Below are 71,553 nucleotides of genomic sequence, written 5' to 3'. Positions count from 1 at the left end.
CTACATGTTCATATGTGTCTACCAAGTTTGCACAAGAGTATAACCTACCCATAACTCCATGAAGAGTGCCCATAGACACTAGTTCACCTTTGGGCAACATCAGATGCACCAAGAGATGTCAGGGAGTGAACATCACTATTGAGGGTCACCCTTTTCTAGCTAATCTTACCTTACTTCCCTCTGATGGAATGGATGTCATACTGGGGATGGATTGGCTAACTCAACACAAGGGAGTAATATCTTGCTCACCACGGTATGTGGAGATAACACACCCGAATGGTCATGTAATCTGATGCGAGCCCAACCTTGAGAAGACAGTTTCCATGTTGTGTGCCCTAGAAGCCAAGTTAGTTGAGGAGGTACCCATAGTATGTGAGTACCCTAATGTGTTCCCTAAAGAGCTGCTAGGTATGCCACCTAACTAGGATGTGTAGTTTGTGATTGACCTTCTGCCTGGTACGAGACCTATTGCTAAGAGGCCCTACCACATGTGTGTTGACAAACTAGAGGAACTCAAGAAATAGCTCAGGGAGTTGTCTGACAAGGGGTACATTAGGCCTAGTGCTTCACCCTAGGGTTCCCCTATCTTGTTTGTGAAGAAAAAGGATGGTTCCATGAGGATGTGTATTGACTACCAAAACTTGAATGTCGTGACTGTCAAGAATAAGTACCCACTACCGAGGATAGATGACTTGCTAGACTAGCTAAGGAATGTCAAGTTCTTTTCCAAGATTGATCTCTGATCTAGGTACCATCAGTTGAAGATCAGGACTAAGGACATTCCCAAGACAACCTTTGTCACTAGGTATGGGCAGTACGAGTTCACCATTGTGTCCTTTGGACTCACTAATGCTCTGGCCTACTTCATGAATATGATGAACAAGGTGTTCATGGAGGAGCTGAATAAGTTTGTGGTGGTATTCATCGATGACATTCTTGTCTATTCGACCACTGTAGAAGAACATGAGCAGCATCTAAGAATAGTGCTGGAGAAGCTAAGACAGAATCAGTTGTACACCAAGTTCAGCAAGTGCGAATTTTGGCTTGAAGAAGTCACATTCTCACTGCTAAGGGAGTAGCTGTTGATCCTGCCAAGATTGAAGTTGTAAGAGAATGGGAACAACCCTGCAATACGACTAATATCTGGAGTTTCCTTGGGTTGGTAGGATATTACTACCACTTCATTAAGAACTTTTCCAAGATAGCTAAGCTGATGACCAACCTTCTGAAGAAGACTAATGAGTTTGAGTGGATGCCCAAGTGCAAGCAAAGCTTCTAGACCTTGAAATAGAAGCTTACCACCACTCCTGTGTTAGCATTGCCTGACATTCAGCAAGACTTTGTCATCTATTGTGATACGTCTAGATAGGGACTCAGTTGTGTTCTGATGCAAAATGGGAGAGTTATATCTTATGCTTCTTGCCAGCTGAAGGACCATGAGCAACACTACCCTACCCATGATCTTGAGCATACAGCTATTGTGCATGCTCTAAAGATCTAGAGACACTATCTGATCGGGAACAAATATGACATCTACACCGATCACAAGAGCCTAAAGTACTTTTTCACTCAAGAGGATATAAACATGAGACAGTGCCGATGGCTAGAGCTGATTAAGGACTATAACCTAGAGATACACTATCACCTAGGGAAAGCCAATGTAGTCATAGATGCCCTACGCCATAAGAGCTATTGCCATAGTCTGATGACAGAAGCCATACTGATGTAGACTAGGCCTGATCTTCTGTAAGGTATGATAGCATTGATTGGTGGAGACTTGATGTTCATGATCTAGGCTTCGAACCAAGACTGATTTGGACCCTCGCAACCATTACACCACTGCTCCGTTGATTATCAACCACGCGAACACGATTGACCTCGTCGAGAAGGCTTTCCTACAAGCGAATCGAGAACACAAGCAAGAATGGGATGAACGCAATCTAAAATTGCAAATAAATATGAGGCTTATGATAATAATAAGGAGTTCAAGTCTTTATTCGAAAGGACTAATCGCCACAGGTGAACAAGATCAAGAACTGGGGCCCTGGTTCACAGCAAGCAGCCTTAGCGGCACAGTTGCAGCAAAACGATGTCTGTTTCATGAGGAAATCAAGAACTAAAAAAACTCAAACCCTAAGGAGAGTGATGGCTGCTATTTATAGAGTCTTGGGTGTCACCTCCTGGACGTGCCCCCTAATGGACCCAAACATGATACACGGTCCAACGGACCAGAAGACGGTGTCGTAGCACCCTGGTAGATTCTGGATGCTGACTTGTTTTGATGATTCCCATTGATTCCAAAGGTCTTTTGATATAAGAACACTTGGATTGGCTTGCTTATCAAATTAGCTTTCCAACCATATATGGATCATTGAAAACAGAGTCTAGATGCGTCCTGGGTGACCAGTTTAAGGTAGACTAGTCCTAGAACCCAAAATGGGCTCCAACTTCAGTTGGACTGGGCCTGCACCATGAGAAAGATGAATTGGATGCCCATGCTGGTCCTCCTCTCCTTGGCTTGTATGTGATGAAGAAGTGATGTCCTCATCACATACCACCAGAGCTGAGTCAAGAGATGGAGGACCTTTGACTCGAATTCCTATCGAAGGGAATGCTGAATGAGCTTCGAGTGCAGTACAATCTTGAAGATTGAATCCGCAAAGCCTAGCAAGAATGCCCTAAAATCAAGGAAATTTGAGAGCTCATGGAGCTAGGTAAGTGTTTTGAGTTCAGAGAAGATGAACAGGGAGTGTACTGGTACAAGGATAGAATCTGTGTACCCTCTGATGCAGCCTTGCAAGAGGAGATCCTAGCCGAGGGTCATGACTTTAAATATTGTATCCACCCAGGGAGTACCAAGATGTATGCCAACTTGAAGAAGCTTTTCTAGTGGAAGAATATAAAAGTTGGTATTGCAGGGCATGTCGCACGTTGCGACATCTGCAATAGGATCAAGGCCGAACACCAAAGACCGACAGGACTATTGAAGCCCTTAGATGTTCCGATATGGAAGTAGGAAAGCATATCCATGGACTTTATAGTGGGTTTACCTTGAACCCCAAAAGGCCATGACTCGATCTGGATAACTGTTGATAGATTGACCAAGGTAGCTCACTTCATAGCTGTGAGGAATGGCTATAGAACTAAGAAGCTCACAGATCTCTATGTGGATAACATTCTCAAGCTTCACGGAGCCCCTATGAGCATAGTGTCTGATTAAGGGACACAATATGTGTCCAAGTTCTAGAAGAGTCTCCATAAGGCAATCAGGACATAACTGGATTACAGCACCGCTTACCACCCTTAGACGGATGGCCAAACAGAGAGAGTGAACCAAATCTTGGAGGATATGCTCCGAGCTTGTGTTCTAAAATATGGGTCTGATTATGAGAAGAGTTTGCCACACGTAGAGTTTTCTTACAACAATAGCTACCAGGCTAGTCTTAACATGTCACCATTTGAGGCCTTGTATGGGATGAAGTGTAGGACCCCTCTGATGTGGTTAGAAGTTGGGGAGAGATCATTCTTTGGCCCCACAAAGATCAAGGATGCCGAGGAAGGAGTCGCCCAAGTGCGAGAGAATCTGAGAATTGCTCAAAGCCGACAGAAGAGTTACGCAGATAAAAGGTGAAGAGATCTTGAGTTCAAAGTTGGAGACTATGTTTATCTCAAAGTCTCACTACTACAAGGCACTATTAGGTTCCATGTAAAAGGGAAGTTGGCACCAAAGTATCTAGGACCTTACCGAATTTGTTAGAGAGTTGGCAAGCTAGCCTACGAGTTAGAACTGCCTGAGCAATTGACCGGAGTGCACCTAGTGTTCCATGTATCTCAACTACGCAAGTGCTTGAAGCTACCAGATGAGCAACTATGTATAGAGGCACTTGATATACAGGACACTCTAGAGTACAAGGAGCACCTGATATAGATACTTGACAGAGCCGAGAAGGAAACTAGAAGCATGATCATACCTATGTGCAAGGTTCGGTGGAGCAACCACACTGAACGAGAAGCCACTTGGGAGAAATAGTTAGAACTTCAGATGCTTTACCCCTACCTCTTTGAAAGGTACATCTCACCTTAAATCTCGGGACAAGATTCCTATGAGGGGGGAGGACTGTAACAACCCAAGTTTTCCAATAACCCAAAAATTCGAACTTAAAAATTTTTCTAACAAAACCCATGCATGGTGAGTGTGCAAACTAGGAAATCACCCTTATAGTGGCACAAGTAGAACCCTAGTTAGCAAGGTTTAGCATTTTGTATTTAATTCAACTTGTGAGTTGCTTCTTCATGATTTTATGTGATGAAATAAAATCAAATCAACCTTTATAAAATAACTTGTTGTGTGAGTTGCCAACCCTTGGCTTGGACCCTAGGACCCTAGATGACCCCTAGAGGACCCCACTAGGATGTATATATGTTGGCAACACATATATACATGCATAAGTGCCCAAGGTGTAAATAGAAATGGGAAATAGAAATAGAAAAGGATTTAGAAAAGGAGGGAAATTGGAAAGGCCAAAGCAGCCCAGCAGCCGCTGTCGGCCTAGCTGATGTGGCCTAGTTCTGCACCTGTGCCCAAGCCCATGCACGCACCACCAGCTAGCCCAGCAAGGCCGCAGCCTAGCTTTGATCCCGCACGCGCACCGTCGCTGGCCCAGCGAGATGGCCTAGGTCCCTCCCGTGCGCACGTCCGCGCCCGTGCCCGCGCTCCGCCGAGCTGGCACAACTAGCGGCCCATGCCCGCGCCCATGTCATGATGTGCCACCATCATCTTCTTCCATGGCCGCTGACGGGTGGGACCCACATGGCATCCCTATCCCTCGACATCCTCCTCTACTTTTGCGAATAGAGCAGAGCACCGGCGCTAGAGCATCTCGCCTGGTCCCCCGCTGCTCACAACTGTTCACCCTCAGGCCATCAGCCACAGACACGTAGATGTGTGCCATGTCCATGATCCGTGATGCCTGCGCCCGCCTCCAGCTCGCACCCACGCCACATGACATTGCCACCGTGGCCCCGCACCACTGATGCCACCCCGTCGTTCCCATGACCGCCGCAATTTCAAATTGGGAGCACCAGCGGGCACACAACCACCCTATGCCCCCCAAAACCATAGCCCTAGGGGCTTGATCACCCTACACATGGCCTACCCCTCTCCTCGCCATTCACTGATCGCCATGGTCGTGGCCTCCCCCTAAGAGGGCACCCTCGGTGCCCTAACGCCCTTCGTACACCCCACTGCCACTCTGTGGCAACCCATGAACCACCACAATGCTCTAGAGGAGGATGGAGGAGGGAAGGAAGGAGCTGAGCTCGCCAGAGAAGAAGATAGTGCCTAGATCGTCTTCGTCACCATCGTGGTTCTGTTGGCACTGCTTCACCTTGTCACGGCCTTAACTCACCACCGCACCACCATCCAACCTACCCCGCCACCATGGTGAGCCCCGACGCTGCTCTCCCATGCTCGCCGCCGTGGACATGCCATGGTCGTGCCACCGTGTTCTCCCCCTTAGGAGGGCCAAGGGCTACCCTTTTTGCTGTTGTGGTGCACCACACACACACATGCCTGCCGTGCTCACCATGGCCAGACCCTGCCATGGCGTAGCTATGTTCTAGCCACCTCGGGCTGGTAGAGGTAGAATGAGCACCTCAGCAAGCTTCGCCTCACCGAGGGATGTGTCATGCGCTAGATGGAAGGAGAAGAGGAGCCCCAGAGGCCACTGGTTGTGTTCGCCTCACTGGACTACCGCGCGCCCAAATCACCATTGTGCCGAGGATGATCCGGCCACTCTGGCCACCTCGCATGGTGAGATCTGGCCATCAAGCTTCACCATAACCCGCACACCCCATCATGTAGCTAGCTGGATGGAAAGGACCCATCTTGCCCTTGCTCGTCGTAGCCGCATGCTCCCTAGAGATCCGCCACGCACCCCGTCGTGGTGCAGACTCCGTCGCGCTTTTAGGTCACCCCCGATGAGCCGTCTAGCCTCCCTGTGGTCCCAATCAAAGGAAAAGGGTCACCTTTAGCTCCAATCATGGTTGTAGCTATCGTGCCGCAACCCGTTGCCACCGCCAAGCCACTACCATCGTGGCCAACCTCACCAGAGCCCTTGGATCTTCGCTTGGTACCCTAGCCATGCTCGCTGCAGCACTCGGAAGTCGTAGAAGCCCCGCTTGGGCTGTGCCAACATCTCTAGCACCCATGCCATCAATCTGCGCCGCCACCGCCCGCCAGGACGCCTATGCCGAGCGCCCGAGCCTCCAAGTTGCCATCTTTGGCCTACCATGGAGTTCCCCGTGACCTCACGATGCCGTAGACCCCCTTAACTGCCCCTCCAAGCCACCACTATGTGAGAACACATGAACTCACCGCCGGTGAGAGCACCACTGCGAGGGAGAGAGGGAGCCGCCGCGCCCCTACCTGAACCCAGTGCACCCGATGCACCATAGACCAAAGAGAGAGGGAGTGGACGTGGTCCACTGTGGACCGTGCTTGCGGTCCATGGACCCACATGGTGCTGTCCACTATGCGTCGAGCCCCATAGACCTAAGCCTAGTAGTGGCCTACTTGCGCCACATGGCCGGCTGCCTACACGACATGTGTCCGGGCCTAGCCTGACCCAGACCAGCCCAACCTGACCTAATATTTGGCCCACCGAGCCCAGCTCGAGCCCGATCATGTTGACCATTGACCATTGACCTGGTCCCACTTATCAACGACTAGAACTGCGTCACCCAATCGTGTGCTGCCACGTGTCAAGCCCTAGTTTTTCCTATTCTTTTTCTTTTTTAGAAAATGATTTAAACTTAGAAAATTCATACAGCCTCAGAAAAATATAAAACCAATGCCCAATTTTTTCTAAAAATGAGCTCTACGTTATAGGCTTGTGTTTGAGTGCATTTGGATCTTTTAAATTTATGTTGCTTCTTTGTGATCATCTATAGGAGTCGCCTATCGTGGTTATATGTCTTGTTTGACAGACACGGAGGAGCCACAGACTGAGGAGCACGATCCCAACTACACTAAGGAGCTTGGAGATGACCTGTCAGGTGCCACATCACACCCAACATCGTAGAATCCTATTAGACATGCTACAATGTAGATGCTAGTGCTTTACTTTTATGCAAATGATCTGTGATAGCTTACATGGTAGAATTGCTTGTGAGCCATTACCTTGTCGCAACCTATACCCCTGCACACCCGCTGTTAGGTTAGATGCTCGCTTACTTACTCGCTACTACTTCTACTACACATTATATTTGTGATGTGATGCTTGGTGGAGGATTGTATGTGAGTGGTTAAGGCACTGGGTGTCAGTAATGTGCTAAAAATCGGGGAGATCTTGGCGTGTATTTTGGGTGTGTGGTGAGGGTTGAGTCGATAAGGCAGGATCTTATGATGAGTCGTTGGATGAGTCCTACCAGGAGGGAGCGACCTAGGTATCCCCTACGAGTGGTACCTATGGTGGGTGCATGTGAGATGAGGAGATCCCAGGGTGGAATGTCTTTGTGGGATGAAGCCCTAGGATGGAGGTGACATCAAGGCACGGGGTGTTGGTTATCCCCTTTGAGAAGATATCCTGTCCGCCCCCCTAAGGAATGGTATGTCGAGAGAACCAGATCATAGGACCCTACATGCACGCCACTCGTCCCTGAATGGATGGGGGAACGGATGCTGACCAGCTAGGACGGTGCCACTACTACTAGGTTGGAAGTGGATAGTGTGGGGAGGTACAGGTGTATGGCCCACACCCTCCTAAGACAATGTAGTGACATCTGGGGCTCGGTACTACGTCTCACATTCTTAGTGTTTTGATGGACTCCGGGGTGGCCTAGGGCTGAGTGTTAGGGTGGCATCGCACCGATTGGAAGGTAGCCTGGTATTAGCCTAGGCGAGGCACCGCCGATGATGGTGATCTTGTGGTTCCAGGTGTACACACTCTATAGAGTTGATTGATCTATATGTATAGCCGTGTCCTTGGATATGGACATTCCTATGACCTACGCTTCCCTTGATTAGTGAGTGGAGTCCTTTCTTCTCTCCCCCTAGGTTCTTGTGTTTGTTTTCGACTTTGGCCGATGAGGCAAGGTATGAGCGGGAGTCATTCTTATTGCCTAGAGAATGTGAGAGTGGTGAGATGTGTGTGATGGGATGGGAGAACGTGTGGATGAGACGGGTTAAAACTTATGAATTATTATTAAAACTTGACAAACTCGCATAGGAAACTACAGCCATAAATAGGTCTTTTGCTTTACCCTTGCATTTCACTACCACAAAGCAAACGCAAAGCATAGGGTGGGAGCTAGTGGCCAGTACAAATCGTACTGATAATTGTTTGATAGGTTCTAAGCCCGAGCACGACTACCTAGGAGATGGTTGGGAGGATTAGAGGTCTTGTTCCTACGCTCAAGTTTTGTTGAGAAGATAGAGTCGGCGTCTGCTGCCTTTCTACTTGATGTTGTTCTAGATGTTGTATGTTCTGAGTGATTCCGCCAAGTGGTGATGTAATAATGAGTAAATCTTATTATTTGTACTCTCTTTAACACAGGTATTCGATGTATGACTTTGATATCGGCTGTTATTTGATAATGTGATGGGATGGTCACCTGGTACAATCACATTATACTTTGAATCTGTGGATTTCCCTTCGAGGAAATCGGGATCATTTCACTATGCTTCATGTGGTCCTACAGATTTTTCAATGCTATCTGAGCTAAGGTATTCTTTCTCTATTCCTGGGAGCAAGGAGACAATGTAGTCATTGATCACATCAGTTAGTTCATTTGTTGGTGTTAGTATGGTTCTTTCACTAAGATATGTTGTATTACAATATGCTGACTCCAAATTTGGGTAAATAGCATTTACTATACAAGAGAGCTTGTCACCGTCTGTTACTAAAAGCAAGTCTTCAGGTATCTTAATCCACGAAGGTTCGGTTTCACCTTCTTTTGCAACTGAAGGTATTTTGCCTTCTCCAACATCTAGCGCCCATTTGATAAATTCAACGACCTCTTTCTAGTATTCTGGATCTGATGATGAGCAGGACAAGAGCATATTTTGGCATAAACTGAGCAACTATACATGTGACCACAACCGTGAATTAATTATGGCAGAGTTAACAATTTTAGATCTACTGCCTCCTTCAACAACAGGGAGTATTTGCTTGAGATCACCACCAAGTACCACTACTTTACCACCAAAGGGGATGTCAGCAGCCTCTCGGTGGTGTGCAGACTGTATGTTACAAAAAGTTCTATCAAGAGCCTCAAAAGCTCTTCTATCGGTCATGAGAGCTTCATCCCAAATAACCAAAGCTATCTCTTCAATAAGTTCAGAAAGCATCATCCCCCTTCTTATGTCACACACTGACCCATCATCTAAGTCACATGGAATCTTAAATCTAGAGTGAGCAGTGCGGCCACCTGGTAAGAGAAGTGAAGCGGCCCCCGAAGAAGCAACAGTAAGAATTATTCTTTCATGTGCTCTAAGGTAGCTAACGATGTGGTTCCATAAATAGGTCTTGCCAGTTCCACCATAACCAAAAATAAAAAAGAATTCTGACTGATTGTTGACAACCTTGTTCACTATGGCATGAAATGCATGTATCTGATCACTATTTAGAGTAGCTGTGGGGTTCGTTGTGTCCAAGAGAGGGTCCGAAGGATATGAAATCTCTTCATCAATTAGGCGGTTGTATGATACAGAGTACAGATTCTCTGTTCTTTGAGGTAGGTTGAAGTCATGTATGTTACTCCCGTTCTGTGCAAATATGGAGGCTAATTCTTCAAGAAGATAGTTCCTTGCATTGGTGTCAGGCATTTGATAATTAGGATCACCAATGATATCTCTAAATTGATATTGTATATCATCAACCAACAGTCGCCATACTTTTTCAAAGAAGGCATTCTCATCTCCAACTTCACAAAAAAGTATCATGACAACGAATAGTTTGCGTAATTGGGCTGATGTAGCCCAAGCGGCAGCCTCATCAAAAGCATTGTACCACTCTTGATCATCACCAAGAAGACCATGGGATCTGCATGCCTCTTTAAAAGTTGGATGACATGTGTGGTTGTGAAATCTGAGGTCTTCGTAGCTGGTTGCACCTTTCACAATTAGTAATAGCATTCTAAGATAGTATCGCTCTCCCGCTGATGGATGTACATGGTGGAGGCGACCAATCTTTCCCTGCTGATGATGACGTTTCTCCTAGATCCTATCCTTCTGTTCCCATTTCCATCTAGAAGGAAACTATGAATAGGTGAGAGTTCTAGCATCAGGGTTTAGCTTATTGCATGTAAACCAATCAATTAACATACTTTTTCTTAGAAATTCTTCTAAAACAACTATGTTCATTCTGGCCCTAGCACTAAAAGTAATGAAGTTTTCATTAAGTGCACATGCATTCTTTCAACAACAGGATGATGTATATGAATATCATAGCTGAATATTCGCCAGCATGCATCTTGTTCAAAAATGTAGCGACAGTCAAGGTATTCCTTCACCTCATTGATTGTGTCTGTATCTCTATCATATGGAGCAGATTTAGCTCTTCTTATCCTTTCAAGATAAACTTTACTGCAGTCTGCACCCTTTGTAACATATTTGAAGAGATACTTTATGAAAGTACTTTTGTTGCACCATTCGACATTTATATGAGCTTGATACTTCTTCAATAGGCTCATATTGTATGGAACAACCCATCTGTTGTCCATCTGAAGACCACCCTTTTCAATATAAAGATTGTTCTAACGTCGTCTGTAGAGTGCAAAGCTATCAGAATTTATGGAAATATTTTGAGCACTTTCCATCTTTCATGCAAGGGCAAGTCGGATTCTGTGGACCACAAGGTCCATGGATCATATGCTCAGCAATAAGGGCATAACCTAGTGGGTCATCCTTTAGATTAGGTATTTCAGCGCTAACATATGAGTCAATCATTGTAGGAGTTGGATCTGATGTGTCTATTGCAGTCCATAAAATTATGTGTGCATGTGGAAGTCTCCGTTTTTGGAATTCCACAGTATGCAGCACTGTAATTTGGACAACAAAACTGACATGGGTAAGATGAGCAGAAATAAATCAGAATAATAGGATAAGGTTTATGTACATGAGAAAAATGATAGCATAAGAGGAAGTGAAGGGAGGAGATTTTGTAACAGGGACCAACTAATTCAGCATGGCTAAAGCTATATGAATGAAGAGGTCTAGGGGAACATAACAATGCATATGAGCAGTACCTGTGTTGCATGGTCCAAAAGCATAACCATCTTTGATATCATGTAAGAGCTCCTCCCTCTTCATATTGAACACCCTAACAATAATATCAGTCCTATCATTTGGTTTCTGGCCAGGCTCGAATATGCCTTCAGCAATCTCTAGCCATTTAGGATTGCACGTGAAAGTGACAAAGTAGTCGGGATGGCCATACTCTCTACAAATTGCAATCCCATCATGATAATTCTGTATCAAGTATTGTCTACCTCCTGTGTGTGACGCTGGTAAGACTGTTATTTTGCCCATTTCACTCCCTTCTGTACAACCCCTACTAATAGAATCACAGATACCTTGAATACTTTCCATCCGAATATCTTTCTGATGCTTCATTATATACCATAACCTATTTTCGTCAACACATGCACGGGCGTCGACTTTGGCTTGGCTAGATAGGCACTATAAGAGAGATAAGGATTCAGCTGATTTCTTCTGTAATGGAACATGTAACAGAAGTAATCTTGCATGGTGACTTTAGTGTAAGAATTTTGTTGTGTTGGTCTTGTGTCTGCATATAAAACTCCAGCATGGAACCCACGCTCACCAAATGGAAACAACAAGGGCTATTGAAGAGCCATAAAAGCAGGATGCAATGCTAATATCTGCTTAAGCTCTCCTGAACGTGTCTCAATGATGATATCACGCTCAAAAGCATCAGGGGAAAAAATCTCCGACAATAAGCATAGCTAGTTGATCGGTTGTTGGCAAGTTATACTGGGGCGGATCCCCATCTCTAGGGCCAACAATCCGAACAACAAAGTCTTCATCACCATGGTCAGCTAATCTTTCTCTGGCCATTCTAAACTGTTTCGCCAAAGGATTATAATCATCTAGCATAGCTATTAGGGATTGGACTATAGAAGGATCTAGATCTTAGCCCCGTCTCTCGTCACGATGCAGAGATTGAATTCTATTCTGGACCTCATTAGATGTGTCGTAAACATATAGCTGAATAAATTTTGGAGGGTTTCCATCTGGAGGAAGCAATGATCCAATACGGTGATGGACGTGGCCACATATCTTGAAAAACAGAGGACCACGTCCATCGTTCATTGTCCGGTCAATGTTAGCCCCCATTGATGTGAAAGAAAAAGACAATTGTATTGCCTTATGTTTTTCATGAACTTGTTTGAGATTGTGCCACCATTGAATCTTGCCAATGACGCTAATGGTTCTGGACGAGGCAGAAACGGTGATATAACAACTTTACCACCTCTACAACAACTGTTGTAAACAATTCTTCCTGAACGTTGGCTTGAATCACGACCAACCTTTTCAGCATACCAAAACACTGCATGACAATGTGGGTATTCATGATCCGGTGCTCCATAGTAGGATCTTCCTGGATATGAAACTGCATTGGTCGAATGAAGAATGGATCGGGAAAAGATAAGGCACTATTTCATACATGAAGATGTGGAAACTATGAGAAGGAAATAATATTGAAGGCTCAACGGAAGCTACAAGGCTGGAAAATTTGAGGGATTAAATAGTTTGTACCTTTCATAGCTTCTACAAAGGCCTCATCAAACTGGCCACATGTGAGGTGATCGCTTGCGTGCCAGGGACCTCCTATTGCATTTGGGAACCATATTTTTGTAAATTTTGGTGAGACTATGCTACAGCAAAAATGTGAACCAAGCCACAAACAAAGGAAAATATGCGAAGGATCCTGAAAAGATTGAATCGTTCGCGATATTACCTTTCCAAACTAAACGGTGCTGATCCAAGAGTCTCTTCCGCTTTTGTCTAGATGTGGAAGGGTCAGTGTTTGGTGTACCGCATGAGCCACCTGATCTTGCTGCAGGAGCGCGTATGGTCACATAGCAGCGGGACAGTCTAGGAACTAAGGGAAATAGAGGGAAGCAATCGCTGCAGGATGCGCACAGTTTCCTGCGTGGGAAATTGCTGCAGTACATGGCGCAGAGGTGCTTATAGGCACCGATGTAGAAGCTGCCAGGTTTTAATAAAACAGTCGATATATATATATATATATATATATATATATATATATATATATATATATATATATATATATATATATACACGTCATGTTCGCTTGGCTTATAAGTCGTACTTTTTCAACCAATGAACACTATTTTTCTCTCACAACAAATCAACCAACAATATTTTCAGTCATGGCTTATCAGCTAAGCGAACAAGGCAATATATAAAGCGCAATAAGGAAAATGACAAATAACACACGTTAACTGCAGGAGGATACATACGGCCTCCTGCGCCGTATAAAGTCGTGCGGCCTGCCGCAAAGGTGCCACCGGGCACCAATGTAGGGGCTGCCAGGTTTAAGGGGGTGTTTAGATCCATTCCAGTTTGGAAAATGGACACTGTAGCACTTTGTTTTTATTTGGCAAAAATTGTCCAATTATGGACTATTTAGGCTTAAAAGATTCGTCTCGCCAATTACGGGCAAACTGTGCAATTAGTTATTCTTTTTACCTATATTTAATGCTCCATGCATGTGCCGCAAAATTTGATGTGACGGGGAATCTTGGGAAATTTTGGATTTTGGGTGGGATCTAAACAGGGCCTAAGTTACAACGGTCAATCCACATATATAGTCAGGAAAACAACAGTAAAACCAAAAGGAATAGAATGAAGGGGGCCTAAGTGGCACGTACGGGACTGCTGAGCATACATTTGAACTTGAATATTCATGAAGAAACGGCACCATAAAGCTGCATAGTCTAGTAGCACAAACCAAGACAAAAGGAAAAGGCACGGAGTTTTTAAGAAACAAAGGCAACGATTAAAGACATCGACCCTTTTCGTTTTAAACTTTGTCAATTCTATGTGTACACTTCATACAATCTCAGGTTCCGTATTAGGTGCTATGTTTGAAAATAGAGTTCGATGTTGCAACGGTCCATAGACCGCAAAGGATGTATGTGCTAGCCCACAACTTGCGAGTAACACGAAAGGTAATTACAGATCTAATAGGCTATGAAAAAAGGCAATATTTATACACATACATACACAACACAGGGTACAAAAACAATTTGTTGTTCAAAACAGGTAGGTTACAAAGAATAAGAAGTGTTGGGCATAGCATTGACCTCATGCAGCAGCCACTCTGCAGAAGCCAATAAGTCTGAATCATATTGGAGTCCTTGCAGGGAGCTACTGATTAAAAACCTGGCTAGTTGAACACCGCTGTTAGCTACAGGAAGGAGGCGCTGTGCTAAACTTCTATAAACTATTAAACTATGGATGCTGTAGTCTAAGACAACAAAGCCGTATATGTCTTGTAACGCCAGAAGCGCCTGCAGAGCAACAGCCTCGTAAGCTGTGGAACGTTCCACGCCAAAACTTGTCCAAAATTTGACACCGGAATATGGAACTGGCAATTCGACCTCAATGCCATATAAGCAAGTACCATCTTTGAGTCGACACCGGAATGTAGGGAAAGCAGCACTGCTGTGCGACTTGCTGTAGGATAGTGAGGTACGACACGTACCGTGAACTTTTTCAGTGGACAATAGAAGCGCCGTGCGAGGCTAGAAGCAATAAGCAAACATGTCCCCCAACCCCCCTTTAACCAACAGAGGTAAAAAAAATAGTGGACACGGACTGGGTAAAGAACGACACTAAAATGTCACAGTTTTTTTTCAAAATTTCTTTGTAGACAGTAAAAACAGAATCAATATTTATAGTCTCCCTTATTTTTTCCCTTTGGTTTGTGGAAAACCCAAGACAAAACTTTTTTAAAATGTTCTTTTCCCTTTTTTTCCCTGGAGGCGGGGGGAATGGCCCAAAAAAATAAAAGAAAAGCAGAACACAATATTAGTCACATAAGTCATAGCAACAATGCAGAACACAACAAGAGGTACACGTATAAATGCAAAACAGAGGATAAGACGTAGGCATGTACCTATGCAAGACACTACGGCGTCACAGAGCACAAGGAAGGCCAATTGGAGTCCTCTCACAAAACAGCTGAGGTAAATATAAAACCTATATTCACCGGCACAAAATTCAGTCATAAAATGTGTCGTGGTCAGGCGGTCGGCAATAGGTATACCCTAATTGAGACGTACCTTTGGGACAACCAAAGGACAACGTCAGCCTAGAACCAGAGGTGAGGCCGGGGAGGAGTGGAAAAATTCACAATGTAAGTCATATGGGTTATGACAATAATACACAGCACAACACTAGATACACAGATACATCCAAAATATAGGCTGAGACGCAGATATGTACCTGTGTGAGGCAATGCAGTGTCACAGAGGCAGGAGCTGCAGAAGAATAAAGGACAATACAAATCCTCTCAGACAACAGCTCAGGTAAATGTAGAACCTGTATTAACCGATGCACAATGAAGCCTGAAACTGTGGGATAGCCAAGTGAGAAATCCTGTCAGAAGACAGGCCAGGTAAATATGGAACCTCCATTAAACTTTGCAAAATGAAGCCTTAAACTGTGGGATAGCAAAGCGATGAACAATATGTATGTAAGAAAAATGGACCCTATACCCATTTACTTTGGATTTTAGTGTTTGATGACCAACACAACCAAATTGGACTAATGAATTTACTAGTAATTGTTTTGTAGTTCAATAGGGTACAAGACGTGACTTGGACGAAGGCGACATGATGATCCGACCATCAACACCATAAGCAAGACCCTAGAAGCATAAGAGAAGACCCAAGATATCAAGCAAAGTCCAAGCATGAAGATGGGAACCAAGCCGGGCGCATGGATCACGAAGAAACGTATAAAGAAGGGGCTGGGCAGAGACGACCAGACGCTGCCATGAAGGCACCAGACACATCCGATCATTGCCCGTGCAACAGCAGTGACCGACGTGATGACCGGACATTGAGCAAAGCAGTGACCGGACGCACAGGTGACATTGTTCATCGTCACAGCAACGTTTTTAGCGTGACCGGACGTGACGGCAGGGTGATCGGACGCACCAAGAAGTAGCGTCCGACCATGTCCAGAAAGGTTCCAGAGTGGCACCAGCGCGACCGGACGTGTCCGATCCAGTGAGACCAGACTCGGCCCAGAGTCTGATCAACGCGCGCACTCCAACGGTCAGGAGGACTGGACGCGTCCGATCAAGGCGTGACCCACGTCCGGTCACTAGCTGAAAGCTAGGTTTTTGCCCCCAACGGCTAGTTTCGACTTGGAGCTTATAAATAGACCTCCCAACAGACCATTTGAGGTGTGGAGAGCTGAAAAAACATACCAAGGGTGTTGATACATCATTTTAGTGATCTCCACTTGTATAGTGCTTAGTGATTCATTAGGTGATTAGAGTAGGTGCTTTGTGAAGTGCTTAGGTTGATTAGACCACCGCTTATGCGCTTGCTTTAGGTTTAGGCCTAGTGTTTAGTGAGGTTTGCACGTCTCTTATCACTCGGTGCTTGTATGTACTAATGTTGTACATTGGAGGGGCTTATAGTCTTGCGAGATCACAGCAACCATATTTGTGGTGTGGTCGCCACCGTGTACCGAAGGGAACAAGGCCAGCGAGGGTTTGGTCGAAAGCTTGATAGTGAAGACGGCGGGGAGCGGTCCAGGAGAGGCTTGTCGGAAGGCACACCGGAGACCCACTTGCGTGTGGGGAAGGCCTGGAACTATCCACAGAGTTACCCAACCAGGAGCTTGGCCCTTGCGAGGGATTTCTTACGAGGAGATCCAACGAGGACTAGGGGAAGCTTGAGCGCTTCTCGATACCTTGGTAAAAATATTGGAGTCATCGATGGGAGTTTACATCTCTACCTCATCTTTACCTTCCGCATTTACATTGTTACCTAGGTTGTGTGCTTTACTTTCCTAGCTTAGTGGATAGGGTTGGAACCTAGGTTGCAAGACTCTTTTGCGGTAGAGATAGCAACACATTAGCAAAAACGTAGTTGCACATTTAGATAGATTACTTTCTTGCCTAGGTTTTGCTACGGTAGAATTAGAGGTCATAGTTTAGAGTAGATTTTTAAGTTGCCTAATTCACCCCCTCTTAGGCGTCATAGTCCCTTACAGGTGGTATCAGGGCCTGTTGGTTCAATTTGGACCTTTGGTTCACCGCCGTTAAGCCGACACTATTTAGAGTAGTTGGGATGGATACCTTAGGCCTTCGCACTTTGACAGCACTAACATCCCTTACTATAAAGCTAGAATGGCTTATCACCTTGAGGTGGTTGATTTAGATGTTTGGAGAGTCACTCGTGACGGGATGAAACCCAATAAGAATCCTGATAAACCCACAAAGAGTGAAGAAAAAGAAATTTATTTCAATGCTAGAGCTAAAAATTGCTTGTTTGAATCTTTTAGCATGGATGTGTTTAACCAAGTGTTCACTTTAAATACGACACATAAAATTTGGTTAAAATTACAAGAGCTCCATGACAGCACAAGTAATGTCCGTGAGCAAAAACATTGCCTAGCTCAACAAAGTTATGATTCTTTTTAAATGAATGATGATGAGCTTGTTCATGATATGTATTCTCATTTGAATCTAATTATCAATGAGCTCAATTCTATAGGATTAACAAAGCTAGGTGATGCGGACATCATGAGGAAGATCATCTCCGTGCTACCACAAAAGAAATATGCAAACATCATAACCATCATTCACAACATGGAGGACTTGAGCACCATGACCCTAGCCATAGTCATTGGCAAGGTAGTGGTATTTGAGATGTCACGCAAGATGGGTCATGAAGAAGCCTCTTTATCAAGCAAAGGCAAAGCTCTCGCTTGTAGTGAGCACAAGAAGATAAAGGGCAAGCAAGTTGAGACAAGCTCAAGCCCAAGCTCCTCAAGTGAAGAAGAAGAAGATAAGGATGATGATGAAGAAAAATCAAGTGATGATGATCAATCTTCCTCCTCCATCTCTGACCTTGATGAAGAATCAATCAAACTTATCAATAAGATGGAGAAAATGATCCAAAGGCTCAATGTCAAGGGTGTGCCAATCCAAATTCAAGATTTCATTTTCACCAATCAAAGAAATGAGCAAAGGAAGAAAGGATGCTATGGATGCGGAGAATTGGGGCACTTTATGGAAGTTTATCCAAACAAGCCCACACCAAGACAAAGAAGAAGACATGCAAGGACAAAGCCCTCACATCAATAAGATCATGGGATGATTCTTCAACTGAAGAAGAAGACCATCACAAGAGGCAAAGGTACAAGCACTCATCATTAAGCACTTCACGAGTGTGTCTTATGGCACGAGATAACAAAAAGTCTATCCCTAGTGATAGTGACAATAATAGTGATAGTGATGATGAGCTACCTTCTTATCAGCAACTTGTGTAAGAAAATCTTAAATATAGTAAAAGTTGCACTAGTCAACAAAAGAAGCTAAAAATGTTGCAAGAAAAGCTAGATAGTTCACAAGAAGCATATAAAACCTTGCTTGAACAATATGAGACATTTGCTAATCTCAATATTGAACTATCTACTAAAATTAAGCAACTTGAGGCTGGTGCAAAAACAAATGCATGCACAATCAATGATGAGCAACTTGTAAAGAAAAAAAAATTAAAAGAAAAGTTAGCTAGCTCACAAGATGCCTATAAAAGTTTGCTTGCTAAAATAGAAACAATGTGCAAATATTGTGATGAGTTAACTAATAAAGTTGCTAATTTTGAAGCCGTCGATACTACCCCCATCGAGGCACCTAAATAGAAAATTTCAATTTTTGACATGCCTAAAAAGGATGCCTCTACTTCTTGCAATAATTTATGTTTAGACTCACCCTTGTATAACTAGGTTTGTGTTAAAAAAAGTTATTGTAGATACATGCACATAAGAGATCGCAGTGGAGAATGAGCAACTCAAGCAAGAAGTGACTCACCTTACCAAGGACTTAACTCAAGTAAAAGGCAAAATAGAGCAAGCCTAACTTCATCAAGATAACACCGTCAAGGAGTGAAGAAGCTTGATGAAGGACAAACTGTGGTTTGCTATGTATGCCACAAGGAAGGCCACAAGTCCTATGAGTGTAAGGTGAAGAATGGGGGAGGAGCTAAGAAGAAAGAGAAAAACAAAAAGAAAACAAGCAAGCTCTCCAACACCTACACCAACAAGGTGGACAAAAAGACCTCCACACCTTATCTCTCTCGAAGAAGAAAAATGATAAGGTGGTGGCTATCAAGGTGAATAAGCAAACCAACAATGGGGCCAAACACATTTAGGTGCCAAAGGAGATCATTTCTAACATGAAGAGCACCAAGAAAGTTTGGATCCCGAAGGGGAAGTGAGAAGTCCGATGGGCTTCTAGAGAATTTGGAGACTTGGCATAATTTGGGTGCATTTCATGGGGTGCATCATGATGGTCAAGGTAATTACCAAGTGGGTTAGTGAATACTATGAACCCAAATTCTCCTCCCCATGTTAGGTCACTAGATTTAATTTCTTGCAATCTCAATTAGCATCTAGTTCCTTTTCATGCCTAGGTTTGCATTTGCATGTTTAATCTTTTGTCATGCATACACTAGGTATATCTTATGGTAAGCTTGCTCAGTATCACTCTTACCCTTAGAGCAAACCTACATGGTTTAAATTGCTTAGGAGCACTGCACGGCACATAGCTTGTTTTACAATTGTTTATCTAATATGTGCCAAAATCTAAATTGTAGATAATTTCTTTCGATTATCGCTTTTGAAAATGATTCTCACAATCATGTGATATCATCTTTCAAGTGGTATCTTTGATCCTAAAATCAATGTGCATGTCTCCTACAAGTATTACATGCTTGTATGCATAAATTTAGGGGGGTTACTCTACAAGTTGGATGCTTTGAGACTAACACTATTTTTAAGCTTACCATGTGTGTAGTAGTCTTATTGCAAGGAAAATGGAGTCCTTGGAGATAAGCATCATACTTCAAATATCCATCACCTATTTCAAGTGGCGTCAATCAAATTGGTTTCTATATGTGGTATTCCTAAACCAATATCATCATATTGATTTCTTTTTGGCTCTTATATGTTTTCTCCATGCATTATATAGATAAAACTCCCTTGTACATTAATTTGCTAATTATGCATATACTTCACCCTCCACCATATGTATGCATATATTTAAGAGGAGCTTAGACTATGTAATGTGAGAGTCAAGTTTTATGATCTATTCCTCTTCACATATAAAAAATCACAAAATTTGACCCTCCCTTGTGCTACTAATGTCTCCCTTTTCAGTGTTTGATTCCAAAGAGGGAGAATTTGTAGGACCAAAAGTAAGATCATAATAATTTACAAGTAGTAATGGTCCGAGAAAGGGAGGATAGTGGATTATAGAGTTAGGGGGAGGCTTAAATCCATAATGCCACATGGGGACATTTGCAAGGGCAAGATAAATTTCCAAAGATGTTTACATGTGGTATTTTTTAGCATCATATAACCTTGCCCTTTGCATTGCATCCTAGCAAGTAGATAGTTTTTAAATTCCAAAATTTTTATTATTTGCTTGCTTTGATCGTATTGTCATCAATCACCAAAAAGGGGAAGATTGTAAGGAAAATGGACCCTAGGCCCATTTACTTTGGATTTTGGTATTTGATGACCAACACAACCAAATCGGACTAATAAATTTGTAAGTAATTATTTTGTAGTTCAATAGGGTGCAAGACGTGACTTGGACAAAGGCAACATGATGATCCGACGATCAACACCATAAACAAGACCCTAGAAGCACAAGAGAAGACCCAAGATATCAAGCAAAGTCCAAGTACAAAGATGGGAACCAAGTCGGAGTGACCGACGCGATGACTGGACACTGAGCAAAGCAGTGTCCGGGCTTAGGTGCATTGTTCATCGTCACGGCAATGTTCTCAGCGTGACCGAACGCGACGGTAGGACGACCGGACACACCAAGAAGTAGCATCTGATCATGTCCAGAAAGGTTCTAGAGCGGCACCAACGTGATCGGATGCGTCCGATCGAGTGAGACCGGACTCGGCCCAGAGTCCGATCAACGCGCGCGCTCCAACGATCGGGAGGACCGAACGCATCTGATCAAGGCGTGACCCGCATCCAATCGCTAGCTGAAAGCTAGGTTTTTACCCCCCCCCCCAATGGCTAGTTTTGACTTGGAGCTTATAAATAGACCTCTCAACCGGCCATTTGAGGTGTGGAGAGCTGAGGAAACATACCAAGGGTGTTGATACACCATTTTAGTGATTTCCACTTGCATAGTGCTTAGTGATTCATTAGGTGATTAGTGTAGGTGCTTTACGAAGTGCTTAGGTTGAATAGACCACCGCTTAAGTGCTTGCTCTAGGTTTAGGCCTGGTGTTTAGTGAGGTTTACATACCTCTTATCACTCGGTGCTTACGCGCACCATTAAGGGGCTTGTAGTCTTGCGAGATCACACCAACTGTATTTGTGGTGTGGCCGCCACCGTGTACCGAAGGGAACAAGGCCCGCGGTGGTTCGGTCGGAAGCTTGATAGTGAAGACGGAGAGGAGCAGTCCGGGAGAGGCTTGCCGAAAGGCACACTGGAGACCGACTTACGCGTGGAGAAGGCCTGGGGCTATCCACGGAGTTATCCAACCAGGAGCTTGGCTCTTGTGAGGGATTTCTTGCGAGGGGCTTCAACGAGGACTAGGGGGAAGATTGAGCACTTCTCGATACCTCGATAAAAATATCGGAGTCATCGACGGGAGTTTGCATCTCTACCTCATCTTTACCTTCCGTATTTACATTGTTACCTAGGTTGTGTGCTTTACTTTTCTAGCTTAGTTGATAGGCTAGTTGATAGGGTTGGAACCTAGGTTGTAAGACTCTTTTGCGGTAGAGATAGCAACACATTAATAAAACCGTAGCTACACATTTAGATAGATTACTTTCTTGTATAGGTTTTGCTAGGGTGGAATTAGAGACCATAGCTTAGAGTAGATTTTTAAGTTGCCTAATTCACCCCCCTCTTAGACATCACGGTCCCTTATAATGTATACCTTGATTAAGGCGCACGCTGGTGACAACAAAACGGCAATGGCACGTCGCTGACAGCCAAACCGGGCACACATAAATGAATGGCGACGTGACCCCAGAGCAATGGAACAGGACCTAGGAATAAAGACACCATTATGGAATTACAGCAAACCAAAACTCCAGCACCCTTCGTGGAAAGAAAGAAAAACACGCGGAGCAGAGACATACCCAGAAGCAGGTCGAACCGCGGCGGCACAAGTCGAACCACACAGGCACAAACTGACTGTGCCGTGAACCTCCAGAGCTAGAACCCAACCTGGACACGAAAGCACCAACACGAAATTAGAAAAAACGAAAAGAAAGTAAACCCATGCTGAGCTAGGCAAAAATATCGAAAGCACAGACATACCACGAAGGTGAAGGGCGCCGAGGTAACTGGCGGAGCAGAACACCACAACAGCCTAAGGCCGAGGAATCCCCAACCCTAGATGAGAGAAAGCAGCGCTGCAATCGGGTGAAGGGGGGAAGAGGGAGGAGGAGGGGGAGGAGGGGGAGGGGAGATGAGCAGGGGCAACCCCTTGCACGGGCGCAGGCTCCACGGACGCCAGGCGCGGCGGAAGCCCACCGTCCGCAGAGGGGGGCAAACAGAGGAGACAAAGCAGAGGCGGGCGGCGGTGGACTGCGGGCGAGGTCGACGAGGTGGAAGGCCGGCGAGGTGGACGAGGACGACGAGAAGAAAAGCAGCGAGTATGAGAAATTGGAGGCTGGACGCGGGGAATTGATTGCGGAAAGAAACAAGAGAAGGGTAGAGCACATGAAATCCCTAAGGCCAACAGACACGATTACGGGAGGAGGAAAGTAAGGGCATAAGCAGGAAGGAGAAGACACGTGGAAATGACGATCACAATAGGAAGCGGTAAGGAGTGAAACAGTAATAATAGAATCGGATCCAGGTAAAATCGTACGGGAACAGCCGGAGCCGTCGATGGTCAGCATCCAACGAGCAAAAAGATTTTAGGTGACGTGGCCACGGGTTCCTTTTTAGGAGCCTGCAAGGTCTATAGAGTTAAATATCTTGGTTTTGAATTTGATTCTTCACCCCAAAATTTGAGTGTATTCAACTATGTAGCATTGGACTCCATTACAAACTATAAGATGTTTTGACTTTTACTGCACTAGTGTTTATTGTAGGTCTTATAGTTTATTTACTTGGTTACAAACTATAAGATGTTCTGACTTTCCTGGATATGTTTTTTTTTTTTTGCTATACGCTTAGATATATATACTGTGCTTAGATATATAGGAAAAACAACGCATCTAGAAAACCAAAATATCTTATAATTTAAAATGAATAGAGTATTTGATTTAAGGTTGGACCAAGTCCAATTAACTTCAATAAAAATATCTAACTTATTATTATTAACACGAACACCATAATAAAGGATGCTTTTTGCAATCAATCCGATACAAATGGAGCTTATTGCAAGCATTGAAGGAGTGAAGGCAGCGATATCCCTCGGCGTCAACAATATCATCCTGGAGACCGATGCGCAGCAGGTGGTGTGGGCGATACAGGGTGATGATTTCAGACTTGCAGTGGTGGGTGGCTTAGTCCATGAGCTCAAAGATTTGGTGGTAGAAAATTTTGCATCTTTCATTGTTAAATATGTTCCACGTGATTATAATAGGGTAGCACATGAGCTTGCTTCTACAGGGAGTAGGAGCTATGATTTAGCGCCCTCAGTGTTGGCTGGTGTGCCAAATTGTATCATGGCTTTGGTGTCAGGCGATTTAGCCGACATGGTTGAGTAATGGAATGAAAATTCCTATAAAAAATATCAATTCCTAAACGGGCTAGTAAATAAAACTAAAAAAAATATTGGTAACGGGCTAGGCCTCGGACGACAGCGTTGGCCCAGGTTTATTTTTGCGGCCGTTTAATTTTTGCGGCCCAAACGGCCGCAAAATGACTGGACTGCCGACAGCCAGCGCCGACGACGAGAGGAAAGCATGCTGAAGCAGACAGCAGTAGCAGCAAGTCTAAGGAGGCCGAAGAGGCGAACGTAAGAGAAGAGGAAGATGGTGGCGCCGATAGATCCGATGCTGTGGCACAAGGTGGCCGCCGTCTCCGGTAGCGAACCCTTCTCTTCTCGTCTTCTCCCTCGCACCCTCCTCTTCCTGGAATCATGTTTCCTCAATCAGACCACCGGGATGAGCGGTTGACTTGGGCAGGGGTCGCCGCTTTGGGGCTCGGCACCTACGGCGCGCACATGTTCCGCCCCAAGAACCCCGCGTACAAAGAGGTAGATGACGTTCTCCATCATCCGCATTCCTCTACAGTCTCCAATTTGCTCCTCCCAATTTATCGATCTGCTTTTCATAATTCGGGTGAATGGTTTTGGCAGGTTTGGCACACCGCGTCCCTGTACCATCTCGTCCACACCGCGGCGCTGCTCGGGGCGCCCATCACCAAGAACCCCAACGTTGTGAGTACTAGTGTCGTCCGCTTCAACGTTTTTGCTGTTACGCTGCCTCCCGGTTAATTTATATGACCTCTCCGATTCTTGCCGTATTTGCAGTTCGGAGGGCTCCTCACTGCTGGGATCGTGCTCTTCTCTGGAACGTAAGCAATTGTTCCTCCCTAACCAAATTGTAAATTATTAATTATCAGAAGGCATTGAATAAGAAAATGATTTGTTTTCGTGTCGTCTTTCATTTATATTGGAATTGTGTCATAAAATCGTTATTGACAGAGGATGTATAATTTTGTTAGGTGCTACACCGTGGCTTATCTTGAAGACAGGAAGTTTTCTTCACCGGCACCATTTGGTGGCTTTGCCTTCATAGCTGCTTGGGCCAGCCTCCTCTTCTGATTAAATTGTGCTTTTCCAAGAAAAAAAAAATCATAAACCTCTGTATTTGGTGCTTTATTTGGTTATATGAAAACTGTACTTGTACACTGTACAGTATGCACCTGTGGTTAATAATTCAATCTGTGATCTTGTGTTTCTACCAAAGCATGATATGCTGATGATGATCTGTTTTCTGTTGGTCATGACAGTGAAATTGCACCTCCTGTTTTATTAATTTAGTCCGAGTTCATAGATATGCCTTGTTCCAAGCTTGGGTTTGCTTCAGCTTTGGCATTTCAATGTTTTCATATATTCTACTGGCTTCTCAAATATGATCAGTTAGACAAGCATGACTGCTGCTGGTCTTCTTCATCCATGATATGAACCCATTTTTGTTGCTACAGCTTGGTCCACTGTTTCCATAACTTGTTCTAAAACATGTTCAACACATGAGGACAGTGGACATAAGTCTGGACTTTGCGGACTATTTAGTATATCAATGCTTTGACCATATTCTGGATACATGTATTACATCTTCCTCATGTGTTGCTGGCCCCAACACAACGCTCTGTACAAAGTAGTTAATGGTTGATGCAATATGTTCTCCACTTTTACATATTAATAGAATCTCTTCCAGTCATTCGCATTAACATAAAACCAGATACATGGTGAAAAATGAAATTAGATCCCGATTAAAGGTCACATGAAGAATTGAAACATTGGAATATGGAGCAGCATGTCAGCTGTTGCATTCTGTAGCCAATCCATGTTTCCAAAACTCCCAAGTAACAATATGCTTCCACAAGGTAAAAGTTTGAATTGAAAGCAACTTTCCTCTCTATTTTCTGAATCAATGGAAGATGCCCCAGGTATACAGGAAAACATTTCCTTCTTTTGTGTTGTTTTTTTTATCAGTACACTACACTGCTGGCTCAAAAAAAGGGCAGACCCAGTGCCGGAGGCTCCCACATGAGTGGGGAAGGGAAAAACTGAGGCAAGCCTTCCCCCCGCAAAATCTGCGGAGAGGCTGCTTCGAACCCGCGACCTGGTGACTCAGTGAGACAGCTCTCACCACTGCACCACACTGCTGGCTCAAAATGACAAGAATTATGGCCTGCAAGATGGCATTAAGTGAATGGTGTAAGAGTAAGACTTGGAATAGTTCAGACTTTCAGAGTCCAGATTAGAAACATACTTGGATCTAGGACGTTGACTATTGCAGCTTCCAAGTACCACCATGTTGCTTGAATTTTCTCCAGTAGTTGTTGATGGTATATGATGCATGGTCTCTGACAGTATTGCGAAGATAGCAAGATTTGTGCGGCTCAATCATCACGTCTGCACCACCGGGACCACATGCCTAGTTAAGAGCTTGCTGTAAGACATCGTTTAGTGCTTGCTCATCAGATATGCACCATTGCTTCTTCCAATTTCAGTCATCTGGTTGCATGGAAAGGCTTGAATTCTCATATGATTGGGATTATTTTTCTTAGAGGCATAGATTCATATTCCAGTTATTCTATCCTTTTTCCATATTCACATGCGCTTTGCATCTACTTAAGAAAAAAACATTGGTAATTTATTTGCGATGCATCAGCATGGTGTTAGTGTTTCTACTTGTGCAGTGGATCTCAATGCATGGCAGAGTAATTTCACTGTTTTTTTACTGGCATGGTTAGAATGCTGCATTCCTTCTTAAATGGTTATGGTACATCAGTTTATGTTGTTCCCTATTTGCAGACATTTTCTCTTTCCTCATCTGGTACCAATTTCAAGAAACATGTTTCATGCTTATGGATTTTGTTTTAGCATCTGTTAGTATCTTTTTATGTCAATTTCAAAATTTGAAAAAGACTAGGTAATCATAGAGTACATGGGAAGAAAAGCACTTGAGCCTTCTGGATACAGGATCTAGCAGCTATCCTCTTATGTTGAGCCGATGCTGCAAGGAAGTGGAGGATCAAATAAAGGAACAGTGTCATCCTTGTTGCAGGCTGCTGCTTTAGATCCCATCTCTTCACACCACCTGCATTTGGTGGTAAGGAAATATGCATTCTACTTTCTTTGCCAGCACTCAGGCTCTTATATGATATTTTATTTGGAACTGATTAACTCTACAGGGTGATCGTTCAAGCTGTATGATGTTTATGTAATGGCCGAGGTTAAAGGCAGCGGCCACATGTCTGTTACTTCATGCACAAATATGATAATCTCCCTTCACACAATGCAATGCTGGAACAACGCAACACAAAACTACACTCAAAAAGGTAATTATGTTATATCTTGACTTGTACTAATGATGTAAATTCAATTGAAGTTAAGTTCCTTTTTAGTTTCTGGAATGATGCTAATAATAAAAGGTTAAATAGCACAATCTTTTGTCTGAATAATGCATGTGCTGATGCTGCACATAGGCAATATGGGATATACATACACATATAGACACATAGTGTGCATAAGATCAGAGCATTTACAGGAAGCCAACAGAAAATTTTGGGATCCTGGTATATTATTATATGAAATAAATTAAATAATTCAGGGGCTGCTTTGGAGCTGATGTTATTCGTTTCTCCTGATTTTTGTATTCTGAATCTTTAATAGTTGAACCTAATTTATCTAGTTTACTGGTTGTCTTTCCAGGTCAGCAAAGTTAAAGATTGTTCCTTTCTTTATGATGCCCCCTTGACAAGGCAGGAATCTGATTTCTTTCCTTGTGTTGTGTTGTCTAATTGTCTTTTCACACCACCTTCAGTATTGCAATATGTGACATCTGACTTCATAAAGCATATTGTTCCTTAGCAATATACATCCGAATTCTCCTTGCATGATACAAGCAACCTTTGTCTTTGCTTCTCTCTTTCATCTACCCTCCACCATCCCCTCCTAAGCATGGGTGATAGGATGATCATGATAACGTCACCATCTAAGAGGGATGATGCCAGAGATATTGGAGATATTGATTTGCAGTCCTACAAGGACGTGGAGAACATCGCGTTCTACCAGGTTCCAGCAAATTTGGAATCAGTCTTGTCCATGGAAAGTGAGAGATCACTAGGAGTTCATGTCTGCATGGACAACAGTGGTGTCAACTTCCTGCACAGGTTTCTTCATCACCTTGTGGGGTGCAAAGAGAACTACATGAATTTGAGAAACATCCTATTCCATGGTATTGAATGGCAGATTCAGGGCTTGCAACTTCTCTGTTCACTTTTAGGCCCTGGCTCAAGCGTGAAGCAGGTGGAATTCCAGAAGAATGTTTTCAGCACAAAATCAGCACATGCTTTTGTTCTACTCTCGGAAATGCTTCACCAGAACAACACCATCAAAGCAGTTGTTTTCTCTGAATGTAGAATTGGATCAACTGGAGCCACGTTGCTTGCTTCAGCTTTGGCAAACAACAGAAGTGTGGAGGAGTTCCAAGTATGGGAGGACTCCATGGGCTCCAAGGGGGCAGAAGAACTCTCCAAGATGATCGAGGTGAACTTTATCCTGAAGAAGTTGATCATCCTTGACAACAGCTCCATTACAGTGGCTCCACTTATCTCTGCTGTGCTTGCACGCAACCGTAGAGTGGAGGTTCACATATGGGGACACAGTCGTGGCACAAAAGGTGGCATGAATAGCTGTAAAATTGTTGAATTCCTGCCTGAGACTGGGAGCATGAGGATCTACAGCAACATTAACTCGACAGGGCTACAACGGGTTGCTTGTGCTCTGGCATGGAATACCACAGTGACAACACTGGACATGTCAAGTGTCCCACTAAAGTCCAAATGGACCAAAGAGCTTAGAGGAGTCCTTGAACGGAACAGGAGCCTGAAAACTGTGAAGCTTAGCAAGTGTTCCCTTGGGGACAAAGCAGTGGTGTATATAGCTGCAGGGCTCTTTAAGAACAGCTATTTAGAGAACTTGACTTTGGATGGAAATAGATTTGGTGGAGTAGGGGTGGAGCATTTGCTATGCCCTCTTAGCACCTTTTCTCCACTTCAGAGACAAGCCAATACCACATTGAAGGTTTTGAGTTTTGGAGGAGAGCGAGCTAATATCGGCAAGCATGGTGTATCTGCTATCTTGCAGATGTTGGAGACAAACCAGAGCCTAATTCAACTGGCAATATGCAATGATGCAAGTTTGAAGCCAAATGATGTTGTCAAAATCTTTACTAGTTTAGAGAGGAATGCCACTCTGCGTAGCTTGTCTTTGAGAGGCTGCAAGGGAGTTGAGGGGGAGGCAATCCTGCAAACCATTATGGGCACTTTAGAAGTCAACCCTTGGATTGAAGAAATTGACCTTCATGGAACACCTTTGCATGTTGCTGGAAAAACGGACCGAATTTATGAGAAGCTCTGTCAAAATGGGAGTCTTGTTCTGCCAAATGATTTTCTTGATTTGCCACTTAGTGCTCCTACTTGCTGCCGTGTTTTTCTATGTGGTCAGGAATCAGCAGGTATCATTAGCAATTCAGCATTGTCCATTATTACCCTTGTTATTGGCTGTATGCAGAAATGAAGTAGTTAGATCGGTAACTTTTTTGCTCTTTTAACTTGGAGAGTTGCTAATAAACAATGTAAAACCTCATTTTTCCTAGAATCTTGATCACATTCACTTGCGATACTAGCCACTCAATTAACACCTAGGTTTTATTAATACCTCAGACATGCAAAAATGAGGAAAAAACAACAACTGTATTTTCACTTTTTCGTTGCAACTGATAACCCAATTTGTGGTGGCCATGCAGGTAAAAGCACGCTACATAACTCCATAAATCAGTGCATGAACCCATTGAAGTCGTCTCGCATAGATGTAACAAGTATTTTGATGAATCCAGTTGTGCAAATGGAGTACACTAGCGAGAATAAAACTAGTGCTTTCTTTGATGGCAACACAAAATTGACAATGTGTAATCTTGGTGGACAAGAGGAGAGTTTTCCCTTACATGATTTTATGTTTCTGGTGCATGGCGGTCCATGCTTTTTCATGATTGTATCTAGCTTGGTTCTGAAGCCTGCTAATAGGTATCCCAAAAGCATAGATCAGATTGAACTGGAACTGATATATTGGCTTAAGTTTTTGGTTTCAAATGCTAAGAGAGTCTCACAATTATTTCTTCCCAGTGTAACTATAGTTCTCACCCATTATGACAAGGTAGCTCATCTACCAGAAGGGCTACAGCCAATTGCTGCACTTGTACAAAGGCTCAGAGAAGAATTCCATTCATATGCAGAAATTTACCCCACTGTTTTTGCCGTGGATGCAAGATCTTTGGTTTCAGTAAGTAGACTCACCCATCACTTGCGGATGACAATTAAGACAATCCTCCAGCAAGTACCTCAAGTTTATGAAGTATGCAATGATTTGGTTAGAGTTTTGCATGACTGGAGGTTGAAGAATAATAAAGCTGTAATCAAATGGTCTGAGTTCCGTGAGATATGTCAGCTCAACATTCCAGCGCTAAGATTGAGATCAAGGCGTGATAATGTAGAGAAAGTGGACACAAGAAGACGTACTGTTGCAAAATCATTGCATAAGTTGGGTGAAATAATATTTTTTGAGGAGCTTGGAGTACTGATCTTGGATTGTGACTGGTTCTGTCGAGATGTCCTTAACCAACTAGCTACACTGAAATCAGTCAGGACAGAAAGAAGTGGTTTTGTCCGCAAACAAGAGCTGGAGAAGATTCTGCAAGAGAAGCTGTGCAACCAAATTCAAGGGTCAAACTGGAGAGCTGGTGCATCTTTCCAGGGCAATGATGTCATAAATTTGCTGTTGAAACTCGAATTGTGTTATGAACAGGATCCTGGAAACCCAGACACATTGCTTCTAGTGCCATCTATTCTTGAGGAAAGCAAAGAAGGGACTCAAAAGTGGCACTTAACCATGCCAGACTGCAGATATGTTGGAAGGCGTCTTAAATGCAAAGATATACACATGTTTTTGACAAGTGATTTCTTTCCAAGGCTTCAGGTAAAACATTCTGTTCCTCATAACTAGCATAGCTGCCAAAAGTGGTATGCATGCTATTTGGAAATGTGTACCGACAACACCAGAATTACTTTCTGTACATGTTTTTGACTTTCTGAAACAATACCTTTTTTTCCAGGTTCGTTTGCACAACAAGATCATGTGCATGGGACAGCAACAGGGTGCAGTCTACATCTTGGAGAAAAATCTTATTTATACAGTGGTCAATGGTTTCCATGTTAGAGTGGAGCTGGGAAGGACATTAGACTCATCCATCGATGTGCTTGCATGCTCCAGCAAAAGTGTTACTGACATGGTGAGGATATTCCACAAGTTAATAATCCCGACCATACTAAACATGTCTTCAAGTTTGGTGTTCGTGGAAAGCATTATCAGGCCAGACTGTGTAAAATATCTCATACCACATAGGTTCCTCCAAACGCAGCTGCTGCCTCTGAAGAGAATAAAGCAAATTCTTTTGTCATTGCCTGCAGAAAGCATGTATGATTACGAGCATACATGGAGTGCAATTGAAAGCAATAAAAGGATCATCTTACAATCAGGATCAGATCATGCCAGAGAATTGCTATCAGATGATGACTTCCATGAAGTCCTTCACCGTAGGTACTATGATCTACAGCACCTTGCAACTGAACTTGCTGTCACCCCAGACAATCAGCAGCAACCTGAAATCATCCCTGAAACAGATGTGGTTGATCCTTCCATATTAGGCATTGCAAAAGGTGTTGAGATGGTTCTCCAAAGATTGAAGAGAGTGGAACAAGGAATAAGGGACCTCAAGGAGGAAATCGCAAGCTTGAGGTATTACGAGTATCACCTTGTGACTGAACTCCACAGGAAAATGGACTACATGATGAATTACAACATCCAGTTGGAGGAAAGGAAAGTGCCACAGATGTTCTATCTTGTTAGCCTAGACAACCGGTCCAAACAGCTGGTCACAAGAATACTGCCTGGGATGCGGTCCTTACGAGTGCACATGCTGTGCGAGTTCCGTAGAGAGATGCATGTAGTAGAAGATCAGCTCGGCTGTGACCTGATTCAAGTGGACAACCAGACGGTGAAATCCTTGCTACCTTACATGAGCAAGTTCATGAAGCTGCTGACCTTTGCTCTGAAGATCGGCGCACATTTCATCGTTGGAATGGGAGAGATGATACCTGACCTGAGCAGGGAGGTGGTGCACCTTCTGGACTCCTCGGCCATGTACGGCGTGGCTGCATCTGCCACGTCCATGGGGGCTCTGGGCGCAGCAGCACTGTATGGAAGGTCAAGGAATGGTGGCAACCAAGGTGGCACAAGCGACATGGGAGAGGATATGAAAACAGCCAGGCAATGGCTTGTGGATTTCTTGAAAGGGCAAGGTGTTTTGACGGGGATGGACATAGCACAGAGATTTGGCCTGTGGCGTGTTCGATACAGAGATGACGGCCACGTTGCATGGATCTGCAGGAAGCACATCGCAGCAAGGGAAGCGGAAATCTTCGAGCTGCCACTTTGAGCATTCAGAGGCCTGGCGGTCCAGAGTTCAAAGAAGCCATGCAAGAAGCTTCTGCTTTCAGTTGATAAGTGTAAATCTGTGAGGATGAGGATGAATGATGGTACTCCAGAACCAGGTGCTCGTACAGCAACTTTTATTAGCCAACTTTCACCACATGAGATCACTCGATCATACTCCCGCTTTTATCACTCCGTATATTTCTTTGTGTTTTGTGGATTCATGAAGCTATGACATGAAGTAAAAACTGTATCATCATATACCGATTGATCATATCACATAATATGTTTGTTCATTCTCTAGTGTAGAAAATCTATAGGGGTGTTAGAGTGTGATTTTATTAGAAAAAAAATATGTTCCATATTTCCCTGAGCTAAAATAAATTCTAAGATGAAACCAGTTTTAGGATAGAAAAAATATTTTGATGATATTTTGAGATTTTTTTTATAATTTTGTTGGTAATGTTTATTTGACTTGGGAGTAGACTAAGACCACCCAAAACCAGCTAGGGGTGTGATTTGTTGTGTGTTAGAAATTTATAGTGTAGGATATTTGGTTTTGTATTTCAGGAAGAAAATCAGACAACATCAACAGTTGAGGTCGAGGGAGGTAAAATAGACCTTTTTCTACTCTTAAAAAACCTTTTGTTTTGCCAAAGGCAGATTATATTCTGTTCAGAAAGGACTTCGAATAAGTTCACTGTCTTTCTCACATTTAAATCATTTCCAGTTAGAAGCCTGTATAACTATTTATTTTCCTTCCAATGAAAAATATGTTGTTTATGGACTGAATAAGTTCACCACTCAGGCACTTCCCATTCCCCACATTATGCTTCTTGGCACGCTGAGCTTCAGCCTGTGCAGAATTTTAGTTTATTACACACGCCAGAATGCCAGATCGCAAATGCTAAGTTACTGGTTGCAATAAACTGAGCCGTCGGTTCCAGATGACTCAAAATTCGGGTGTTCCAAAGACACTGGGTTGTTGATCCATAGGCTGCCTCGCCTCTGTTTTTCTCTCTCTGAATTCACCACTGCTGTGGTGTGTCTTTGCGGTGAGAGATTTTGTTACATTCACGAGTGACAAAGCACTGCATCGATTAATCGATGCTTGGCTGAATCCATGGCTCCCGTAGCAAACATTTCCTTACACTTACACACACTGCTTACTACGCGCTCAGCTTGGAAGATTCAGAACACCGGGCAGCCCTTGACTGCGATGCCCGGCGCGGTGGGGCAGGAAGCGAGCGGGCAGTGATCCACCTCCGTGCCCCACCACTTGAGGTCGTGGTGCGCGTTCTGGAGCGCGAAGAAGATGAGCACCCCCATGAAGGCGGTGCCGGCGTCGAGCGCCGCCGAGAGCACGTAGTTGTACTTCTGCCACCACGCCTTGCGGTACCTGAACACGAAGAAGTTGAAGATGGTGCCCGTCACCAGCCAGGTGGCGATGTTGGTGGGCGTGGCCGGCGGCATCCCGGCGAAGCCGTACGAGATGACGGGCACGTTGATGAGCGCGATCCATTTCTTCTCCGGGAACGCCCTGCTCAGCAGCCACACCGGCACGGGGAGCACCGCGCCGACCAGGAACAGCCACACCAGGTTGCGGTAGAGACCGTGCCGGCCGAAGAGCCGCCCCGGGCCGATCAGGCCCCAGATCACGGACGCGTCGAACGTGACGCGGTACTTGGGGCACGTCCAGGGGCTGTCCGGGTGCAGCGCCTCCACGTCGCAGATGTTCTCGATGTTGTCCAGCATCCACCACGCCACCGCCAGGTTCACCACGCCGGCGACCACCGTCCCGATCAGCTGCGGTGCCCCGTGCATACATGTTTAGGGTCAGTTTCATTCATTCATGTGCAGCAGCTCCGAAAATGTCTGCTGAAGATGACGAGAAGGATCTCTACGTACCTGGGCCGTGTACATGCACCGTGGGGGGATCTTCATGTAGTGGCCGAGCTTGAGGTCGGCGAGGAACGACAGCGCGTGCACGGTGCTGATCCGGCCGTAAATCTTGAAGAGCAGGTTGGCGATGGGCTTGCCCGGCAGCGCGTAGCCGATCATGAACTGCGCGATGATGTCGTACCCCGGTTGCTGCAGAGAAATTCACGGACAAACAGCAGGTTCAGACTTCAGACGATAGGATGCATAGATCGGACGATGACGACAATAGATATAGATCGAAAGCGCCCGCGTGCCTGGTTGGTGGTGGCCTGGATGACGCCGATGGGGAGTGTGACGATGAAGGCGAGCGCAAAGGCGAAGAGCATCCCCCACCATGGCAGCTGCACCTCCTCCTTCCAGACGAAGGACATGAGCAGCGACACCACCACGCTGCCCAGCAGCAGCATGAGGAACCACCACTGCGGCACCTGCCTGTACTTCTGCATCAGCTTGGCGTGCACGTCCAGCTTCACGGCGTTCATGGCCGACTTGCTCTGCTTCCACATGTCGCTGCCATGGAAGAGCAGGACGTGGACGATGGTGGCCGTGAACCGCAGGAAGCCGGAGCCGATGGAGATGGCGAAGAGCGGGCTTAGGTAGAGCTTCCCGTAGCTGTCGTAGGCGGCGACGTTGAGGTCGAAGTCCTTGGTGAGCACCTTGGTGGTGTCGTACTTCTGCCCCGACGCCGTGAAGAGCTGGTTGGAGAAGATGGGGAACTTGCGGGCGTCGAACGTGTTGAACTGCCAGTAGCAGAGCGGCACGATGACGTAGATGAACATGACGAATCCCACGGCCGTGTTGGCGATGGACGCCCACGGCGCCACCAGCGGGCTGCCGTGGTACGCCGAGATGCCCGCCCAGTCCAGCGTGAAGGCGCCCACGCCGAGGCCGTGGTACCCGGACCCGACCTGCTGCGCCGTGATGCTGTGCGGCCACACCCAGCACGCCCACGAGAAGAAGGTCAGGATCGGCAGCAGGTAGCCCGGCAGCGCGTAGTACACGAAGCTCGCGAAGAAGACGATCAGGAAGAAGCGCATCCGCGACGGGCCACGGGACTTGCCGCCCTCCTCTTCTTTCTCGTGCAGCGCCCTGTGAACATGCAGCACCATAGACCATCATTACCATTACCACCCACTCGTCTCACACAGGTCTAGTACTAATTGAGAAATTAGTCATCAGTATTAACGGAGTGATGATTGATAAATAAATTACCTGAAGAGTGAAACCTGGGCAAGATTAGAAGGCCACCACATCTCGGCAGGGTCGACCAGGTACCTCCTCAGCATCCCAGCCCAGCCGTACCCCAGTATCTGCAGTGGGCAACGGCAAGTACAGATTGTTAGTTTTTTTTCTTTTATGAAACAGATTGTTAGAATTTCACCAATCAAAACGTCAGCTGTCTCTGCACTGCGTCAGCATCTCCTGTCCTAGTTTATCCTGATGGATGCAAAACTCTTTTTTCTTTTGTATTATTATACTACTTAACTGAGGACGAGTACTAGTTAATTAACCCATAAAAAAACTAAAAAGAATATGTGCTTCCGCTTGTAACCTAGGGCAGCTACAAGTGTTTAATCAATTAACAGATAGCCATGTTTTCCAACTAGTTTTTTCAAGTACATTCCTCCACAAAGAATGTTTTGTTTCGACTATATTTATTCACTAAAAAAATGTTTTCTCAGCTAGAGCCAGCAATCAGAAAGGGATTCTGAAGCTCCCCACCCCCACTATGAAATGTTGAAGATGCATGTGTGCAAACAAACAAATTCCTGCCAATTATTTGTAGGCCACCCTTAGTACACATGCATGGTCTCATGGTGACATCTGCACAAGATTTTTCAGACCTCCTTTTTCGCTTTCTTCCCCGGACCCATGATTGGTGGCAACGAGAGAACAAATACGATATAGACTGGTTGGTTTGCGCATCTTGACATATACTTAGACTTGTTAGTTCTATCCTAAAGTTTACTTTCTATCCCATCCAATATTTAGACAAATACATAAAGTATTAAATATAGACTAAAAAAATAACTAATTACACAGTTTACGATTAATTTACGAGATAAATCTTTTAAGCCTAATTAGTCCATAATTTGACAATGTGGTGCTACAGTACACATATGCTAATGACGGATTAATTAGGCTTAATAAATTCGTCTCGTGGATTACCGACGGATTCTGTAATTTGTTTTTTATTAATATCCGTACACCGCATGCGATATCATGTGACATCCGATATGACACCCCAAAACTTTACACCCTAGGCATTGTCAGCTGCACTTTTATTCTAGTCTTCTAGACTAAGTGTGCACGTTACGTTACATTCGCGTGCCAAAGATGTGAAGATGAAATGACAGAGAAATTAAAAATCAGTCAGTTCTTAACTCTTAAGTGCTACTTAGCTAACATCCATGGTTTTGATACTAAAAAATAATTTGAGAGGTTGTCCCCTGGTTATTTTAAGCAGCAGCTATTAGCCTGTGCGTGTTAATCTTTGCTACAGTTCAGTGAAGTGTTCACCCGCGTCGTGCTGCAGCTGCCAGCTAGGTAGGTGTGGGCAGTAGGGTAGTAGGAAGGAGGTACCTGTGTCGTGAGGACGATGAGGAGGGCGCATGCGAAGCTGAGCGTCTGCTTGTAGTAGGCCTTCATGACGGTGATGGCGCCGATGGAGTAGGCGTCGCCGCCGCCGTAGGAGACGCCGCAGTTGGCGAAGATGGTGATGATGACGTGCTCCTTGACGTTGAAGGGCCCCGGGTTGAGGTTGAAGGTGCCGAGCCTGCCGCCGAGGAGCCTGACCTCGCGGTCGGGCAGCACGGCGGCCATGAAGCGGCCGGCGGGGAGCACGAGGATCTGTGCGAGGATGCCCGAGATGGTGAGCGGCTGGGTGCGGTACGTGAAGAAGGTGTTGAGGAAGATGAGGACGACGCAGGAGCCGAGCCCCAGCGTCCACGCCCGGAATGTCATCACCGGCAGCGACGGGTCGTCCGTCTCCGGCACCACCAGCGCCACCTCCTCCACCGCGCACCGCTCCCCCTTTCCCTCCTCCTCCATCCCCGCCAGCTCCTCCGCCGCCACCGGCGACTTCCGCGACGCCATCGTTTTCCCTGCTTCTCCCGCCCCCCTCTCCGCTAGCTAGCTATCTAGCCTCCGATCCCTCCACCACTGGCTGCCTCTGGACGACCGGGGACCGGCCTCTGAAGCCGACACTTCGCTGCTGCCCGCCGCGGCGTGGACGGGAGCGGCCAGGCAGCGGCGCCTTTTAGAGATTCTCGGCTCCTGGATGGTAGCGCTTGACCCCTGCTCGCCCCTATTTATATTCCGTTTGGCTGGCACTTCCGCAGCCGGCGCCGTCCCGGTGCGGTGCCCCCTCCACCTCGTACGGGCCCGGTTCATTCCCGTGGAACTCCGGGCGACGTACGTGCCGACGAGGACTTTGGGAGGGCCGCATCGTGGCCGTCCACGGGTGGGATCGGACGGGCGAGGCAGCGGCCACCTGGGCACCCAGCACCCCGCGGGGCACGCGCCGGCTGCACCCCCGGCGCGCGGGGGCACGCGCGCGGCGCGCCGGGGCACACGAGTTTAGTCTAATCGCGCGCGGCTCGCCGCTTTACCCGGTGATTGGCGCCAAATCGATCGTGCTTTGGAAAGTAGCCTCTCTCTCTCACACACACACACCTCTGCAGGCTGCGGTGCTGTGGCCGCCGCGCCTTTTAATCCTCTCCCTGCAATGTGCAAAGCCGATTTCACCCAGAGGGGCCCTGTGCTGTGCATTGCATATTTGCATTGCAGGAATTTGTGTGTGTGGTTTCCTTGCAGAGCCAGGTAGAGCATTATGTACCGCCATTGCATGGGTACGGCGATTCTTTGTACTAGTGCCTGCTAGCTTTGTGAGTTGTTTAATATATTTGTTGAACATCTACTAGTCTAGGATGCATGACATCAAACAATGGTTTGTTGGTTGTTGAATAGAAAAACCGGAGATGGAACCTTGGACATCAGACGAGAGGATCTGGTGCCGTCGTCACGGTGTCGAGTGCCGGGCTGATTTGCTCATATATTCCTCATCCGGCGTTTTGCTTAAAAAAGTAAGGCGCCCAGCAAATCTCCTTGTCACGCACATATTCGTCATCCATCCACACAACTGTTAAAAAGGATTTTTGTACTCCAAATCTCCAATGCAACGATGTCACCGGGGGGAAGGGACTGGACCGCTGAAAACGAGCAAGTGGCGGCGATGCGCATGGTCGCATGGACAGACAATGGAGAGCCCTGCCGAGGGCCGAGCCACCGAGGCACAAGTGGAAGTGGGTGATGCGGAGAAGGGCATCCGGTTCTGCGAGCCGAGGACACATGGGTGGTGGCCGTGCGTCGTGATCTGTCTGCCTGACTGCCTGGGCGTACGTACAGCGGACAGGACTAGTGCCGCCGGCAGTGTACCAGATTGCCATGCGTGCCCAGCGGCCGCGGAAGACCTGAGCTCACTTTTTGCCTTTTGACATGGGGATCGAGATCGATAAAATGGTGGCAGCTTTTGTGGCACTCCTGTCCGAGCACGAGGAGTGACGAGTGAGCAGCATGTCTGACGCCTGTTTAAACCCAAAGCGTAACGTTTTGGGTATCACACATCAAATGTCATATAAGGATATCGTCAGATTCGAATACTAATAAAAAAATAAATTATAGAATCTATCAGTAATCCACGAGATAAATTTATTAAGACTAATTAATTTGTCATTAGCACATATTATTAAATTATGAATTAATTAGGCTTAAAAGATTCGTCTTGTAAATTAGTCGTAAACTGTGCAATTAGTTATTTTTTAATTTATATTTAATACTTCATATATATATCCAAACATTTGATAAGATATGAAGTAAACTTTAGAGGCGAGGAACTAAACAAGGCCTTGGTTTTCTGCTGAGGTCAAATTCAGAGCTTGGAGTTCAGCACTCAGCACCGGAGCACCTACCTTTCCGAATGTACTCCTCTGTCCATGTCAATCACCACGGTCCACGTGCTAAAAAGTTTAACTACATTTATGGTAAATATTAATAATATTTATATCTTCAAATAAATTTATTATAAAAAAATTTAATGATCTATATAATGATATTAATTATATATTATAAATATTAATATTTTTATATATATTTAGTCAAAGTTATTTTTTTAGGAAGTCAAAACGACACTAAAAAAAGGGACAGAGGGAGTACTCTCCGGCGCCCTTTATTTTTTTTTGAAAAAAAAAATTGGAAGCCTCGCGTGAGATATTTCATTATATGAACAAGAAATCATAACATTTGTTTTTTCAACGGAGAGTCAAGTGTCGAAATGTTTCATTAAGAGGAAATCTTAAATTTTATTTCTTTTAAACGGAGAGTCCAAGGGCCTGTTTGGTTAGCCCCTCCTAAAATTTAGTCAGCCAAATCTAGTCCCATTTAGTTATTTTTCACCCAAACTGTCGGTGTTTTGGACCGGGGGATCCTCAACCAACTAGTGAATTTGTGCTGCGTGTTCCCAATCCCGGATGGTGATGCAAAGAGACACAAGGCTTATACTGGTTCAGGCAATTGGTGCCCTACGTCTAGTCTGAGAGGTTGATCTTGTATTCCTTGCACCGAAGTGCTTGTAGTAGGGGGTTACAAGCCAGGTGAGAGAGGGAGCTAGTCCCAAGTCTCGGCGGGGAGTGATGTGGGCTGCTTGAGACGTTGCTCTCAGGCGGCGGGGAAGTGCGCGTGTTACAGGGTGTTGTTCTTCATGAGTCCCTCTCCCCCCGGAAATGGCCCAAGTCCTTTCTTTTTATAGTTTGAAGAGAGGACAAGGGTAGTACATGTGCTAACTATATGACGTTGTGTGAGCAGAGGCGGCGTGTCCGAGCCCTGTAGCCTGTTCCTGTGGCGGTGTGGTCGTCGGAGTGGTCTGTCCTTGAAGCGCTGGGGCGATGTGCTGGTCACATCCGATCCTGTGCGTCATGGAAGCTCCAGGGCTGCCTCGAAGCGGGTGCGGTGGTCAGCGTGCGGTCGCTGTGGGTTGACTGCGCGCGAGGCCGGGGCTTGGTTGGCGCCGAGGCCGAACCGTGGTGGGGGTCTCGACGGACGTGAATCTCGAGATGGCCGAGACCCTGACGTAGGGTGACGAGGCTCGGAGAGAGCGGTCGTTCTGGTACGCTGGTTCAGAGGCGATGATGACCCGGGCCAGGCTTCCCATGTCGCATTGTCTACGGGGCGGGGATCGCGGGGCACAGTGTAGTGCGAGCGCTGATCGTGGGCACAACGCCAGAATACAGTGGCCGGTAATCCCCGCCGTGCTCCGTCTCAACCGGTATAGCACTGATGCGACTTCTTGTCCCATCGGCCACTCCGTAGTGTTGAGCCGTCGTCTAGCTGAGATTGCAGGAGTGGTTGACGCATTAATAGGACGTGACATGCTGTCGGGAAGACTGGTCGAGGCGGGAGCGACGGGTTGTTGACAAGCCGGCCTCGAGCGATACGAAGATCGCAGGGAGAGCCCCCGAGCCTCTGCATGAAGCAAGAGGGCGGTCAGGGGTGCCCCTAATTTTTTGTGCGGCCCTCATGCTTCCTTTTCGCTCGGAAGGAGGGGTGGAATATGCCAGGCTACCCTCGATGGGCACGAGCGGTGGCACTTTCGGTGAGCTGTTATCGGGTAAGTCCGAGTGGAGGCCTGCGCCCCATTCGCTAGGGGACGGCTAGTGGTCTGGAGACGCACTCCAAGGGTACCGGAGGGTTTCTCTAGTGGGTGCCAAGGCCGTTCGCTGGGCCCCGGTGGCTCGGTGCCTCCCTACGGTGGGATCCCATTCGGAGACCTCCCTACCAGTCTCGGACACGACTTAGGACGCCCCGAGCGATTGTTTGCTCGGGCCTCGGCCATTCGTGGTCTCGCCCATAGTCGTCCCTGACTCTGTTGCCCTGGGGCGGCTGTCGAAACCTCAGGAGGCCCAGCCTTCGAACCCCTGGACCGTAACGGGCTCGGTGCCTTTTATCGTATTTGTAACGAAACTTCTAGCACGGGCTTAGATCATTTGTCTTTGTCTTGGGTGCAGGAGGAGCCCCCGAGCCTCTGCCCGGAGCGAGAGGGCGGTCAGGGGTCCCCTGGCTTTTTTGTTCGACCCTCACATATCCTTTTCGTTCGGACAGAGGGGTTGTTTGCCGAGCCCATTCGGGTGCGAGCCTGGGCCGCTGGGTCTCAGCAAGGTTGTAGGAAGAGCTCCCTAGCCTCTACATGGAGTGAGAGGGCCGTTAGGAGCTCTCCTTGCTTTTTGTACGACCCTCGCGCTTCCTTTTCGCTCAGAAGGAGGGGTTGTTTTGTTGAGTCCCCTCGAGTGCGAGCCGAGGTCGCTAGGTCTCGGCAAGGTTCTAGGAAGAGCTCCCTAGCCTCTGCATGGAGCAAGAGGTCCGTCAGGGGTTCCTCTGGCTTTTTTGTATGACCCTCACGCTTCCTTTTCGCTCAGAAGGAGGGGTGGAATGTGTCAGGCTACCCTCGGTGGGCACGAGCGTTGGCACTTCTGGTGAGCTGTTATCAGGTAAGTCCGAGTGGAGGCCCGTACCCCGTTCGCTAGGGGACGGCTAGCGGTCTAGAGACGCACTCCAAGAGTACCGGAGGGTTTCTCTAGTGGGTGCCGAGGCCATTCGTTGGGCCTCGGTGGCTCGGCGCCTCCCTACGGTGGGATCCCATTCGGAGACCTCCCTGCCGGTCTCGGACACGACTTAGGGCGTTCCAAGCGTTTTGCTTGCTTGGGCCTCACCCCGTGTGGGCTCGCCCACGGTCGTCCCTAACTCTGTTGTCTTGGGGCGGCTGTCGAAACCCCTAGGGGCCCAGCCTTCGAACCCCTGTACCGTAATAGGCTCAGAGCCCGGTTCCTTCATCTGAAAGTAATGGGGTGGGGGGGCATATCTTCCCCATTGGCTCGGCAACGGCTGGCGTGCCTTTTGAGGCGGTTTTCTGGGGAGGCAGAACGACGCCTACTGTCGCAGTGGTCGGGCGCGACGTGGTGGATGGGACGTAACTGTTTCCGCAATTAATGAGAAAAAAGGTGGACGCGTGGGCGGTAAAATCGGATTGGGGCTAACCGCGCCGGATCTAGGGGAAACTTCCCTGATTTCATCGCCCATCCGTTTCGCCTTCACCCTGCATAAATACTCAAAGAGCCTTGCCCCTCCTCACCTTACCTTGCCTACGTTAGTTCTGCCTCCATCGAGCCATCGCTGGAGCAGCAGGTGCCGGGAAGAAGAAGGGAGAAGAGCGAGCCAGGGAGAGAGCGAGAAAGAGAGAGAGAGAGAGAAACTCACCACCGCATTTGATCCCTCCACCGCATCCATGGCCAGCGACATCGTTGTCATTGAGGCGGACCCTTGGGATCCATCTGACGTCACCATGGAGATGCTTTAGTCACTCATCGATGGCGGACTCCTTCGTCCGGTGACGGACCCCAACAGGCCAGAGTGGATCGCTCCGTTGGGCGAGCCGGAGCCAAGGCCTCGCGATGGTTATGTCGTGAGCTTCATCTCCTTTCACGAGCGCGGCCTCGGTGTTCCGACGGATCGGTTCATGCGGGCGCTCCCGCACTACTATGGCGTGGAGCTCCACAACTTCAACCCCAACTCCATCGCACAGGCGGCCATCTTCGTTGCCGTCTACGAGGGGTACTTGGGGATTGCTCCCCATTGGGAGTTGTGGCTCCATCTCTTCTGGGCGGGGCATACCACTAAGCCGACGGGCACGTCGGGTACGAGGAAAGCGACAAGGGCCGGCGGCTGCACTCTCCAAGTGCGCCAGGACCGCCAGCACCTCTACATCCTAGCCCAGCTTGCGTCATCCAATCGCTGATGGTACACGAGCTGGTTCTATCTTCGCAACGACGACGGAGGACTTCCCCCCTACACTGGGCGGATTGTGGGGAGCTACCCAGAGAGGTGGAAGTATGGCGTCCCGAGGGAGGATCAGCCCAAGCTGCAGCCGCTTCTGGAGGGGCTGGAGAGGCTACGGGGCCGTGGCCTTACCGTGGCTGTGGTCGTGGCTGCCTTCCACCACCGGAGGGTGCTGCCGCTAATGGCTCGGCGGTGGCACTTGTTTGAGATGAGGCCGGGTGAGCCCAATGAGGGCATCCGGATGTCCTCCTCCGCCCTTTTTGACGAGGAAATTCTTCGTCGGGTGGGGGAGACGGTGGAGGTGAAGCTGAGGGGCGGCAACCTGACCCCTATCGCGATGCGCTCATCGCGGGGGTTCCCCTCGCTGGTAAGTCATGCGCCGCTGTAGCCCTCGAGCCTCCTTCGTTTCTCCTTACTTCTCGTTCCCTTATGCGCGTTCGCCGTTCTTGCAGGGGACGAGGGACAGTGCACGCCTCTCCGCCGCCCGTTCCTGAGGATGTGAGGCGGCGAGCGATCAACCGGGCGCACACCGAGGCGCAGAAAAAGCGGAAAGACGTCAAGGCAGCGAAGCGCACGAAGAAGATCCTCACGCGTGAGGAACTAGATAAGCGCCGCCGACAGCAAAGGAAGGATGGCCTCCCGTTGGAGGAATCCCCATCGCCGTCGATATCGACGGATGCCTCGGACGGGGATGACGAGGACAGGATGGGGTGAGGTCCCCTAGAACATCTCCCTGACGTAGGGGAGGTGGTGCCCGGGGCATTGGCAAGCAGCCCAGCACTCCCGGGATGAGGAGGAGGAGCTGACCCGGGGTCGGCAATTGCCCGCTCTGGGCCGAGGCCGACACACCCGAGGCGCGGGCGTTGGGCAAACGCGCCGTTAGCCCAGTGGGCTCGGTGGCGGTAGTGGAGCAAGTGGCGGCGGAGGCGACGCAACTACCCCCGCAGAGGACCGAGGGGGCGCCGGGGTCCGTTGAGGACCAACCGGCGCCAATGGACACGGAGGCCATGCCTCTACCGCCGCCACCGCCTTTGCGGACAAGGGTCGCCATGGCGAAGCGGTTGCCGCCCTGCTCGAGGTAGGTGTATTTTTGGTGGGGTCGCAGTGCTTTCCTTTCGTTTTTTTGTCTTGTGCTGACCTTGTGAACGTCTTGTCCTTAGCCGGAAGCGACCTGCGGAGGTGCCTACCTTGGCGCCCCTTAAAGCACTCAAGGTTAACCCCGGCTCCACCGCCCACTGGGTGGTGGAGGCGCAAGCCGCCCTACAACGTGGCGCGGAGTCGGTGAGGGCCGACCCGAAGGAGCCGACCACCCAAGGAGGGGCTGCCGAGGCGGCCTTGACACGGGAGGGGAAGGGAGCGCCTCCGCCCCGCGATGGCAAGGCCCGTGGGTCGGATGCGGCCGAGGTTCCTTTGGCTACCGAGGCCACTGGGATTGAGGTCCCCGGGGTTCCATATGCCGGGGCGATAGAGGTCGCGGTGCCTAGGACCATCGAGGCCACTACGGCGGGTACCAGAGCCCTCGCGGCCACCGAGGCCACGATGGCAGAGGCCGGAGCCCCTGAGACCACCGAGGCCATGATGGCGGAGGCCAGAGCCCCCGGGACCGCCGAGGCTGACGTGAATGCGGTGAGGCTGTCGGCCCAGGAAGTGGAGACGAGGGCCACGAAGGCCTTGGTGGCACCTTTGGTTCAAGGCCCGCCGCCGTTGCGGGAGAGCACCCGGGAGGTGGAAGTTCTTCCGATCTCCTCCGATGATACTTCCCGGGCGTAGGAGATGGCCGGTGTCGAGGCGGCCGGTGTCGTGGAACAGCCGGTTCCAACCCCGGGCGAGGGAAGCTTGGCCCTCGCGCGGGTGCGACCCGAGCCCCGCGGGTGGAACCACCCGCATGTCCTGTGGCAAAGCCGGGATGATCCTAAGGCAGAGCCTCTGTTTGCCCTCGAGGACGCGGCCGAGGGCGGTCGCTGGGACACGTTCGAGTAGTACCGCCAGCTGGCGGAGCGGTCTCTACGGACGGCGCTGTCTGTGGTGGCCAACGATTTGCCCGGAGTCGCCCAGGTTCATGCTTTCTTTTCCCATGCGGTGGTCTTTTTCTGAGTTTTCTTTGTAGGGATTGACCCCTGTTCTGTTTTCCTCAGGAGCTCGAGACCTGGTCTCTTAGGAAGTCGGTCTTTCTCCAGCGAGAGAGGGATGTCTGGGACCAGCTTCAGCGGCAGAAGGGCCTTCTTGCAGGCGCCAACGAGCTCCTGTCGGCATGGAGTGTAGAGGTGGAGGACCTCCGCCTTTGTTGTGCTGACGCGAAGGTCGAGGCGGCCACGGCTCAGGAGCAGCTCACCCCTCTAGCGGCGCGGGTCAAGGAGTTGGAGGAGGAGCTCACCCGCGTGGCCAGTGATCGAGATGCCTTCAAGTCTTGAGCCGAAGAAGCTACGGTCTCGGCCACAGCTCTTGCTGGGCAGCTAGGGGCAGAACAGAATACGCACCAGCTGACAAAAGGCGCTTTGGATGAGGCCCTTGCAGCGGCTGAGGCCTCACGAACCGAGGCTATGGTTTGGAGGGGAAAGGCCGAGGGTGAGTCCTAGTCCCTTCGTTTTATTCGCTTTTTCTTATGTTCATTCCCTAACTTCCTGGTGTGACGCAGAGCTGAGGAGTGAAGCTTCCAGGGCGGTCGAGGCTTCTCGGGTCGAGGCTCAGCGCCTGAAGGAGAAAGCCGAGGCCTTTCGGGTCAAGGCCCGACACTGGGAGCTTAAGGCCAAGGGTGAGTCCCGTAGGCTTCCGTCCCTATTTGGCTTGTTTTTTCTCTCGCTCAACCCCATTCCGTTTTCCGTGGTGCAGAGTCGGAGGCGGAGGTCACCCGGGCGGCCGAGGCTTCCGTCGCGGTGCAGACGGTGCTCGAGACCGAGATCAAGGAGCATGACGCGCTGAAGGGTGCCGCCTGTGCCACCTGTGAGGCCCTGGTGGTCGAGGGGGTTCAGTCAGGTAGCTCCCTTGGGAGCCGTCTGATTGCACTGAGCGGTCAAGTGCGTGAGCGGCTCCGAGAAGCGCTGCATACGGGCGTCAAGCGTGCACTGGCCTTCATCGCCTCGCACTACATCGGTGTTGACCTCCAAGCCATCAGCGATGGCTATGTCTTGCCCGATGATGATGATGAGGCTAACGAGGTGGTGACGAAGGTGTTGGAGGCGGCGGAAGGCCCTGGCACAACGCTGGCAACATTGTTCGAAGAGGAGGTGGTCCCTCCCCCACCGTCTACCGATGTCGGGGGTCCTGAGCCTTGACCTGGGCCCAAGCGGCCATGTAAATAAGATAGGAATTAACTGTGTATCGTAACGTTTATGGCCGTGGAGGCCTTTCTTTGGAAGTACTCTTGTTTCTTTAATCGTTTGTCTTGTATTTCCTAGCCTCTGCCCTCTTATTGTCTCTGATCTGATTTCTTTGCAAAAAACCTCTTTGGAGCCCAAGCCGTCCCATGGGCGAAAGGTGGTGAGGGAGCACCGTAGCCCGGAGGCTTAGGCCGTCTCGTGACTCTACCGGCCTTCTGGCCCTGAGATGGGCTTTTGGTCCTCGGGTTTTTCGCAACCGATTCGTCAGAGCGTGCTAGAGGGTTTGGCGTAGGAATTTTTTCAAAAAATGATTAAAAATAGCGCGTGGGACTTAGGGGGAATCCCCCATCTAGCCCCCGAGGGAGATTCGGTTCTACGGAGGCAGAGCCGAGTCTTCCTTACAGTGTCATCGTATTGCCGAGACCAACGATGGGCTCGGGGGGGTTTCTCGAAAAATTAGAACAACTAAAGAACGTTTTTCAATTGTATTCCGAGAAACAACATATATACAATGCTTGGAATTTTAAGGGTAAAAGCGACGTAGCTGTTCTATATTCCAAGCGTTGGTGAAGATTTGGCCCTTCTCGTTGGCTAGCTTGTAGGTTCCGGGCTTCAGCATTTGGGTGATGATGTACGGTCCTTCCCTTGGCGGGGTCAGCTTGTGGCGGCCCTTGTTGCTCTGCGCCAGCCTCAACACCAGGTCGCCTACCTTCAAGTCTCGGCTTCGAATGTGCCGGGCCTGATAGCTGAAGGGTCGAGATGGCGGACTAGAGGGGGGTGAATAGTCTTTTCTAAAATTAATCACGTCGGCTAACCGATACAAATGTAGAATTAAAACTATCGGTCTAGCCAAGACTATACCCCACTATATATGTTCACTGGCACCTTGCAAAGATAACAATTATGCAACAAAGGTGCCGGGCTAGTTAGAGCTCTCCTAAACAATTCTAGGAGCAAGGTTACACAAACCTATGCCACTAGTATTTTAAGCAACAAGAGAGCTCCTACACATGCTAGTAAGCAAAAGCACAAAGCTAACAAAGCTCACTAGCAATGCTCAGTAACAAGGCAACCAATGCCTAATTAGAGAGCGTAAAAACTTAGCTACATAAACTAAGCAATGTGACTAACAAGGTGGTAGGATACCGGCGGAGAGCAGCGAGTCGCCATGGGTTCGCGTGGCATCGGGGTGATCCTGCTCGCGTCGTGCCTGGCGAGCGCGGCGAGAACGGCCGCCCGGGCGCCGCCTGCGCCTGGGCTACCAGTGCGTGACGTCGTCGTCGGCAGGCGGGGCTCGGGGTGTGAGAAGTACCATATCGTACTCGTGCCCTAGAGACATGAACTATAGGCTCCCAAACCAGACCACCGTGCCAAGACGCAGCGGTCGTACGGGGTCTGCCATCCGGAACTTGTTGGGATGACAAAATTGACACGCAGATGCCCCTACCTGGCGCGCCAACTGTCGGTGTTTTGGACCGGGGGATCCTCAACCAACTAGTGAATTTGTGCTGCGTGTTCCCAATCCCGGATGGTGATGCAAAGAGACACAAGGCTTATACTGGTTCAGGCAATTGGTGCCCTACGTCCAGTCTGAGAGGTTGATCTTGTATTCCTTGCACCGAAGTACTTGTAGTAGGGGGTTACAAGCTAGGTGAGAGAGGGAGCTAGTCCCAGGTCTCAGCAGGGAGTGATGTGGGCTGCTTGAGACGTTGCTCTCAGGTGGCGGGGAAGTGCGCGTGTTACAGGGTGTTGTTCTTCATGAGTCCCTCTCCCCCCCCGGAAATGGCCCAAGTCCTTTCCTTTTATAGTTTGAAGGGAGGACAAGGGTAGTACATGTGCTAACTATACGACGTCGTATGAGCAGAGGCGGCATGTCCGAGCCCTGTAGCCTGTTCCTGTGGCGGTGTGGTCGTCGGAGTGGTCTGTCCTTGAAGCGCTGGGGCGACGTGCTGGTCACATCCGATCCTATGCGTCATGGAAGCTCCAGAGCTGCCTCGAAGCGGGTGCGGTGGTCAGCGTGCGGTCGCTGTGGGTTGACTGCGCGCGAGGCCGGGGCTTGGTTGGCGCCGAGGCCGAACCGTGGTGGGGGTCTCGGCGGACGTGAATCTCGAGATGGCCGAGACCCTGACGTAGGGTGCCGAGGCTCGGAGGGAGCGGTCGTTCTGGTACGCTGGTTCAGAGGCAATGATGACGCGGGCCAGGCTTCCCATGTCGCGTTGTCTACGGGGCGGGGATCACGGGGCACAGTGTAGTGCGAGCACTGATCGTGGGCACAGCGCCAGAATACAGTGGCCGGTAATCCCCGCCGTGCCCCGTCTCAGCCGGTATGGCGCTGATGCGACTTCTTGTCCTGTCGGCCACTTCGTAGTGTTGAGCCGTTGTCCAGCTGAGATTGCGGGAGTGGTTAACGCATTAATAGGACGTGACATGCTGTCGGGAAGACTGGTCGAGGCGGGAGCGACGGGTTGTTGACAAGCCGGCCTCGAGCGATACGGAGAATAGCTGTCTCATTCGAGGCTGCACGCATGGGGCCTCGGGCGAGACGGAGATTGGGCTCCTTGCCGAGGCCTTTCGCGAGAGGCCTCGCGCGAGGCGGAGATTTCATCAGGGCGTCGAGACCTCCCATGCGAAGCCTCAGGCGAGGCGGAGAGCCGGTGGGCTCGGACGGGGCCGGCGATGAACCCATGACTTACCTTCTGGCTTCGTTGTTGATCGGATTTAATTGACTCTTTTGGTATACGCTCGGGGTACTCCGTTCTATGGTACCCGACACAAACACTATGACTATATGGGACTAAATGAACTTTAGCCAACTAGTCACCAAATTGTTACTAAAAGGGACTAAATCTCACCTTTTTGTCACCTAGAGCCAAACACCTTAACTAAAAGGGACTAAAAAACTTATTTTAGTCTTTTTTAGTTATCTAAACTAAACACTCAATGACTAAAGTTTAGTTTCTGATTTAGGTGACTAAAATTTAGGAGGTAGAAACAGGCACGGAGCCAGCGGTGGGGCCAGGGGGCTCCAGCCCCCCTACCGCTCGCAAGCAAGCGAAGCCCCGTAGAGCCGCCGTCTGAAATTTCAGCTGTAGATGTATAGGTAGGAGGGGCTGAGATTTATTGAACCTCTTTTCTTACTAATTACCGTTGTTTAGACTCTCCTAAATTTTTTCCTAGCTTCGTCCCCGGATAGAAAACAAATAGGTCCTAAGTGTGCATCGGTAGTTGACAAAAAAGCTTCGTATCATCGGTAGTTCACGTAACGGAGGTGTTTGCCCCCGCTGTGGTTTGCTATAAAAAAAGATTGCCTTGGTTCAGCAGAGAGCTGCGGCAGCCATTTGCTTCTCCCGTGTAAAATTTCTCTACAACTGTGGCACCTAATTTCACTGGTGCGAGTTAGACGCCGACTGGCGTGGTGCGGCCTGGAAGCAAGGAGGCCCAACAGCCCTCTTCGGCTCTACCATTGCGCCATGCGCATGTTTTACGTTTTGTGGTCTTAAACATTGCACCATACCAAACAGCCAAACAGGTGTACGTGCAGTCTGGCATTGCGTTCCTGGGAAATGTATTTTTTTTTTCCCGAAGAACCAGTCAGGCGTATATTAATAGAGAAGAAGAGTTTTGCAATAAAAGATCAAAAACCATCACGAAGGAGGCGACAACAAAACCACCACCAAAAGAGTACACAACGCCAACGAACCTCACAAGCAATGACCGTCAAACGCCACCCTTCACGCCACAGAGAACAAGCAAAGTAAACTAGAGGTGTATTAGGCTTTCCACAGCAGTGGCTCCAATGAGGAAAATGACGTCCACGGAGAACCAAGGTAGAATAAGGGGGGCTCAAAAACAATCCCTGGGACATGGATGCATGTGTATTAGGAGATAGGAACCTGCAAGCACCCCTTTTTTTGACGGGTCAACGGGGGGATTACTCTCCACCTGATTTTATTGCATGAGCTTGGACAGCCAAGAAACTTTGAAGTTTCAGTTCCACAAGAATTTACATTTTGGCAAATTTCTAAATTGTACTGAGATTAGAAAACAAGCTACACCAGGCATCGGCTATTCTTTTCTCCTTTATAGCCTAGCTCTCCATTGCAGAGCTTCTGCTTTGCATGACAGGAAGGTTTGTCTCAGAGAAGAAGTTTCACTGCGGAAGATTATGGCAGTCCTTTTCCAAAGTTGCCAGCAACACAAGGCAATGAACGTATTGTGTTGCTTCTGAGGAACTGAACTCATCTTCATAGTAGAGTGAAGCGCTTCTATTTGTTGTCCTGGCTGCGGATGAAAGCCAATGGCACCCCAAAACTGAACTGCAAAACTGCATTAAAAAATGATGTGCTCTGGGGTTTCTGAAGCCAATCCACAGATCTCACAGGTCGGGCTGCCCACAATCCTTTTGCGGAAAAGGTTTGAGCGACACTGGATTCTTCGTTTGATGAGCAGCCAAATGAAGAGCTGGACCCTTGGAGCCGCTGATGTTTTCCAAATAAAATCCGAAGCCACATCTGTAACACCTCGGGTGTTAGCCTTGCAAAACTTGACTTGCATAACATGAGCATGAGCATCAAGCATTCATAAATCATCATTTACAATTGAAACATCTGATCGAAACATATGAAACATTGCTTGTTATTTCATGTTTCTTGTAACATATGCATATGACCATGTGCAAATGAATGCTAGAGTGTAATGTTGGTCACTACAACACCTTAGCTACACTTAGGTTAACAAAAGGAACCTTGTTCATGAAGGCCACATTTCATGATCAAGCACTTAAGCGATATTGCATGTGTTGACCTGAATAGCTATATGAGTGACTACTACATGAAATGCTTAAATAACCTTGCAAATTGTTTTAACATGCTTAGAGTATCATCATGAACAACTTTGGTATTTAGAGCTAAGGCTAGTTTGGTCATTTAGCCATGGTTTGTGTATGTAACATGTTTTCAAAGTGACATGTTTGACTAAAGTTGAACTAGGTGTTAGGGACCTTGCATGGATGAGTTCACTAAAGCAAAGTTGTAGTGTTTGACATAAGGAACAACTTTTATTTTTATGACATGGACTGATTTAGCTTCTAACATGCTTGAATGGGTCCCACAAAAACCAGCAAATCCAGCCTTCAACACTTAGGAAATTTTTCGAAGTATTTGATCGACTGACCGACTGACAGCCAAGGTTGGGCACGAGATTACTCCGTATCTATTGCGAACTAGAGCTCGATCATTGAACAACAATTGAAGCTGGTACATAGGGCTATAAATTTTGTTTAGACGTCTTATGCTTTGGAGCGACGGATTAGCGGATAAATCAGCGGCAAAACTCGTCGTCAGGCTCGGCCATCGCGCGACTGACGAAACTGAACCGCGACGTCAATGGCCGACCGGCTTCAGGCTTCGCGCGCCGCGTGTCCCCGGCGACGGCCGCGCGTCGCCGTTGCTCTGTCCGCGCAGGCCACGCTGCGCCTGGGCGCGCCTTCAAGTCGCCAGCACCCGCCCGCACCCAGCCGCACCCCATTTTCGCGTTGCCTCGGCCTTCTTTCTCGCAGCCGCAGCCGCCGAGCTCTCGGAGCCCCGCCGCCCGCCATTGGAGGCGCCAGCTCGCGCCTAGCTCCTCCATCCCCACCGCAACCCTCCACCGTCTTCCCAGCAACCCCCTGCGCCCTACCGTGCCCGCCATTCGCGCTCGGTAAGCTCCAGCCGCGTGCACGGGCTCGCCGGAGCTCCGCCGCAAGCCTCGTCACCGTGGCCGGAGCGCCACAGTCCACCTCTCCATGCGTTAGCTAGTGCGTCGAGTGCGCCTTAGGTAGCTGGTGCTCGTCCGAGCTTTAGGTCGAACCACCGTAGCCTCCACCGGCGTTTTGCCGTGGTCCAGCCCCGCCGCCCCGCCATTGCCGCCGCCGTCGTCCTTGCCGTCGACAATAAGGCCAGCCAAGTGGCTCAATCGATGCGCTAGGACAAGTAGATCATCGTGTGATGATGTCACCGCCGGCAACCTCGCCGTCGGCGAGCTCTGGCCGCGCCAGCACCGCGCAGCGCCGCTGCCCTGCTCAGTGTCGATGACGTGTGGGGTCCCCTGACCAGCGGGTCCCACCTGTCAGCGACAGCAGTAGTGTAGACTAACTCATTTTGAATCCAGTTTTTGATTTGTTTTGTTATTTTTGTATCTTTAGTTTGGTAGCTCCTAAAATTGTGAAATAAATATGATTGTGTTGCTTAGGAAGTGTAGTATTTAAGAAAAATATGTTCTTGGCTTCAACAGTAGAAATTTCTGGAGATTTAAATAGGGATTTCAAATGTGCTTTTGAATGCATTCAAATTTGTTTATTTTATATCTAGAGTTCCTGTGCTCCAAAAATTATGAAATTTTTGTGGTAGGCTATTCTTGTTATACATGAGCTTGGATAAAAATTTGAGGACCAGTGCATGTGTAGATCTATAGTTATAGATTTTTCTTTTATAAATAGTTAATCCTTGCATGAATTTTTATAAATTAATTATGAGTCCAAAATTCATGAAATTTGTTGGGGGTGATACTAGTACCATATGGATGTTAGGAAAAATAAGAAATCTGTTGCTTGACACTTTTCAATAGGATTTTCCATTTATGCTATTTCAAGCCTTGCTTCCTTATCATTTTTGTATAGGATGTTCTACTTAGTAAAATGACCTAAAATTTTTATAGTAGTCCTTTGATAGCATTAGTAAGGCTCTGTAAATTTTTGAGAATTTATTAAGCACATCTGATATATATTTATTATTTAACCTAGATATCTAAATAAATTAATAAAGGCAATTTAATAAATAGTTTGGGCTTCACCATTATATTATCTTAACTGTATTTGGTATGCTTACACTGTTGGTAGGTTCTAGGTTGTCAAATTTTGAAGGATTACATAAAGTAGAAGTATTCTTACTTTATATTGCATGTTAAATCATTTCCAGACTGATTCTAGAGTATGAGGAGTTACATGTTGAAACTGATGTAGACTGTAAAAATGGTTAATAACAAAGTTGTAGGAAATTTGATAAGCTTTCCAGAAAGTCCAGGATCACTAGATTTGGAATTGTAGAACTCCAGTTATGAGTAAAACAAGTAGATACTGTTTATGGCATAGTCGATGCATTGTAGAAGTAGTTAAGTAGTAAGCGAGAAGAGATATGCACCTACTCAAACAACGTGATGCACTTGTTAACATTATGCATTCGTAATACTCATACCATACTCATGCATCTAGGATCGGAGGAAGAGATCACGTTGCTGGAATTCGAAGAAGCAGAGGAAGGGAACCAGCAGGAGGATCCGCAAGCCGCAGCTCCCGAAGGCGTGGAGCAGAACCCTGAAGAGCTTCCGGAGTGCCCTGACCATCGCCCTACTTCCTTTCTGCGAGGCAAGCCCCGGAGCATTATAAGTCTCCCAGTAATTTACAACTGTTTACTTACGTATTTATGATTGATGCATTAGGTTATAAGAGTTGAATGAAACCACTTGATGCATGTACATTCCTTGTCCAGAAATTACACCTTTAACCGGTATAGGTCCAGGATCGAATATATGCTTAGCCATGCTTAGACCGGTAGAAGTCGGGTGATTTCCTGTCACCTGCGAGATATAGGTGGATACCGAAGCACGATTGGTCATAATTGTCATTGGGGAAAAGAACCATGGTTAATGTAAATGGAGACCGGGCGGGATATCGATAGAAAAGCAACAAGGCATGGAGGTCTTGGGTGTGGATCTATCCCCGTCTGTGTCGATCAAGGACCGTACCGTTGTTGGAACTTCTGACAAGATTGAACGCATGCCTCTCACTTAGCTGGCCGGATAACTCGTTCCGACCGCGAAGCCGAGTAATTCAACTCAGGCCGGGAATCGTTCTGTTGTGCGCTCCTTCCGGGGAACGATCAGACTGAGCCCAAGGGCAGGTTTGGCCTGAGCATCCTGGCATCTGGTGTTCCAGATTGTGTGGCGCAGTACGAACCCGCGAAATGTGTACCGGAGTTGTACCAAAGGTGACCTAAGACTATCGTGGCTGGTAGATCTGGGTTTGTGTTAGGAATAAATTCCCAGCTGGTAGAAATCGATTCGAATCGCCGTCTCTCCCGGATAGTGAGAAACTTGGCTAGCTCCAACATCGTAGTAACTGTGTTATGAAACATGATGGTTCAGATGAATATGGAATTACAATACCTGCTATGGTTACTATTGGATGTTTCTAAAAGATATACCACATGTTTGGCACAGGATAGTTGCTAATATAGAAATGGTTAGTTATAATTAACTTGATAAAGGAATTATAATTGTACAACGGGTAAATGCCTTTTACGCAAAATGTTGTCCAGTTACGTCCACTTATACAGCCTTGCATGATCCTTGGAGTCCTTTTATTTCTGGTTCATGACGGGTAAGTCTAGCTGAGTACCTTCTCGTACTCAGGGTTTATTTTCCCATTGTTGCAGATGGCACTGTGTATCATGGTTATTGCAAGAGTTGCTTCTATCCCGCTGTGGATGAGGAGTAAGCCTTGGGCAGGCTTCCTTAGTAATTCCTATCTTTGCTTTTGTGGACCGTGATCTGGCATGGCACTGTATCAAACTACGTTGGAAACTTATCTTCGAACTTATTTGCTTCCGCTTTAATTATCAAACTCGGTTTGTAATAACTTTTATTCGTACTCTGATGAGGAAACGTATCTGTGAACTTTATGTAATATGTGGCATGTATGTTGAATCCTGTACGATCTTGGTTGTTGTAAATCGTTTATCGAGACCCGTCGCGGTACTCGACGGACTACCGGGTTTATATGGGTTCAAGTATGACAGTGCGACCGCTTGCGGATTGCCATTGTACTTGTATTCTTATAAATTGGTCGGTTCTGCGACAGCTGGCATCAGAGCAAGATTCAACGTTAATTGTCACAAGTGTATTTAAAACAAAAGTTTTTGTCTTCCAAAAACCCTTCTCTAGCAACTAATAGTCAAATAATAGGTATTTGAAATCTAAAGTGTGCCATTGATCACTTTCCTTATGCCCAAATTAAGGACTATTAGGTGGCTATTTAAGTACTAACATGGGGATTTTTACTTCGTCGTCCATACGGCGTGCTATAGTATGGATGCCATTCACTTGAGTGGTAGTGTATGGATCAAATGCCTCTACGCCAAGGTAAGATGAGTGTATGACCGCAAGATGTGAGCGTGCGGTCGGGAAGAGTTAGCTTTGGTACGGCTATGTATACATGCTTGCATGTGTATATAGTACGTATTTAATTGTGGGTTTAAATTCTTAACGGGTAGATTGATACGGAAGTATATGTATGGGTATGCATATATGAAAGTATTTACAATTCCATTCTGCATATTTCATATTGGGTTTAGGGCTGAAATGAAATTTTATGCAGGTACACTAACAACGAAACGTGTAGCTCGACTAGTTACGCTATTTATGAGAGAACGTATGTATGCCACCGTGTCTACCGTTAGAAACAAATTTTTCCTAAGTTTGTGAGGACGTACGGAACGAGCATGCATCATGTTAAAATACCATTCACATAATTACATTTGTTCCTCCCCTTATAAAGATTCTTACTCGGTTATGTAACTCTTATCCATTATGGCATTGTCTCACCAAGGGTACATGTTAATGGTACAGATGGCACGCACCAAGCAGACTGCTCGCAAGTCCACCGGAGGCAGAGCTCCTAGCCGTCAGCTTGCCCCACGTACCCGTCAACGTCACACGTTCCTTGGAGAATTTGGGATGCCTACACTCTTGTGGAGAGTGCTCAGCTATGTAGGTTATCCTGATGGAATGGAACCCCGCTACTTCTGGGCGAATGAGCGGTTGGGAGAAGGTCTCTTAGTTACTGTGGAGGCCATTGTTCGTCCCCGAGGTGACGATTCTGAGTGGACAGGCTGGTGTTATGAGTCAACTGGTAGGACTGCTGAAGAAGCAGCTGGCAGGGCAGCCTTTGGGATCTTGAGGGATATCATGGATCGTTTTCCTCAAGAGTTGGCAGCCGCTTTGGTTGGAGTCTTTCCAAGAGGTAACCCATCCACTGACTCATGGCAGCAGGCAAGAGGAAGATCATTGGAAATTGGTGCAGCTGAAGGGCAGAACAGTGATAACCCTGCAATGAGCGCCATGTTCGCAATGATGAGAGTGTTAGATGGAGTTGAGGGTAGCCTCAGACGTGTGTCTGGTGCTCTTGGTTATGCCCGCGAAGACCGACGTCAGCTTCAGAGGGAGCACGACATCGAGATTGAGAGGCTCACAGAAGAAATGACTCGGTTAACCCACCAACGGAATGCAGCCTGGTCCAGGGAAGATGTCCTGAGAGCTCGACAGTTTGAGCTAGAACAGCAGCTGGCCAATGCGGAAGAATACAATGATAATCTGCATGAAGAGGTTCATCTACTGCACAATCAGCTCCACCCTTATGTACCACCTGGAGCCGCAGAAATGGATCTGGAGGGGTACGAGGAAGAAGAAGAAGTGGCACCTGAAGAAGAAGTAGAACCTGGGGAAGGAGATGATTCTGTGTCTGACCTCGATAGTGATCATGATGAGGATTAGATCGCTTAGCGTGTAGTGGGAAGACTAATGTATCACTTTTATTTATGTAATGGACCTGTAGTTCCAAGTTGGCATTAGTAATCAGACTATCATGTAATGTTAATTGCACGTTTGGACGAACGTCAATGCAATTCCAGTTCTTTGTCGTGAATCACGCTTTAAATTGCATGCGTTATGAGCACGATAAGTGGTCAAATTGGTGATGTCATGTTGCGAGAAAGAATTATTATGCCTCTGTTTTTATTGTGATTTTGAGAATTTTCTCCAGTAACTTCAGTTTGGCATGAATATTTAATTCATCTGCAATCTCTTGGCATCGACCAATAATCGCTTATTGTTGCAACTTCGCAGATGACGCGCACCCGCGCGGGAGCTAGTAGCAGCCAGGATGGCAACCATGATGACTTGCCACCCCCACCCCCGCCGTCTGCTCAGGAGTTCTTTGCCCAGTTCCTGGGTAGCCAGAGGACAATGGAAGAAGCCTTGCGCCTTATCGCGCAGAACACTGCTCGTGGCCACCCACAGCAACCAGGGGCCGAGCCAAATCAGCACAGTTCATTCAAGGAGTTTCTGGACACAAAGCCTCCGATTTTCAAGGTGGCTGAGGAACCACTACAGGCCGATGAGTGGCTGAATACCATCGAGCAGAAATTTCGTCTGCTAAGAGTCACAGAACACCTAAAAGCAGAATATGCTTCTCATCAATTGCAAGGACCAGCAGGAATCTGGTGGACGCACTTTCTGTCGTCTCTGCCTGCTAATGCGAGAGTGACCTGGGATCAATTCAAGTTGGCTTTTAGAGGACACCATATTCCCCCGGGCCTAATGCGCATGAAAGCAGCAGAATTTATGAGGCTCACTCAGGGAACCAAGTCACTCACTGAATATATGCACGCATTCAACAACCTATCAAGATATGCTCCAAGTTTCGTGGATACTGAAGAGAAAAAGATTGAGAGTTTCAAGCGAGGTCTGGGTACCAAATTAATGAAGACTATGGCAAACTCCCGATGTGCCACGTACAATGAATTCATTAGTGATGCCTTGACCCAAGAAAATCACAACAACATGCATGCAGTTGCTAAAGGTCGCAAGAGGGCCTATGAGGCCGGTGCATCCGGGTCTTTCCAGTCGAAAGCGCCTATCACAGCTAGGCCACAATTCCGTCCACCTGCACCCAAGTTCAGGCCTCCACCACCAAAAGCTCAGAATAACAGGCCACAGAAACCATTTCGTAAGGCGTTTACTATTGCCTTACCAAAAGGGAATGGTAATCAGGACAGTTCCGCAGGATTCAAAAGTAATCAACCTTGTTTCAACTGCAACCAACTGGGTCATTGGTCCAAGGAGTGCCCCCACCCCAAGAGGAATGGCAACCCCACGCAGAACAATCAGAGGCAGGTGAATGCCAGGGCACGTCAGGGACAAGTGCATTATACCGCTGTGGAGGAAGTGCCCGCCGGAGAAGTTGTCACGGCTGGTATGTTTCTTGTCAACAAGCATCCCGCTGTTGTTTTATTTGATTCAGGAGCTTCTCATTCATTTATGAGTCAAGCATTTGCATCTAGACATGATCAAGAAATAATAGAAGTAAGTAAAGGGGGTTTTAACATAAGTTCAGCAGGGGGTACTGTTACTACCAAAAAGATAGTCAAAAATGTACTCATTTTGATACAAGGGAGGGAGTACACAACAGATTTGATAATATTGCCGGGATTGTCGATAAGTGTAATCTTAGGCATGAATTGGATGAAGTATCATGGTGCTCTTATTGACACTAGCACCCGTACTATCATGTTGAGAGAACCCACGGGAGGGAAGGCTTTTCTAGTTCCACTCTCCCACGATTTCGAACCCCAACATTTAGCCTGTGCTATCCAAGCCACCACCATATGTGATATTCCCGTGGTTTGTGAGTTTCCGGATGTATTTCCAGAGGAATTACCAGGTCTACCACCGGATAGGGACGTGGAATTTAAGATCGAATTAGTGCCAGGTACCGCACCCATATCCAGAAGGCCATATAGAATGCCACCCAATGAGTTAGCAGAACTTAAGGTTCAATTACAAGATCTATTGGACAAAGGTCTTATCCAACCTAGCTCATCTCCGTGGGGATGTCCGGCATTGTTCGTGAAAAAGAAGGATAAGTCACTGAGGATGTGTGTAGATTACAGACCACTCAATGCCGTGACCATCAAGAACAAATATCCGTTACCCCGCATCGACATCTTGTTCGATCAGCTAGCAAAGGCAAAGGTATTCTCCAAAATTGACTTAAGATCAGGTTACCATCAGATAAAGATTAGACCGGAGGATATACCTAAGACTGCTTTCTCTACTAGGTACGGCTTATACGAGTATTTGGTTATGTCTTTCGGACTAACAAATGCTCCAGCCTATTTCATGTACCTAATGAACTCGGTATTCATGCCCGAACTTGATAAGTTCGTGGTCGTGTTTATCGATGACATATTGATTTATTCGGAAAGTGAGTCAGATCACGAAGAGCATCTGAGGATTGTCCTATCCAGACTGAGGGAGCATAAGCTATATGCCAAGTTTAGCAAATGTGAATTTTGGATGAGCAAAGTACCATTTTTAGGTCACATTTTATCAAGAGATGGAATCTCAGTAGACCCATCAAAAGTACAGGAGGTCATGGATTGGAAAGCCCCAACTTCGGTGCATGAAGTTCGGAGTTTTCTAGGGTTAGCAGGATACTATCGCCGATTTATTCCAGATTTCTCAAAGATAGCTAAGCCTATGACCAGACTACTTCAGAAAGATGAGAAATACAAGTGGACACCAGAATGTGAAACAGCTTTTCACACCCTCAGAACTCTGTTGACTACCGCACCAGTGCTAGCACAACCAGACATTGAGAAGCCTTTTGATGTATTTTGTGATGCATCAGGAATAGGTTTGGGATGTGTACTTATGCAAGAAGGGAGAGTAATTGCATATGCCTCTCGGCAACTGAGAAAACATGAAGTCAACTACCCTACACATGATTTGGAACTTGCAGCCGTTGTCCATGCATTGAAGATATGGAGACATTACTTGTTGGGCAATGTATGTCATATCTATACTGACCACAAGAGCCTCAAGTATATCTTTACCCAGCCAGAACTGAACATGAGACAACGAAGGTGGTTAGAATTGATTAAGGACTATAATTTAGAAGTGCATTACCATCCGGGTAAAGCTAATGTAGTAGCCGATGCACTTAGTCGGAAGTCCCATTGCAACACTATGGAAGCGCTATTGGAAGATGGATTCAACTTGCTACATCCTGCTGTACTACACAATATCACAATCAGTTGTTCGCTTGAGGGCAGAATCATAGAGCTACAGCAGACTGATGTAGGAATAAGTCACATCAAACGAAAAATGCAAGAGCAAGAAACCAAACATTTTAGATTGGACGAAAGAGGTGTATTATGGTTTGAGGACCGACTAGTGGTGCCGAAAGACCGTGAGCTAAGGAATCAAATTTTAGAAGAAGCTCACTCCTCCAAATTATCTATCCACCCGGGTAGTAGTAAAATGTATCAGGATCTAAGAAACCGTTTTTGGTGGACTAAGATGAAGAAAGAGATCGCAGCCTATGTTGCTAGGTGTGATAACTGCAGCAGAGTGAAAGCCGTCCATATGAAAACCGCTGGATTACTTCAGCCATTGCCTATCCCAGGATGGAAATGGGAGGAAATCAGCATGGACTTTATTACAGGCCTTCCAACAACGCCCCAAGGTCACGATTCAATCTGGGTCATTGTTGATCGTCTCACCAAGTCAGCACATTTTGTACCAGTTCACACAACATATCACGCGGGTAAATACTCTGAGTTATATGTTTCACAGATCGTGAAATTGCATGGAGTACCTAGGACCATAATCTCAGATAGAGGACCACAGTTCATAGCTCGTTTTTGGGAGCACTTACACCAAGCTTTGGGAACCAAGCTAATAAGAAGTTCAGCTTATCATCCGCAAACGTCAGGACAGACAGAGCGAGTAAACCAAATCCTAGAAGATTTACTTAGGGCTTGTGTTATATCTTCAAAAGGTTCATGGGAGAAATGGCTACCTTTAGCTGAATTCTCCTATAACAACAGTTATCAAGCGAGTATCAAAATGGCTCCATTTGAAGCCTTGTATGGCAGAAAGTGCAGAACTCCATTGAATTGGATTGAGCCCGGTGAAAGGAGATATTTTGGTATTGATTTTGTCAATGAAGCCGAAGAACAAGTACATATCATCCAACAACACATGAAGGCAGCTCAATCAAGACAGAAAAGTTATGCCGATAAAAGAAGAAGACCACTAACTTTTGAAGTAGGTGACTATGTGTACTTGAGAGTATCACCCATGAAAGGTGTGAAGAGATTTGGGATGAAAAAGAAGCTTTCACCAAGATATGTAGGGCCATACAAAATTTTGGAACGAAAAGGAAATGTTGCGTACAAGCTACAACTACCACCTGAGATGAGTGCAATCTTTGATGTGTTCCATGTTTCGCAGCTAAAGAAATGTCTTCGAGTACCGGAAGAAGCTATTGCACCCACCAACGTGCAGCTTCAATCGGATCTGACCTATGAAGAAAAGCCAATTCGAGTATTAGAAGTGATGGAGAGAGTAACAAGGAGTAAGATCATTAAGTTCTATAAGGTGGTATGGAACAATCACAGTGAACAAGATGCTACATGGGAAAGAGAAGATTATCTGCAAGAAGTTTATCCCGCCTTTTTCCAAGAATGGTAGGTCTTGCAAATCTCGGGACGAGATTTTTATAAGGGGGAGGGGCTGTAACACCTCGGGTGTTAGCCTTGCAAAACTTGACTTGCATAACATGAGCATGAGCATCAAGCATTCATAAATCATCATTTACAATTGAAACATCTGATCGAAACATATGAAACATTGCTTGTTATTTCATGTTTCTTGTAACATATGCATATGACCATGTGCAAATGAATGCTAGAGTGTAATGTTGGTCACTACAACACCTTAGCTACACTTAGGTTAACAAAAGGAACCTTGTTCATGAAGGCCACATTTCATGATCAAGCACTTAAGCGATATTGCATGTGTTGACCTGAATAGCTATATGAGTGACTACTACATGAAATGCTTAAATAACCTTGCAAATTGTTTTAACATGCTTAGAGTATCATCATGAACAACTTTGGTATTTAGAGCTAAGGCTAGTTTGGTCATTTAGCCATGGTTTGTGTATGTAACATGTTTTCAAAGTGACATGTTTGACTAAAGTTGAACTAGGTGTTAGGGACCTTGCATGGATGAGTTCACTAAAGCAAAGTTGTAGTGTTTGACATAAGGAACAACTTTTATTTTTATGACATGGACTGATTTAGCTTCTAACATGCTTGAATGGGTCCCACAAAAACCAGCAAATCCAGCCTTCAACACTTAGGAAATTTTTCGAAGTATTTGATCGACTGACCGACTGACAGCCAAGGTTGGGCACGAGATTACTCCGTATCTATTGCGAACTAGAGCTCGATCATTGAACAACAATTGAAGCTGGTACATAGGGCTATAAATTTTGTTTAGACGTCTTATGCTTTGGAGCGACGGATTAGCGGATAAATCAGCGGCAAAACTCGTCGTCAGGCTCGGCCATCGCGCGACTGACGAAACTGAACCGCGACGTCAATGGCCGACCGGCTTCAGGCTTCGCGCGCCGCGTGTCCCCGGCGACGGCCGCGCGTCGCCGTTGCTCTGTCCGCGCAGGCCACGCTGCGCCTGGGCGCGCCTTCAAGTCGCCAGCACCCGCCCGCACCCAGCCGCACCCCATTTTCGCGTTGCCTCGGCCTTCTTTCTCGCAGCCGCAGCCGCCGAGCTCTCGGAGCCCCGCCGCCCGCCATTGGAGGCGCCAGCTCGCGCCTAGCTCCTCCATCCCCACCGCAACCCTCCACCGTCTTCCCAGCAACCCCCTGCGCCCTACCGTGCCCGCCATTCGCGCTCGGTAAGCTCCAGCCGCGTGCACGGGCTCGCCGGAGCTCCGCCGCAAGCCTCGTCACCGTGGCCGGAGCGCCACAGTCCACCTCTCCATGCGTTAGCTAGTGCGTCGAGTGCGCCTTAGGTAGCTGGTGCTCGTCCGAGCTTTAGGTCGAACCACCGTAGCCTCCACCGGCGTTTTGCCGTGGTCCAGCCCCGCCGCCCCGCCATTGCCGCCGCCGTCGTCCTTGCCGTCGACAATAAGGCCAGCCAAGTGGCTCAATCGATGCGCTAGGACAAGTAGATCATCGTGTGATGATGTCACCGCCGGCAACCTCGCCGTCGGCGAGCTCTGGCCGCGCCAGCACCGCGCAGCGCCGCTGCCCTGCTCAGTGTCGATGACGTGTGGGGTCCCCTGACCAGCGGGTCCCACCTGTCAGCGACAGCAGTAGTGTAGACTAACTCATTTTGAATCCAGTTTTTGATTTGTTTTGTTATTTTTGTATCTTTAGTTTGGTAGCTCCTAAAATTGTGAAATAAATATGATTGTGTTGCTTAGGAAGTGTAGTATTTAAGAAAAATATGTTCTTGGCTTCAACAGTAGAAATTTCTGGAGATTTAAATAGGGATTTCAAATGTGCTTTTGAATGCATTCAAATTTGTTTATTTTATATCTAGAGTTCCTGTGCTCCAAAAATTATGAAATTTTTGTGGTAGGCTATTCTTGTTATACATGAGCTTGGATAAAAATTTGAGGACCAGTGCATGTGTAGATCTATAGTTATAGATTTTTCTTTTATAAATAGTTAATCCTTGCATGAATTTTTATAAATTAATTATGAGTCCAAAATTCATGAAATTTGTTGGGGGTGATACTAGTACCATATGGATGTTAGGAAAAATAAGAAATCTGTTGCTTGACACTTTTCAATAGGATTTTCCATTTATGCTATTTCAAGCCTTGCTTCCTTATCATTTTTGTATAGGATGTTCTACTTAGTAAAATGACCTAAAATTTTTATAGTAGTCCTTTGATAGCATTAGTAAGGCTCTGTAAATTTTTGAGAATTTATTAAGCACATCTGATATATATTTATTATTTAACCTAGATATCTAAATAAATTAATAAAGGCAATTTAATAAATAGTTTGGGCTTCACCATTATATTATCTTAACTGTATTTGGTATGCTTACACTGTTGGTAGGTTCTAGGTTGTCAAATTTTGAAGGATTACATAAAGTAGAAGTATTCTTACTTTATATTGCATGTTAAATCATTTCCAGACTGATTCTAGAGTATGAGGAGTTACATGTTGAAACTGATGTAGACTGTAAAAATGGTTAATAACAAAGTTGTAGGAAATTTGATAAGCTTTCCAGAAAGTCCAGGATCACTAGATTTGGAATTGTAGAACTCCAGTTATGAGTAAAACAAGTAGATACTGTTTATGGCATAGTCGATGCATTGTAGAAGTAGTTAAGTAGTAAGCGAGAAGAGATATGCACCTACTCAAACAACGTGATGCACTTGTTAACATTATGCATTCGTAATACTCATACCATACTCATGCATCTAGGATCGGAGGAAGAGATCACGTTGCTGGAATTCGAAGAAGCAGAGGAAGGGAACCAGCAGGAGGATCCGCAAGCCGCAGCTCCCGAAGGCGTGGAGCAGAACCCTGAAGAGCTTCCGGAGTGCCCTGACCATCGCCCTACTTCCTTTCTGCGAGGCAAGCCCCGGAGCATTATAAGTCTCCCAGTAATTTACAACTGTTTACTTACGTATTTATGATTGATGCATTAGGTTATAAGAGTTGAATGAAACCACTTGATGCATGTACATTCCTTGTCCAGAAATTACACCTTTAACCGGTATAGGTCCAGGATCGAATATATGCTTAGCCATGCTTAGACCGGTAGAAGTCGGGTGATTTCCTGTCACCTGCGAGATATAGGTGGATACCGAAGCACGATTGGTCATAATTGTCATTGGGGAAAAGAACCATGGTTAATGTAAATGGAGACCGGGCGGGATATCGATAGAAAAGCAACAAGGCATGGAGGTCTTGGGTGTGGATCTATCCCCGTCTGTGTCGATCAAGGACCGTACCGTTGTTGGAACTTCTGACAAGATTGAACGCATGCCTCTCACTTAGCTGGCCGGATAACTCGTTCCGACCGCGAAGCCGAGTAATTCAACTCAGGCCGGGAATCGTTCTGTTGTGCGCTCCTTCCGGGGAACGATCAGACTGAGCCCAAGGGCAGGTTTGGCCTGAGCATCCTGGCATCTGGTGTTCCAGATTGTGTGGCGCAGTACGAACCCGCGAAATGTGTACCGGAGTTGTACCAAAGGTGACCTAAGACTATCGTGGCTGGTAGATCTGGGTTTGTGTTAGGAATAAATTCCCAGCTGGTAGAAATCGATTCGAATCGCCGTCTCTCCCGGATAGTGAGAAACTTGGCTAGCTCCAACATCGTAGTAACTGTGTTATGAAACATGATGGTTCAGATGAATATGGAATTACAATACCTGCTATGGTTACTATTGGATGTTTCTAAAAGATATACCACATGTTTGGCACAGGATAGTTGCTAATATAGAAATGGTTAGTTATAATTAACTTGATAAAGGAATTATAATTGTACAACGGGTAAATGCCTTTTACGCAAAATGTTGTCCAGTTACGTCCACTTATACAGCCTTGCATGATCCTTGGAGTCCTTTTATTTCTGGTTCATGACGGGTAAGTCTAGCTGAGTACCTTCTCGTACTCAGGGTTTATTTTCCCATTGTTGCAGATGGCACTGTGTATCATGGTTATTGCAAGAGTTGCTTCTATCCCGCTGTGGATGAGGAGTAAGCCTTGGGCAGGCTTCCTTAGTAATTCCTATCTTTGCTTTTGTGGACCGTGATCTGGCATGGCACTGTATCAAACTACGTTGGAAACTTATCTTCGAACTTATTTGCTTCCGCTTTAATTATCAAACTCGGTTTGTAATAACTTTTATTCGTACTCTGATGAGGAAACGTATCTGTGAACTTTATGTAATATGTGGCATGTATGTTGAATCCTGTACGATCTTGGTTGTTGTAAATCGTTTATCGAGACCCGTCGCGGTACTCGACGGACTACCGGGTTTATATGGGTTCAAGTATGACAGTGCGACCGCTTGCGGATTGCCATTGTACTTGTATTCTTATAAATTGGTCGGTTCTGCGACAACATCAGGAGCACCCCTTTAGACCTTGTTTGAATGCATGCGTATTCATTTCAATCCACATGTGTTGGAGTGGAATGGAATGGAACTTAGTTTAATTCCACTCCAATTCACTGCAACTGAGACGAATACATGTGGCAAACAAGGCCTTAGCCATAAGCCCATAAGGAGTTTTATAGATTGTAGAGGTGTCCAGCTTGCCCGGTCCCGAAGAGAAAGGGGATAAACGCTGATCATGGCTGCTGCTAAGGGCCGTGGAGTCCATGATTAGGCGGAGTTGGGAGAGCTGTTCAGATGCCTGATTGGAGAGCCGGCTGACAAAAAGCATCCTGTAGGGTGGATGAAATTGCTTCGCTAAGTGTTGCTTCCTTCTTGGTACGCAAGCACCCATTTGGAGGCCAATTGACTTGGAATCATTTGATTCGTGTCTAGCAGCCATAGCCAAACCAAGCACTGATGCTCTTGTACAACTCAGGGGTCGAAATGTGTGGACCCAAATTTAGCAGCTTGGCTGGGGATGGCACCTTACCCGTTTCTGCAACAAATCATCTTTTGCAATTGGCGCAGTGCTGAGTGGAGCTGAACAGCCGGGCACACGTTAACAGGACCATCAAACGTGCCCGGGTTTACACCGGCCGCACACGCCCGTAGTCGCAGCCCGATCACGCACGCGGACAGCCACCTTGCAGCGGAAGCACGCAAGTCAGAACTGGCCGGGGCAGCTGGCCCTTTTCCAACAGCAGCTGAATAGTGAATGCTCTCATCTTCATGGCCTGGACGAGACAGTCTCTCGCTTTCCGTTATGCCGCCTCCTGTAGTCCTGTGCCAGTGCGCACCGGGGAAAAGCCGAAAGCGAGACGGAGCGACCAACCGGCCACAGATAGGCCCATGATGAGTTGATGACCATGGTGCGCATGCACCCCCTGCATATATCGTGGCCGCGAGCGCGCGAGCGCGGCGAATGCGCGCGCCGTGTGCGCGCCGCGAGAGGCCACGCGCCCGCCCGGCCCCTGCCGCCGGGGCCCCGCGCGCGCCACCGCGGCACCGACGAGGAGGCAGCCGGGAGGAGGCGCGCTCCCGCTGCGCAGCCGTGCTTCGACGCACGCTTCCACGTGGACACGTTGTGATGCGCGCGATTACTGGAGAGAAAGGTTTCGCGGAGGAGGAGGAGAGGAAAACGCTCTCGATAGGGCCTACGGGGGCATCTACTGGCGGACTAGGGGCTCGTTTGGTTTGGAGCCTGAAGCAACTTTGCCTGGCCGGTCTGCTGCCTGTACCCTGCCTGTGCCATGTTTGGTTCGTGTCCTGGTTAGCTGCCTGTGCCAGGCAAGTAGATCCTCCGCAGGCCATCAAAATCAAGCGCCTGGTGCCTGCACGGAAGTTGCCTGGGCTAATAATGTTCATTTGGTAGACTACCTACTATTATATTACTTTATTAAAGGTTTTATTTATATTATTTTTGTATTATAATAATATATATTACGCGAATGATGCTAAAGTTTTATATAGAAGAAAAAATATTTTCTTTTTTATTAAACTTCTCAGGCATATTCTATTTCTTTTTTCACAGCCATGTGTAAAAACTTTTTGTATATTTTATATTTTTTAGTCTTTCTCCCCTCGGTTGATCATGTTCATGTTAAAATTAGCATAATGTGTGTAGTATAATTATAATTATCTTTCTTCCTCATACGTTCTTTCCTTATGACATTTTTTAAATAGCTAGGAAATCTATTAACTTTATTTGTAATTGTAATTTCAAATATATTATTAATTGAGAAAATATGGATGCTTTTATTTATTTATTATTATTTATAACCATAACCGTGTAAGTTTAAATATGGTATTATATATTTTATTAGCTTTTAAATATGTATTGTATCTTTTATTAGCCTTTTTCAGGCACAGGTCTTCAACCAAACAGACCTTCTTCAGACTTGTCTGACCAAGCAAAAATCATCAACTTTCCAGACAACTTTCATGCAACACTTTTTACCAGACAAGTCCTCCAGGTCTCCCACTAAACAGGCCCTAGCAGCGTGAGCCCGGCGGCCCAGGCCTCTGTCCACTGTCCTGCTCCACGCGTTGGGCTGGAACGCCGGCTGCTGCTGGTACTGTGGTACAGCGTACAGTACACGCAGAACAGCAGCGTTGACCCCGCCCAGTTCGGTCGTGGACACTTTTGCACCCTCGCTTTCGGCTTTTGTGCTGGGTCGCGGTCCCCTGCAGGACCCCCCGATGGTCGCTGCGGGGCCACGGATGCAAATCAGCAAATGCAATGCAAGGAAGACGGGCGGGCGGGATCCGTTGATCCGATTCGTCAAACCAAATCTACTCCGCTCGGGAATGAACGGCCACCCGTGAGGCCGTGACCTGTCGCCGGAGCCCGGAGCCGTCCTAAATGTTTGTCGTTTTTTTCTGGATAAATAACTTTGACTATATGTATATTAAAATATATTAATATTTATAATACATAATTAATATCATTGGATATATATTTTAATCTAGTTTTTTTAATAAATTTATTTAGAGATAGAAATATTGTACGTATTTTTTATAAATTAAGTCAAAGTTATCGACGTGCAAATCGTGATGTCTAGCATCTAGGAACGCAGCTAGCAGATGCTTACGTCGCCGTCAGCTAGCAGCAGGCCTCTCACTCCTGTCCACCGCCGTCACCTTGCCGCCTGCGTCAGTGTCCTTCTCACGCATGCTCGCGTCGGCGTCACGGGCGCTGATGTTGTGCTGGGCGGCGCTGGCGCCAATCGGGCAATGCCGTTGCTCGCAGACTCGCAGTCTTTGGCAGTCTGCGGACGACGGCCGCGCGCGCAGCCGGTGATGTCTTCGGTGTCCAGTCTCCACACCGGGGAATTGATCCAGCGGAAGGAGTCACGTGGACTGGGCTCTGCGTCAGTTCTGATGGACCATTGATGACTGGGCCTAAGGAAAGGATATTGGCCCGTGGAATGGATTCGGCCCAGTAATGTGCTATGATTTAATCTGGTATTGTTTATTTATTCACCAAAAAACCAAATTTTGGTGTCCGTAAAAAAAAAGACCCTAACTCATTGCCAGCGTTTATGTTTCCTCCTCGAGCTCTCAAACTAGATATACTGGTTCTCTCGACTCTTAAATAAAACAATTTAAACTATTATCTTCTTACCCCGGTTACAAGTGATTTTCAAGACGGTTTTATCAGTTTCCAATTAAAATAAAAATAATTAGCACACACCTAATAACGTTTTGAAACCACAAAAAGATTTATTTAAGCTTATAAATTCTTACTAAAAAAGCTCATAAATTCTGAGGAAGGAAAACCTAGAGACAGATTGGGGCAAGAAAAAACTAAATAAAATATCCAAAGAAGCTTCCAACAATTAGATTCAGCTCTTGAAAAATGGAAAAATTATCCAAAAAAACTGGAATTCAAAAACACTCTAACCGATGTATAATTGCATCTTAAAAACTTTACACAACGAAAACGTGTTATGTTACTCTCACGAATATTCAACATTGATATATGTTGCAATCATGCTGGTTATATGTCCTATATTTGTTGTGTAAATATTTCAAAATATGTTTATAGTTGATTAGAATGTTTTGTGAATTCTCTAATTTCTTTCTGGATATTATTCCCATTCTTTTGAACTGAAAGTCCAATTCAAGATCCTAGATCTATTTTCACAATATATAAATGTCTTATTTGGGCTTCTCATAACCCAAACTTTTTTATAGGTTTTTTTCTTGGAATTTATATAAATTTAGAGATGTTTTTCCTAGTTTAAAAATCTTATCATGCATTTACCAGTTTTTCGAATGAAAATGGATAAAATGATCTTGAAGCCCACTTCTAACTAAGGATGGAGGTAATTTGTCGGTATTAGAGTTTGAGGAGAAAACCTAGACTCTAATGGCTATGTAGAGACACACAAAAAAACTTCTTTTTTCTTATTCTCGAGTTTGGAATTGTAAGGACACGTGGATGACATATATCGTATCCATCTTTAATGCCAAAGGCGATTTTGTGCAGAGAGATGGCAGTATATTCCTTTATAGGGAGACTTGAATGAACTATAAGCAACTCTCAAATATAATAGTTTTCTCTCTATATAAATTATTGAGGGTCCTAAAATTTCATTAGTTATAATTGTTTATAGACAACTCATATAATAATTTTGTCGATAAATGACATGGGACCTAACACTATTGAAAACCCATTTTATTATGCCACGGAGAGTGAAAATCTCTTCAATACTTTTCTATTTCTTATAAATACTTGTAAAGATCTTAATAATCATGGAGTACTTTTTATGGACACATGTGTTTTTATATATAATGAGAGTACAATTTCATGTGCTATAATATGGAAATTTGAGATGAGAAAAAACTTAGAAAGATTTTTTGATAAAGTCTAAAAACATTCAGGCATGTTTGATTTACATGCCACATCAGAGGTACAACATGCCACGATTTGCGGTGGACAATTCGTCTTCCACATACTTTGGCCGTAAAAGTGGTTTTCGAAGGAAAACGTATGGCATGCCAAACTTGTAGCAAGACGAAAGTCATTTAAAACAACAACTCAAAACTTCTCTGACGTGTAGACCATGAGGTGGATTTGTTATTTGTCGACTTTACTACAGATGTTATCTTCTAGGTCCATGTGGCTTGTAGATTTAGATCTAGGTACACTTCCATGGTTGAAGTGAATGAGTATGTATTTATTATTTAGGGACGATGACATGGGACCTAACACTATTGACAACTCATTTTTATTATGCAATGGAGATGAAACTGTTTCAATACTTTCCTATTTCTTGTAAGTACTTGAAAAGACTTACTTTAATAATCATTTCAGTAGTTTTTATGGACACATGTGTTTTTATATATTGAGAGTATGATTTTCGAGTGTCATAATATGGAAATCTGAGATGAGAGAAAACTTAGAAAGATTTTATGATAAAGTCTAAAAAACGTGTTGGGTCTATGTTCTCAGAACGCCGTATTGGAGTTACAACATGCCGCGGTTGCGGCAGACGATGCGTCTTCCACATATTCGGCTTGTAAAAAGTGGTTTTCGAAGGAAAACATATGGCATGCCAAACTTGTAGCAAGACGAAAATCA

The 71,553-nt window shown here is 46.6% G+C and overlaps 3 protein-coding genes across 3 annotated transcripts; 2 read left to right on the top strand and 1 right to left on the bottom strand.

The window, feature by feature from the left end:
* Window positions 1-24,160: 24,160 nt before the first annotated feature.
* On the top strand, window positions 24,161-25,203 carry LOC136518166 (uncharacterized). Its single transcript, XM_066511833.1, has 5 exons — window positions 24,161-24,317; window positions 24,419-24,489; window positions 24,592-24,672; window positions 24,766-24,809; window positions 24,960-25,203. Exons 1-5 carry the CDS (start codon window positions 24,266-24,268, stop codon window positions 25,057-25,059), a joined length of 348 nt encoding a protein of 115 aa, XP_066367930.1. The 5' UTR covers window positions 24,161-24,265; the 3' UTR covers window positions 25,060-25,203.
* Window positions 25,204-25,433: 230 nt separating this feature from the next.
* On the top strand, window positions 25,434-33,145 carry LOC136518152 (protein TORNADO 1-like). The gene is made up of 5 exons (XM_066511822.1): window positions 25,434-27,076; window positions 27,159-27,305; window positions 27,679-29,485; window positions 29,777-31,002; window positions 31,139-33,145. Exons 3-5 carry the CDS (start codon window positions 27,928-27,930, stop codon window positions 32,519-32,521), a joined length of 4,167 nt encoding a protein of 1,388 aa, XP_066367919.1. The 5' UTR covers window positions 25,434-27,076; window positions 27,159-27,305; window positions 27,679-27,927; the 3' UTR covers window positions 32,522-33,145.
* A 320-nt stretch (window positions 33,146-33,465) lies between these two features.
* LOC136518157 (oligopeptide transporter 3-like) lies at window positions 33,466-37,759 on the bottom strand. The gene is made up of 5 exons (XM_066511825.1): window positions 37,042-37,759; window positions 35,671-35,768; window positions 34,713-35,547; window positions 34,426-34,608; window positions 33,466-34,323 (listed from the first exon to the last, which is right to left on the bottom strand). The coding sequence occupies exons 1-5, from the start codon at window positions 37,552-37,554 to the stop codon at window positions 33,709-33,711; spliced, it is 2,244 nt and encodes a 747-aa protein (XP_066367922.1). The 5' UTR covers window positions 37,555-37,759; the 3' UTR covers window positions 33,466-33,708.
* Window positions 37,760-71,553: the final 33,794 nt, after the last annotated feature.

This window comes from Miscanthus floridulus, chromosome 2 (assembly GCF_019320115.1).
Source record: "Miscanthus floridulus cultivar M001 chromosome 2, ASM1932011v1, whole genome shotgun sequence".
Lineage (NCBI taxonomy): Eukaryota > Viridiplantae > Streptophyta > Magnoliopsida > Poales > Poaceae > Miscanthus > Miscanthus floridulus.
The sequence above is the reverse complement of the archived record's forward strand: the minus strand, read 5'-3'. Positions and strand labels throughout refer to the sequence as shown.

Coding starts and splice junctions, on each gene's coding strand:
- LOC136518152 (XM_066511822.1), top strand. CDS start 27,928: ATGGGTGATAGGATGATCATGATAACGTCACCATCTAAGAGGGATGAT. Junction 29,486..29,776: donor ATGTGGTCAGGAATCAGCAG/GTATCATTAGCA, acceptor GTGGCCATGCAG/GTAAAAGCACGCTACATAAC. Junction 31,003..31,138: donor ATTTCTTTCCAAGGCTTCAG/GTAAAACATTCT, acceptor CTTTTTTTCCAG/GTTCGTTTGCACAACAAGAT.
- LOC136518166 (XM_066511833.1), top strand. CDS start 24,266: ATGGTGGCGCCGATAGATCCGATGCTGTGGCACAAGGTGGCCGCCGTC. Junction 24,490..24,591: donor AGAACCCCGCGTACAAAGAG/GTAGATGACGTT, acceptor TGGTTTTGGCAG/GTTTGGCACACCGCGTCCCT. Junction 24,673..24,765: donor TCACCAAGAACCCCAACGTT/GTGAGTACTAGT, acceptor CCGTATTTGCAG/TTCGGAGGGCTCCTCACTGC.
- LOC136518157 (XM_066511825.1), bottom strand. CDS start 37,554: ATGGCGTCGCGGAAGTCGCCGGTGGCGGCGGAGGAGCTGGCGGGGATG. Junction 35,769..37,041: donor TCATCGTCCTCACGACACAG/GTACCTCCTTCC, acceptor TGCCCACTGCAG/ATACTGGGGTACGGCTGGGC. Junction 34,324..34,425: donor GGTGCATGTACACGGCCCAG/GTACGTAGAGAT, acceptor GGGGCACCGCAG/CTGATCGGGACGGTGGTCGC.